The sequence below is a fragment of the Balaenoptera ricei genome, chromosome X, assembly GCF_028023285.1.
Source record: "Balaenoptera ricei isolate mBalRic1 chromosome X, mBalRic1.hap2, whole genome shotgun sequence".
Taxonomy (NCBI): Eukaryota; Metazoa; Chordata; class Mammalia; order Artiodactyla; family Balaenopteridae; genus Balaenoptera; species Balaenoptera ricei.
In genome coordinates this window covers 37,419,014-37,490,946 of record NC_082660.1, presented here as the reverse complement: position 1 = coordinate 37,490,946, position 71,933 = coordinate 37,419,014, and the positions used below count along the sequence as shown (strand labels likewise).

General features: G+C 48.2%; 2 long non-coding RNA genes across 2 annotated transcripts; one reads left to right on the top strand and one right to left on the bottom strand.

Annotated features, from left to right (window-relative positions):
- Positions 1–23,911: 23,911 nt before the first annotated feature.
- On the bottom strand, positions 23,912–39,109 carry LOC132356804 (uncharacterized). Its single transcript, XR_009500077.1, has 4 exons — positions 38,487–39,109; positions 37,759–37,839; positions 24,278–24,360; positions 23,912–24,027 (listed from the first exon to the last, which is right to left on the bottom strand). It is a non-coding gene; the product is annotated as an uncharacterized LOC132356804 (long non-coding RNA).
- Positions 39,110–40,667: 1,558 nt separating this feature from the next.
- On the top strand, positions 40,668–47,203 carry LOC132356808 (uncharacterized). The gene is made up of 3 exons (XR_009500080.1): positions 40,668–40,794; positions 46,034–46,137; positions 47,060–47,203. It is a non-coding gene; the product is annotated as an uncharacterized LOC132356808 (long non-coding RNA).
- Positions 47,204–71,933: the final 24,730 nt, after the last annotated feature.

Below are 71,933 nucleotides of genomic sequence, written 5' to 3'. Positions count from 1 at the left end.
AGTCTGAAATGAGCGTTACGGGGCTATAATCAAGGTGGTGACAGAGCTGGTCCCTTCTGGAGGCTCGGAGGGAGAATCTATTCTTTGCTCCTTCTGGCTTCTAGTGGCTGCGTCACTCCAACTTCTGCTTTCATGGTCACATGACTTTCTCCTCCTACTATTCTGGCCTCCTGCCTCCCTCTTAGAAGGACTCTTATGATTATATGGGGCCTATTTGGGTAAGTCTGGATGATCTTCACATCTCAAGATTCTTAACTTCATCACATCTGTAAAGTCCCTTTTGCCATATAAGGTACCACTTGCAAGTTCTGGGAATTAGGATGTGGATTTCTTTGGGGACTCATTATTTGGTCTATTACAGCCACTGTCTGCACTGTCTCCTTTATAAATGGTGATGGGATGCATTAAGGAAGGAACAAGTCGTATGGGACTGTGTGCCCTGAGTTTGGGTTCTCCCCAAAGCAGACAAGGACTTGGGTGCAGGAAACGATCCCAGGAAACCCCAATAGGGCAATGGGGAAGTGAGACAGGGAAGGATTAAAAAGCTGATAAGGGTGTATCATGAGCTGGTTGCCCCTGTGGGCAACTGAAGTGCTATCCCATTGGGGACCTTCTTAGGGACTGTTTTGAACACATCTCAGAACCATCCCACTGAGGGCATCTGTATTGGTGTCCTAGGGCTGCTGTAACAAAGTACCACAAACTGGGTGGCTTACAAAAGAAATTTATTGCCTCACACATATGAAGCCTGGAAGTCTGAAAGAAAGGTGTCGGCAGGGTCGCTTCCTCCTGGAGACTTTGAGGGAGAATCCATCCCAGGCCTCTTTTCAAGCTTCTGGTGACTATTGACACTCCTTGGTTTTCCTTGGCTTGTGGACGCATCACTTCAATCTCTGCCTCTGTTTTCACGTCACCTTCTCCTCTGTGTGTCTTCTCCCTGTCACTTCTCTTCTAAGGACATTTGTCATTGAATTTAGGGTCCACTTGGATAATCCAGGATAATCTCATCTCGGGATCCTTAACTTGATTATGTCTACAAGACCCTTTTCCCAAAGAAGCTCACGTTCAGAGGTTCCGGGTGGACATATCTTTTGGGAGCCACCATTCAGCCCGCTACAGCTGTGAAGCTGGAGTACTTATCCACAGACTCTCCTTCCCCACTGGCTGGGGTTGCCTCTGGTGGTGTCAAACCCCAGCACTGAGCCTTGCCCTCTACCAAGAAAGCTCCCAAGCCTCCACAGGAAGCCCCAGTCAGGGAGGCAGAGAGGGAGAGGTAGGTACTTGAGGTGGGAAGCGGTCGGCAGGCTCATGCACTGTCCACCACGGTGGCGGACGAACCCAGACGTGGCCCAGGGGACACGGCAGGAGGCCTCATACAGGGATGTGTAGAATCCGCCTCAGAGAGATGGATCTGCTCTCAGTATCCCCCCCCCTCCATCCCCCTCCATCCCTCCCCTCACTCCTTAGGCGTCCTGGCCTTGCTCAGTTTTCTGGAATAGATGAATCAGCAGGAAAAACTCTTGTCTGCCCAGAAAGCCGGAGAAAGATTGAGGCTAGGGTTTTTCACTGTCCCTCCCACACAAGCAGGCCCGGGAGTTTGGCTTCGAAGCAGCCCAGCCGATGAGGCTGTACATCTTTCTGAGCAGGCCAAGCGGAAACAGGGGCGGGGTGGGGGTGGGGCGGGGGGAGAGGTAATTAGTTTGATGAATCTTCTTTTTAAGTCGTTCCCTACATGGAGCTCTCACGGCATTATAGGCTCAGTGATGCATTCTCTAAGTTTTATGAATCCTTAAACATGGGCCATTTTTCAAAAGAGAGAGGTGAAAGTAATCATCTGTCGGCACAAGCCCTAGCTGTCCCCGGTCTGGAACAAGGACACCCAATGAGGACCCCAGGCCATAGAGGGCTTTGGAGAGATGGGATGAGGCTGAAGTCTTCTCGCTGGCCCCCTGGCCGCCAGAAGCGATGTGCATTCAATATCCGACCACGCACTCGACAAGCCTCTTCTACACTCCGGCCCGGTGCTCCGATCTGGGGCTGGGGATATAAGTCCGACACAGCTCCGTCCGGCATAAACGCACAGCACGCTCAGAGTCGTGGCCCGGGGAAGACTGTGCCAGTAGACCCTCCCAGCTAGGCTGGGTGGCGCCCCCTGCCTGTGATGGGCAGATTGCAAAATTGGCCCCAAATTCTTCCCTGCCCTTTGGCAGCGCCCTCCCACACCGACCTTGAACTTGGATATTGACTTGGTTTGGCAAGTCACAAACAGTACGGTAAGCCAAGGCTTAAAAAGCACTTGCACGGTGGTGCTTGTCCACTTGCTGCTCTTGGAATCTTCGGCTGCCACGTGATCGAGCCCAAGCCAGCCTGCTGGAGGACCAGAGCCATGGTGCAGGTAACCCTTTGCTCCAGCCAACAGCCAGTCCCCAGAAGCAGAGCTTCCTGGATGACCACGGGCCATGGGCCAGGGATGGGGCACAGCCAATAAAGGAAACGCCATTGGGCAGGTCCCTGCTGGGGCAGCTGGGGTGCAATTCTACCAGGGACCACTGGGGGACCGTGGGGACCTCACGTCTCAGCTGGCCACTTGTGGTTTACTGTCAGGCTGATTCCCAGCCTAGAAAAATGCCTCTCCAGCAAAACTAAGTTTTTTTTCCATTCCCTTTGGGGGGCTTTTTGATGATGGGAGTTACAAGCAGAACTGAGAAAGCTTTGAGCTTGTTTCTAACTAGAGGTTAGTCCCCAGATTTTAAGTTCATTTTAATGGATGGGGAGGCTTCTCTGGGGTCGAGTTTAAGGCAAGCAAATAGAACAGACCCCTTGCCCTGGGAGGTAGCTGGTTATCGGGCCAGCGCCCAGGCTGGGTGGCTTCCCCTCCTGCCGGGCTGATGAACATGACCCCCGACGTGGACCAATCTGGCATGTTCTAGACTCCTTCTCTGCTTCACCCGCTGCCAGCCTGAAAAACACAGGTAGCTCCCACTGCAGCCATTCAAGGAGAGGAAACCTAAAATAGTCGGATCTAGAAAAAGCTGGCCCCCTCCCTGCTCCCTTCGGATGAGACACCAGTGTCCGTGGTTCGAAAAGCAACAGCTCCTTTGCCCCGCGCCCTTTCTCTCAATGACCACAGTCTCTCTCCCTTTGACCTTCGGCCGTCCACAGAACCGCCAGCCCCCAGAAATGCCCTTTTCTTGGCTAAAGCCAAACTGGCCATGAGGGCCAGAGGGCCTTTCTGTGCCAGGCTGACCTACCCATTGGATAAGGTGGGAGTGTGCCTGGCATGGTTTGCCTGTGCTGAAGCCACAGCCCCTGTCCAGCAGCAGGGCCAGGCAGTGGCCCTGGTCTGGTGGACAGACACGTTGGCCTCCGAGTGTGCTCTGAAGACACGCAGGGCTGGTGGGTGAGCACTGGCCTGGAGCCCAGAACACCAGTCCTGCCCGGCAACGGCCTGGTCCTGAGCCTTGCTCTCACTTTTCCCTCAAATGGGGGAGCCCCTGACCTGGGAGAGGGGGCCCAACACAGCGGCTGGGCCTCCAGGTCATGCTCCAGGGAAGAGGCCCTCACTTTGGACACCTCCGGATCTGCGAATTTGTGGGAGAAATGGCTGAAGCCAGCGCCGGGCCTATCTCCCGACTAGTTCTTGGGGGCTGGGAGGGCAGGAGGTGAGGGTAGAAGGGAGGGTACAGACGGTCACAACGACCGAGGCCGATTCCTGTTGAAGAGGTCACGTCCCCAGGGCTGCCCTTTAAGACCTTTCCTGCCCGATGGGATCACAGAAACCAGCAGAAAAAGTATGTGCGGGTGAACGAATATGCGTGCGTGCGTGCGTGCGTGCGTGTGTGTGTGCGTGTTGCCTTTGTATATATGTGTGAGAACGTGTGTATTTGCGAATGTGGATAATTTGTGCATGTGTTGAGTGTGCACGCATGTGTGTGCGCGTATATGTTTGTGCGTGTATGTATTCATGTATACTTGTGTGTGCACGTGTGTACCCATCTTCGCTGTGGCGTCTCCGGCACTAAGGGAAGAGCAGTCTGGGGTCACAGAACTCCAGGCCTAGGAACTAGAGGGAAGATCTGGAGCATGGAGCCCTCGAGAATCATTTAGTAATCGTATTTCCCCCTCGAGTCACAGGCAGGGGCTGCGGCTCCCCGCCGATGACCCCACCTTTGTCCTTTCCACCCTCATCTTTGCCCTGTCACTGTTGGTCAGGGGCAGGGGAGTCCAGATGCCCCCATCTCCATGGCCATTAACATCCCCTGTCCCCGCCCCACCTCCCCAAGCAGCCAGACTGCCACATCCCAGGGTCACCCATTCCTGCCTGCAGCATGAGGAATGTGCAGAATGATCATTTCCTGAGAACGTAGCACATGCCAGGCTCTGTGACTCTTGGCCCGTGGCCACATGCCCTCTCCATGTTCCCTGGCGGCCCCTTCCAAATACCCCCCATGCACTCACATTCTCATCTCAGGGGCTACCTGCAGGGGACCCCAACAAAGCGAGTGACTTACTTGATGAGTTGGAGCAAAGAATCCAGGCCCCGGGGGTCTCAGCACCTTGTGGGTCCCCTTTGGACCACAGCCCACCCAGAAAAGCACATCATCTCTGTTCCCCGTGGGCCTCAGCCCTTCCCGTGGTTGAGCGGGTCAGATCAATGCTGGGGCCAGTGTCAGCAAGACAACTGTGACAGATCTCAAGCCCCATCTGCCAATACAGTCTTCTCTGTAATAAAGAACATTTTGAACTCCGCCTTTTGGACTTCTATGTCTATTTCTCAATTGGCCGGGAGGAGAAGAAAGGAGTGTTATTAATTGACCCTCCTGAAACCCCAACATTTATCAATGTATTCCCAGAACCCAAAAGTGCCAGGAACATAACAGGGGCTCATTAATATTTGTTGAATGGAAAAAAGTGACAGAGCAAGATTCACATCCAGGTCTGCCTTCCTCCAAGGCCATGCCGCTTTTTCTAGACCCTGTCCAAGAGGAGAGGGTTGGAGAAAGACTGAGGGGCCGGGCCCCAGTGAAATGGTCTTGACGCCTGGCTCTCCTGTCCTTCTGCGAAGACGACATTCTCTGTGGGCCACAGCCCAGGGGCGAGGTCGCCAGCTGCCAGGTGGGGGAAGCCGGGGCTGGGCCGGGGAGGTGCAAATCTCTGCACATTATCCTGCCAGCCACGTCTAATCACAACCCTGTGTGTTTTGACTGAGAAGCTCTACCTGCCTCTCGGGATTGATGTGAAGATTAATGCCTGTTTAGCAAATTACAGCTTCCCCAGCACCTCCTGCTCCTGGGAGAGAAGGAGCCTTGGAAACGGAAAATAAAAACAAACCTCAGCGCTCAGCTCCGTGTCAAGGCTTGGCCACAGCAATGACAGCTGGGCCCGACTCGACAGAGCGTGGAGGCTTAGCAAAGCGAGGTGAGGCCCGGGGCGCGCCAGCACGAAGGCACAGGCCATGCCAGGCCCACCCTCGGGCGCTGGGGCGCCCAGGGGCTGAGGGAGAGCACGGGTACGGCCAGGGCCAGAACAGAATGGGGAGTTGGGGGGGAAGGGGAGTCCTGCCCCCAACACTGGAGGGTGGGTCAGTCTGCACCTCTCCGAAGCTGTTTCTGTAGCCTCCAAGGCAGGGAGGCTGATTCCTTTCTTCTCAGGAACTCAGAGGGAGAATCTGGGGATTATGGCGACTTTTGCTCCATTGGAGGTTCTTGAGAGATGGATGTTGCGATTGCGCCAAGTAAATCCTCAGCTGATCACGTGTGAATAAAGAGCCCACAGGGAAGGCCGAGGACAGGTCTGGTGGGACAGAGCCTGCAGCAGGCACAGCAGCGGCCCCGATGGCCCTGGCACTCCCAGTTTCTGTGCGCACCATCAGGGTCCTCTGTGCGCACGGGGACCTCCGCCGGAGGGCTTGCTCCCGGCCTCGCGCAGGCCAGGCTCTCAGCAGGCGCCCGCAGGAGTTAGAAGATAATTACTCAGCTCCTGGCCCTGAGATGGGGGACTCCGAGGCAAGCGTGTTGAACCTCGTGGCCCGTGGCGGTTAGTCCCTCGATAACGCAACCTTCCCTTCCCCGGCTGGCCTCCCCTATGCCGCTGCGTTTCCTCCCAAACAAACCAGTTATGCTCAAGTCTAGCTCTCAGAGTCTGCTTCTCAGGGAGCCCGAACTAGGTCAGAATGGAAAGGAGGGATCTGAGGAAGCGAGAGTCTGGAAAACACCGCAGGAAGAGCATAAACAAACCTAGTGGTTGCCACTTAGACAGCATAAAAAAGATGTTATGTCCACGCCCATCAAAGTCGCCTTTTTTTTTTTTTCAATTCCCCAATCCACCCTCTCTCCCTTATGAACAGTCTCTGTTTTTCCAGAACAGCAACAAGGTGCTAACGGAACTGGCCCATCTGTGAGTGGAAAGATTTCCTGGTGACAGGAGCCCGGCCCTGCCCAGCCTGGAAAATGACTCTGGCTGCCACGTGCTGCTGACCGCCCTGGGCTGGTCCGGCGTGGGGTGGGCACCCAGCGGGCTGGGGACACAGAGCCTTCTCTATGGCTCAGGCCCCTTGCTCCCTCCATCCCTTCACCCTCTTCTAGATGAAGTCAGGGATCTGGAATCCCTGGACGCCTTATACAAGAGGCCCGCCCCGGATGCATGGTCCTTGGCCACCTGGAGGACAGATTCTAAGGGGCCGCCATCAGGATTGGCTGTGGTTGGTTTGGAGGACTTCTGATGGCTTTACTTTAGTTCCTGTCCTAGCCCTAGCCCACAGCTCGGTTCCAGAGGTTGCCCAGGTCAGAAATGGAAAACCTTGGGGCTGGAAACCCAACCTGCTGATTTTGCAAATAAGAGGCCTGACTCCTGTGTGTGCCAAGAGGTGAAGAAGCCAGGTCTGGAACCCAGGCCTTTCTGGCTTCTGAGCCCACGCCTATGCTTTTCCCACCAAACCTCACACTGTCCCTCTAGGGGTCTAAAGAGCCAGACACCAGGTCCTGTCATGGACCCCGGGGGAGCTGCAGGTTGCCTCTTATCTTGGAAGGTCAATGTCCTTGTCTGTAAAGGAGGGCGAGCAGGACTCCTCAAAGTCTTCTGTTGCCCTGGATCTGCAGAGGGTTCTGTGCTCTAGCAGATAAGGGCCTGTCATGGGCTAGAAGGTTCAGGCCCCAAGTGTGGGCTCGGCATTATTTCCAGGGACTTGAGGTCGTTGATTTCTGATGGATCAGGCTGTTCTATGGGTGAGTCCAGCCCCATCCCTACCGGCGCCAATTCCCAGAAGCATCTACATCAGCCGTCTGTGAGACTGACTCTGTCAGGCCAGTTCCTGGATGGCTGTGCTGTGAGCTCCTTCTGCAGAAGAAACTACCGCAGTCCTGAGCGGGCTAAAAACAACTGATTCCTTATATTGTACAATTTCATAGGTCAGGAATTTGGGTGGGGTTTGACTGCACAACTCTTCTGCTTCTGGAGGCCCTGAGGGAGGTCTCTCAGTGCTGTTCAGCTGACAAGATGGATTGTTCTAGAGGCTTCCCTCACATATCTAGAACCTTGGCAAGGCTGGTTGGCAGGTTGGTCTCAGAGTGAGCTTTCCAGCATAAAGTCTCAGAGTAGTCGGACTTCTCACCTGAGGATCCCGGGCTCCAAAAGCGAATGTTCCAGAGAACCAGGAGGAAGCTGCGTGGCCTTTTAAGACCAAAAGCCTCAGAGGTGACATCGGGTGCTTCAGCAGTCACAAATCCACCCAGGTTCAAGGGGAGAGGCCATAAACCCCACCTCTCATTGGAAGGAGTGTCAAAGACTTTAAGGTCATGTTTTTAAAGTGTTATAATGGCCCAGCTGTCCAAGTTTGCCCTCAGTGCTCCATGACCCACCCCTTCTTCCATACTCCTTCTCCCCTGCCCCCAGCCGCTCTCCCACCAGCAAGATAGCCAATGTTCACCTCCTCTCTCAGGAACTATCTGAAACACTCTTTCATCCGTAAGTGTCAGGATCTTCACGTGTTACTCCCCTGAGGGGCATTTTTACGTGAAAATTGTGGCCCGAAAATGGTGTGGCATACCCAAAGGAATGCATTGCTAATGGTGGAATTTCAGGCATTTACCGCAGGACAGTAGGGGATGTATTTTTCGGCCAAGGGACTTTCCTGCTGCAGACAGCCGGCTGCTCAATCTGCCCTGAGCCCATAAACACCAAACTGTGGCCACTGGGGCTCTCAGAGCAGCCTGGACAGCAGCTTCTGCACAGCGGTTCCCCAGCCATCCCTGAGAATCAATACCCAGCCTGCAGAAGGGGAAGAGGTGACGTTTCTGGGCCACGCTGGTGGCCAGCTCAGAGCTACCCAGATGTAGTGCCGCACAGTCTAAGGGGCGAGAATGAAGGCAGTGTGTGCACAGAATTCAAGTTTGTTCGAAAGTTAAAACATTTATGTAGCATTGGCTCCCCCAGAGCATTCCATCTCCTTTTCCTCATTATTTGGTTTCTCAGCACTAACCTGTGCATTAGAAACAAAGACCATGTCAAACAAAACAAAACAAACGACTATGGAACAATGACCTGATGTAGAATAATGCTAATTTCAAGGGGGGCAGGGCAGGGGAGGACCCTGCACTCTACCTGCTTCTGCTCTCTCCCTCCCTCCCTCCCTCCCTCTCTCTCTCTCTCTCTCTCTCTCTCTCTCTCTCTCTCTCTCTCTCCATATCACAGCAGGACTTGTTTATCTTATTAGTTTTCTTGGTTTGGTTTAGCCCAATGTCAAGATGAAATAAGTATGGCCAGTACATTTCAATTTTTCAGATAAATCTCAGAAATTTCCACACAGGTTCCTTTTAACGTACCCCCCCCCCACCCCTTTAAACCAAAGCTCGGAGTGCTTAGTTTCAGGGGGAGAGACATCTGGGAGGTTCTGAGAGGAGGCACCAAAGACATTATGGGTCACTTTAAATGAGCACTTACTATGTGCAGGCACCGTTCTAAGCGTTTAAATTCTAAGTGTTTTCCACGACTCCATTTAAGTGTCAGGACAACCCGGGAGACAGGTGCCAGAACGTAAACAACAAAGGAGGATTCTGAGGCATGGCTGAGGCTAAGCAAACAGCCCAAAGGCACAGAGCTGGGAGGTGGCAGAGGGGAGATCTGAACTCAGGTTGCCTGTTGCCAGTGTCTGCTAATCCACTAGACCACATACTGGTTCTGGTCCTCTGCCTTTGGCCTGTACTTCTGGGATCAATTCCAAGCAAATTTAGGCCAAGGCTGATCTCAAATAGATGAGGGGGCCTTGTGCTGGCTGGTGAGGAGGAAGTAACTAAGAAGGCCGGCCTGGTGGGTACAGCCAAGGGTGGCTCTGTTTTGGAAGCATGAAGGGCTCTGGGCTGCTTGGAAAACAAAACTAAAGGCCCCTGTTGTAAAATTGAGGAGAAGTGTTTGTCTGGACAGTGGAAACAGTGAGCTCTGCTCGACCCTGCAGCCATAAGGAGAGCTCCCTGGACCTCCTCTTCTAGACCGAATTCCTCTAGGAACATTCCTCCCAAGCCACACCAAGGCTGCCTGTGTCATTAACCCTGGAAGGGCCAGACCCCTGGCACATGCTCTGTGGTTCAGCAAAGCAGACAGCTTCTGCCTGGACTTCACTTTGCAAACAGCACCAATGTTTGGTTGAGAGTTATTTCTGGGTCTTGGTACAAAGGACATCACTAGGAGCCAGGAAATCCAGGGTCTGGTCCCAGCTTTGCTATAACTTGCTGCGGGATCTCGGGCATCTCACTTCTCCCTCAGTCTGAGTTTCTCTTTCTTCATCTACAGACTTGCATTATTTGACCTCCAAGTTCCCACCAGACCTGAAATCTTATGATTCTTACACGAATCACAAAGGTGAGTCAACAAAACTTCTCAAACCCCAGGATCAATTTAAGCTGGGAGAGAGTAAGAGAGCATGGAGGGAAGAAGTCGACGTAAGCTAGACAGTTTGGAAACAGGACAGATGGACGAAGTTGTAGGATTCTCAGTCTGCAGAAGCATCACACCGCGCCCCCTCACCCATGCCTCTCTCTCTGCCTTATGAGATTATGAGTCAAAATCCCTTTAATGGGGACAAATCTCTCATTGCAGAATGATTTCCATCCAGAAAGATTCAAATGCAAATCCTCCTGGGAGAGAATTACTTCACTGTTAACTTCATACTAAGGTGTAAATGACTGACACAAAATGCATTCCTAAGAGCAGCTTTCGAAAGTTGGGAGCCTGGGTCTAGGAGCTTGAAGACAGAGAGGAGAAATAGCAACCCAAAGAGCAGAGGCTATAAAAGAGTCCAAGAGGGCTTCCCTGGTGGCGCAGTGGTTGAGAATCCGCCTGCCGATGCAGGGGACACGGGTTCGAGCCCTGGTCCGGGAAGATCCCACATGCCACGGAGCAACTAGGCCCGTGAGCCACAATTACTGAGCCTGCGCGTCTGGAGCCCGTGCTCCGCAACAAGAGAGGCCGCGATATGTGAGAGGCCCGCGCACCGCGATGAAGAGTGGCCCCCGCTCGCCACAACTAGAGAAAGCCCTCGCACAGAAACGAAGACCCAACACACCCAAAAATCACTCAATTAATAAATAAATTTAAAAAAAAAAAAAAAGAGTCCAAGAGCTCGATTAGTCTACAGCCCAACACTGCTTTATACACCACTGTCCCCCTACTTCCCAGCTCTGATGCAGGAGCCATGTTGGGGAGATTTCTGGTTTCAAGAACCAGAGAGGAGAAGCCAATCAAGCTGAGATACTGGGGAGGCACCTGGAGGAGCTGGGTAACCAACCAGAAAGTTGACCTTGTTTCCCTCAAGGGCTGAGGAGGGAGACGCGGTGCCCAGCTGGCTTGGAGCCCAAGGTAGAGGGGCGTGGGGAGGGAAGCCAGGATGTGCTGAGCTGGCAGGCTGGGCACTGCCCGTGCACAGCCCTGCGTACATCGTGTGCCTTCAGTGTCCTCACCTTGTAGGAAAGTAGTAGCTTGTGTGCTAACCAGCTGTCCCCATGTGTGATGTTTCACATGATTTACTAAAGGGGAAAAACATTTGTTTCTCAACGCAGACATCCAAGAGAGCCCTGTGTGATGAATGACAGAGGAATCAGCCCAGAGGCTGCTGGAGCCCTGGCCCTGATGGCAACCATCATGCTCTGAGCCTCAAGGAGGGAGGGAAACAGGGGCCGGAGCCCAGGCGTCCCTGAGCGGAGACAGAGCCTGGGGGGAGGAGGGACGGAACCACTTGTGTCTGTCCCCAAGCTCCAGACTCATCCAGACTTGGGCAGGGGACCTTGGCCAGCAACAGGTCTGAGAAATCCGTAGCAGAGCATCAGTCGTGGTGGCCTTAACAGGCAGGAATAATTCATGTTGTTGTGAGGCTTGGTGCGAAGATGTACATCCAGCACTTAGTACACAGTGAGCGCTCAAAAACTAATAGCACTGCCGCTAATTATCCTCTCCTGCAAGAGTGAGGTTCTTGAGGAGTGGGTGCCATGGGTGCCCCAGCTGGCCCCCTCCCACCTTCCTCAGCCCCCGGCCCTCCCCTTGGCTTCCATTCCTTGCCTTTTGTTCCTCTGAACCCACTTGGAAAGGCTGGCTTTGCTGCATCGCCTGGCTGAGCCCCAGGGTCACGGCGCTCACTTAGCCCTGGGCGACGCTGGGCATGCTGGCGATGGTTTCCGGGTAACACTGCCCTCTCGGAAGCACCCCGGCCAGTGCGCAGGGATGTGAAGGGGTCTGAAGGCTGAAGTTTGATATGGGCCTTTTACCAAAGCAGCTGTCAGAACCAGGGCTGGGGACCATCCAGATGGGATGGTGAGCGTGGCCAGGCCCCAAGCTCTAGACGCTTCAGCCTCGGCAGCAGCAGCAGTGACAAATACTGGGATCGCCAGCTGGGCAGGGGCCCGGTGTGGCCTGGCCGACGGACTGTGCCACCGGGGATGTAGAAGGGTGGGTGGCAGCCGGGCCCCAGACCCCATGAGGGGCGTTCAGAGTCAGGATTCTGAAGTCATGCGGAAATCACAGGGCCCCTCCGATAGCAGCCAGAGGATGAAGCAGGCAGCATGGAAGCCTGGGCTCAGGGTAGGAGGGACAGAGCTGCTTGAGCCACCAGCATCTTCCCTGTCCCCTGCCTTGCCCAGGGTTGATGGCACCACATCAGGTCAAGAGCTTCCTAAAGGCCCGGATGGGGCTGGACTTCTCTCAGTCCGGCCAGCGGCTAGAACAGCTCCAGGTGCAAAATGTGAGCTTAATAACCAGCAACACAGGCGCCACAGAGAATGTACCGAGAAGCATTGTGGTGATGTCACTTTTACCAGCAGAGAATTCCATGGTTTTTATTTTGATCCCCAACACAATGGCCACGAGGGGCTGCAGTGCTCTGGCTTAGGAGCTCCGTGGATGAAGCAGATCCCATGAGTTCCCATGGAGCAGAATTCGCCCATCCTGGTTTTCGTGGTTACGCTTGCAGAACGAAAGGATTTTTCCATAGCAATGTCATTTTAACAGCACGGTGGTAAGAAGCAGCAAGAGACCACCTCCAGCCTCCCAAGTGTACGGTGCTAACAGTTACCACGGGCACTACTTCTCCCGACTCCCCCTCTCCACACACATATAAATACACACCCACATACAATACACACACATACATATATGTGCACACACAAATACATGCACACATCCAAACACCAAACACAAAAAAACTCACAGAAATGCATACACGTGTACACAAAGAAACACAGACACACAGAGTCACCCACATCTTCATCTTGCTGAAATGTAGAGTTCCGGTATGGAGAAAGAAAGCAGACCAAGACCGCCTGTTCTTTAGGATGGAGCCTCTTATTGACATTCGGGTAGAGACTCTCCATCCTGTTGTGGTGGCTTCCAGCTCCTTTTGGACCCCGTGGGATAAAGGAAAGAGAGGCGGGCATCACTGGGCCCCGTCTGGCTCTGTATTCCCAGACTGCGAAGGTTCTGGGCTCTTGGCAGAGGTGAGCTGGGGTGCTGGCTGCAGAATAATTTAAAGTAAAAATAAACTCTTGCTGCCACAGTGGCAATAAGAAGAAGACCATCAGGACCAACGCTTCTGCCAAAAAAATATACCTGCCTGTGAGGCTGCCGGCAGAACCACGGATGGTACAATGCTATAAGCCTCAAATCTAAGTATGTCCCTTGGTCCTATTCACCATATGCGTTCTGGCTTGCTTGGTCTTCCATTGACAGGATGGGAAAGGAGTTGTACCACTCAGGGTTCAGTGCAAGGAACAGAAACTGCTCCAGGTATTTTATGCAGAAAGGGATTTAATACAGGGAAGCCGGTGCTTACAGAATCATTGGAAGGTATATTCGTTCCCTGAAGCCATCATAACAAATGGCCACAACCTGGGTGGCTTAAAACAACAAAAGTGGATCCTCTCACTGTTCTGGAAGCCAGAAGTCTGAAATCAAGGTCAGGTCATGCTCCCTCTGGAGGCTCTAGGGAAGAATCCTTTGCCTCTTTCAGCTTCTGGTGGCTGTCGGCATTCTTTGTAGCTGTATCACTCCCGCCTCTGTCTTCGCATGGCCCTCTTCTCCTCTGTGTTTTCTCCTCCTCTATCTGTTATAAGGACGTGTATCATTGGATTTAGGGACCACCTAGGTAATCCAGGATGATATCATCTCAAGATCTTTAACTTAATTACACCTATAAAGCCTCTTTTGCCAAATCAGTTCCCATGTACAGGTTCTAGGCATTAGGACGTGGACATAGCTTTTGGAAGGCCACCATCCAACCCATTACAGAAGGGCTGTTGTGAAAACTCTAGGCTAGGTCTCCAGAAATGACTCCCAGAATCCTGCAATCCTGACCTGCCAGGAGAGCCACCATCTTTGCCACATGTGGGAAGGCCAGGAGCCATCAATGGAGCAGCTGTATTTAAAAATCCATTGCTGGAGCTGTGAGCTTGCAATCAGGAAGCTGCCCCAGCTGCTGCAGCAACTGCCTCTGGACACTGACAAAACTGGTGAGCAGACACTGGAATGCTGCTATGGAAAATTCCATGTTTTCTTCAGTCCACCAAGGGCCGGGCAGAGCTGACTACACAGAGTAGATGGTTGTGGTGGACTCCTGTTTGTTGCCCATCTAGTATTCACTCACTCAATTTCCAGGAAAACCTTCTGATTTTCACTTGGGGGGCCACTCTGTATCAGCTGTCAATGGCTGTGTAACAAACTCTTCCCAAACTTCATGACTTCAAACAATAACCATTAGTTCTCATGGTTCTGTGAGTGGACTAGGCTCAGCTGGGTGGTTCTTCTGTGCCTTGTGGTGTCTGGAGGCCCAGCTGGTCTGGACCGTCCAAGATGGCTCCACCCACACAGCTGGCAGGTAGTGCTGGGTGCTGGCAGGGAGATCAGCTGGGGATACTGGCCAGGGCTCCAAGATTCTCCCCCACGTGGGCCTCTCCACATGGCTGCTTGGGCTTCCTCACAGCATTCTGTGAGGGTGTGTTCCAAGCAAGCAAAAGCAGAATCCACAGATCTCTTAAGGCCCAGCCTTGAAATTTACACAGTGTCACGTCTACCATATTTTTGGGGTCAAAACAAGGCATAAGGCTGGTCTAGATTCAAGGGGAGGGGAAATGGACTCTACCTCTCAATGAGAGGAGTGGCAAAGAAGTTGTGGGCAGCTTTTCATCCACCACTCACCCCTAACTACTCTCAAGCCATGGGGTTCTGGTGGAGCTGACACCCCTGCCTGGAGTGGCATGTGACTCATGCCCAGCCTATCAGAACATCTTTTCTCCAGCATCAGTGACTGCATCAGGCAGGGATGGTTACCGGATGCAAGTCAGGTCAAAATGGTAATCAGACTCACTTTGGGGACTTTCATGAGAGCTCTCAGGAAAATATCCTCTTTACTTTCCATGCCAAACTTGAACCAGAGTAAATATGAGGAGATGCTGCCACCATCCTGCCATCAGTAGGGAATCTAAGAATGAAGCCAGGGCCAGGACGAGAGAGAGGGAGAAACTGAGTCCCAATGACACGGTTTAATTCCTGAATACAGCAAAGTCTCATCCAACTTGGACAGCTCCGAGCTGATCCTCCTGCCAGGAAATGTGCCAGGGAAATCGGTTGGGGCTCTACCTGTCCTTCCTCACCACCCACTGCCAGGTGGCATGTTAGAATGAAAGCAAACCTCAGGTGGAATTTGACCAGCTGGATGATCATTATTAGGAAGCAGGTACAAGGACAGTGCTATAACCTGTTCCTGCAGGCTTGGTAACACCCACTCCGTCTGCAGGAACTCCAATATGCACTCTGCACACAGGGTCCTTCTGACGGAGATGCAGTGATACTTTCTTGGTGGGGTCAGCCAAACTTCTGGGGGGATCAGGCACCACAGTCCTCTGGACATGGGAAGACGGTAGGGGGCCAAATGGAACTCCAGATTAGAGCGCTGTGCTGAGGGTGTCAGGAGCCCATAATCTTTTTTTAATTAATTAATTAATTTATTTATTTATTTATTTATTTATTTTTGGCTGTGTTGGGTCTTTGTTGCTGCACGCGGGCTTTCTCTAGTTGCGGCGAGCGAGGGCTACTCTTCGTTGCAGTGCATGGGCTTCTCATTGCGGTGGCTTCTCTTGTTGCAGAGCATGGGCTCTAGGCGCACGGGCTTCAGTAGTTGTGGCGCGCGGGCTCAGTAGTTGTGGCTCACGGGCTCTAGAGTGCAGGCTCAGTAGTTGTGGTGCATGGGCTTAGTTGCTCCGCGGCATGTGGGATCTTCCCGGAGCAGGGCTTGAACCCATGTCCCCTGCATTGGCAGGCAGAGTCTTAAGCACTGCGCCACCAGGGAAGTCCCCCCATAATCTTTTTCTATTATTGAAGTATAGTTGATTTACAATGTTGTGTTAGTTTCAGGTGTCCAGCTAGGTGACTCAGTTATACATATACATAGATCCATTCTTTTTCAGATTCTTTTCCATTATAGTTGATTATAAGATACTGAATATAGTTTCCTGTGTTATACAGTAGGACCTTGTTCTTAAACCATGTTTCTTAATGTTTCTAAGATACCTGTGCTAATTAAAGGTCTTTCTGGTGTCGATTTATTTCTTTTTCTTTTTTTTCTTTTTTTTTGGTGTAGATTTAGGTCTGGATATGTGAAGTACTTCAATATCCACTTCTGGAGTCTGGGTTCCTGATTAGTTTCTTCCAAATGCTAATTAACTGCCCCTAGAGTAGCTATACTTACATACATACACACACACACACACACACACACACATTACTCTGTACACATAGAGATGTCTTACAGTGACTTGTCACACAGATAATATAACACCGTGCTGGTAGGATGAGATGCCACATGCAACCTTTTTATAAGAAGCTCTCCCTTTCCCTGATTTCACCGAGAGGGAAGGCAGATGATTAACAATGAAATCTTTGAACCCATCAGGGGAGGCGCTGTGATGTGAGGGACATAGGGAATCTCATTCTGGGGTCCTTCAAAGACCATGGAGAGGCCCCAGGGTATCAAGGAATCCTCTGAATCATGAGGAAAATGATTTGTGTCAATGCATGTGTGCATTCGGGGTGTGGAGGTGGGGAGAGGGTGGCAACTTCTACCAGATTCTAAGAGGGTCTTGACACCCCCAAAGTGTTAAGATTCTCCAAACTCGGCACAGTTGGGCAGAGCAGGTGTAAAGAAACACCTTGCCTGGAGATGGCCTGAGCAAGCTTTAGCAATTTCCCAGTAGAGTCAGATCTATCGGTCCAGGACTTGTGTTCTGCAAAGGAGATTTCAAAAGAATCACGCAGGGTCAGAGAGTGGGTTAAACGTCGAGCATCTGAGAAGCAACCATGTTTAAAATTTTCTTTTTCTTTTTAATTTTTCAGAGTTTTCAATTGTAGTAAAAACCACATCATATAAAATTGACCAAGCATTTTTTAAGGGGACAGTGCAGATCACATTGTTGTGCAACAGATCTCCGGAACTTTTGCATCTTGCAAAACTGAAACTGTTCTCACTGAACAATAACTCCTCTTCTCCTCCTCCCCAGTGCCTGGCAACCACCCTTCTATTTTCTGTCTCTACGGATTTGACCATTCAAGCTACCTCATACAAGTGGAATCACACAGTCTGTCTTTTTGTGACTGGCTTATTTTACTTAGCATACCGTCCTCAGGGTTTATCTACGTAGTGGCACATGTCAGAATTTCCTTCCTTTCTAAGGCTGAATAATATTCCATTGTGTGGACAGACCACATTTTGTTTATCCACTCATCCTTTGTTGGACACTTGGGTTGCATCCACCTCTTGGCTACCGTGAATAATGCTGCTGTGAACATGGGTGTGAAAAATCCCTCTTCTCTGCTTTCAACTCTTTTGCATAAATACCCAGAAGTGGAATTGCTGGATCATCCGGTAGTTCTATTTTTAATTTTTGAGAAACCGCCATACTGTTTTCCACAGTGGCAGAAGCAATAGTGTTTTTAGCGGAACCTAGGGTCACTCACAGAGTAAGACACAGAAATTCTGGTCTCCTTTAAAATCATTTTCTTGGGGGATGGGAAGGCAATACGGGGTCCTTATATGGTTAGGAGCAGGTAGACAGAGCTGGGTTTGAACCTTAGCTCCATGACCAAGTGGTTTTGTGACAATCTCCTTAGGTCATTATCTACTCAGCTATAAAATGGGTAACAGCAGAACTCAGCATCATAGGGATTAACTAAGATCACGTATAGGTCACTAAGGATGGAGACCCAGGGTGGATGGTGCTTCCGCTCAGGAAAACACATCAACGTTTTCATGAAGAAGGACCAGAGCAGGCCAGCATCCAGAATGGAGAAGTTGGAACACAGGGGGATAACTTGCTCTGGGACCAGAGAAATGAGAAATTTGAGTTTTCCACAGGCAGGCGGAGACTCCTCCAGGCTTGGGCAAGAGAGTTGGAGGGAGAAAGGTCTCAAGAGGGAGAGGAAGGAAACTGCAAAACTGCAGCCCTCGGAGGCTTAGGTGAGAGAGGCCAGAGATGGATGCCTCATCAGGTCAGTCAGCCAGGAAATTGTGGGACATTCACTTTGAAGTTCCTTCTGCACATGGGCCCTTTGAGAGCTCTTCCTCGGTTTGCTATGGACCTTTGGGTCTCGTGGATGCGCGCCCCATAGGCGTTCAAAGCCAGCTGTTTTGCAGACTCATACCTCCGGTGCAGGTCTTAAAAGTTGGGGTTCCCGATGTGGGGTTTAAACCCTTCACTCGTCAGGGAGAAGCTCCGGGCTTGTGAGTTCCCTCCGGATGGTGGGTCGCCATGCCAGGGTGGGGTTTATGGTGACAGTGTGTCTCAGCCTTTCCTTCCCTCCTTTTTTTTTGGCCGTGCAGCACGGCTTGCAGGATCCTAGTTCCCGAACCAGGGATTAAACCCAGGCCTCCGGCACTGGAAGCACAGAGTCCTAACCACTGGACTGCCGGGGAAGTCCCGTCCTTCCCTCCTTGATGTGGCTCTTTTCTGGTTTGCTGATGTGAAGGAGCTGCTCAGCTAGTTTTCTGAGGAAATGGTCCCACGTGTAGCTGTAGATTTGGTGTGTCCGTCCTGAGGTGGCTTCTCGGCCTTCCCTGTCCTGTGACTGCCCACCATCACCTCCAAACCTTCGGTAGAAGGCTGCTACATCTCACAGGCCAGGGGGACATGCCACCATTTTAATTTAACAAACACTTCTTATATTCAGTGCTGACCATGCGTCAGGCACTGTAACAATCAGTTCTCAAACACTGACCCTCACAGCAACCAGAGGAGGAAACAGGCACAGGCAGTTAAGTGACTCGTCCAAGGTCTCAGAGCTGGTCAGTGGTAGTGCTGGGATTCTAGCCTAGACCGTGCGGCTCCAGAGTCCCCGTTCCCAGCTACTCTACTGTACTGCTTCTCAAGGGGGGAGTCAGGAGCGCGAAAGATGGGCAGCAGGAGCTGGGGGAGGGACGTGATTTGCAGGCACCTGGAGACTATGCACGTCTGAGATTCCTCAGACACGCTTCAGCCACAGTGGCTTCCCTTGGATATGAAGGAAGAGAACTTGGGGCTGTCTGATGACACGGGCCTGGCATGGGGTCAGTGCTCAATAAACAAGGTCGCTGCTCAGCACCACCACCCCTCCCAATTGCTTCTGACTACATCCCTCCTTTGAATTGCACACCTTTGGCAACAAGGTCAGAATTCAACTTCCCACTTCTGCTGGGGTGCCAGGGAGGACCAGCTCCCTTTGCCACATCTCTCTCCAGACCCCATGACTCACGGCTCCAGGAGTGGGATGGTCCCCATGCAGCTGAGAGAACATCCCCTAAGGCCACATGAGTCCTGGGTGTGTGGTGTGTGTCATCTCTGCCCCTGCTCCCCACCTCCAATGACTAAAGGAAAACAAAGAGGATGAAAAGGAAAAACCAGAGAAAGAAGAAAAAGGAAAAGGCAGGGAAAGAGTAGTCCTTTCCCTCCTCTCTGTCCTTAACCTTGACCTTCGGAGCAGTGGTCGCCATTGCTGCTTCCAGCCTTGGTCGTCTCATCTCTCGGATAGTTCAAGTCCCCAGAGCAAGGTCTGGGGCACCTTTCTCTGCATCTTAAGGTGAGATCAAGTAGGCAGCCAGCAGCCAGAAAATAACTCGAGAGGAGAACAAAGAAGTATTTTGATACTTTAAAAATTTGTTTTCTGCACAGGCAAACACTGTAAGTGTTCACGAGTGGAAAGAGCAACCGCATTATAGAAAACACTCCCTGCGTGTGCTATGGACTCGTTCCTGGCCTCCTCCCCGATTCCTCCTACCTTCAAAACTAATTTCATCAGCCGGAAGGAAGAGCCTGAAGATCTCAGAAGTGCGTTCTCTCAAAACAAGTGGTTCTTCATCTGAATAATGGAGACTTTGGCTCGAAAAACAACTATATGGCATGAACGTGGCAGCGGGGTGTGGGCAGGTGAAACGGATGGTGGGATTCTTCTTGGAAACACTGACTCCAGGGGAAGCAGAAGAGAAGCCCCTTCTGCTGCAGTGGGCCCACCACCCAGCACAAAGAGCACACAGAAGCCCCCTGCAAATGCACAGAGACCCTTGGGTAGAATCTCCAGGTGGGCAGGCCCTCTTCAGGCATGCTGGCTCCTTAGTGCAGTGTCCCCAGGCTTGAGCCACTCTACTGCTGTCACCTCCAATCTTGAACTCCAGCTCCACCCTTGGGTCCTGAGCTAAACTGTTCCCTTAGCTTTTGACCTAGCAATTGGACTTCTAGAAAGTAATCCTTCAGATCGATTTGCCCATTTGCAGAAAGATACGTGCACGGAGCTGCTCATTGCTGCATTGTTCATAACAGCCCAAACCTGGAAGCAACCTAAATGTCCATCGGAAGAGGACTGGCTAAATTAAATATGGCGCACCCAGACTGTCGAATGATAAACAGACCTTCAGTACGTGCTGATGGGAAAAGGTCTGGGAGCCATACTGCTGGCTGAAGAAAGTTCCGTGCAGACCAGTGTGCAACAGTATTGTCCTAGTCTTCGTTGGATTTCCCCCAAAGCAGACCTTGAGACAGAATCTGGGTGCATGTCATTATTTGGGAGGTGATCAGGAGGCACAGTGAGGAAGAGGGAAGCGAGACAGGGCAGGGGGGATGCCGACAAAGGCTGTGCCAGTGAGTGGGTTCCTGCTGTAGGCCTCTGGGGCTCAGTCCCATGGGGACCTGCTAAGGGTCTGTGTGGAACGCGCCTCAGAATCATGCCACCAAGGGGCTAGGAAGCTGGGGTATTTATCCACCAACTCCAGCCCTTCATTGGTCGAGGGGCATTCATTCCTGGACACTTACTTCCAGCCAACCCTGAGTCCCAGCAGATATCTCCTTGGCCAGCGATCATCCTGACGCAGAGAGATACAGGGAGAGGTAAACTTTGATAGAAATGTCTGCAGGTGCCTCTGGGAGTGGGTGGGGGTGATCTGGGGAGGTGAGTGGGTACGACAGATAGCATCTGCTGTGGTCCCATTTGTGTAGCAAAAAACAAATTCTAGGGATGTGGGCCTGAAGGCCTAGGGCATATACTGCGGAGAGGCCCTTTTCACCTTGAACCCTTCTACGGGGTTTGCATTTTAAAAAACAGACCCCCATATGCCTTAAATCACTGAAAACATGGTTAATCATTTTAAAACTGCTCTCTCCACAGCTACTAAAGCCCCGACTGAATGTTTCTGCCCTCCTTGAGTCTCTTCCAGGACCAAACAATAATTCCTCGCTTGTCTTATGTGCTGTCCGGCATGAAGCACAGCATAATCCACCTTACAGGTACGATCGAAGCTGAGCCCTAGGACTACCCTGGGAGGTGGGAAGTCGAGTCCCAACTTTAGAGATGGGGACACGGAGGCTTAAGGAACCTAACTTTAACTTGTTCAAGGTCATACAATAAGAGTGGGGGTCCATGCATGGAACCAGAATTTGAACCAAACCTGCCTGGCTCCTGAGCCTGTGCCTGCAGCCATGATGATGTTTCCATAGTTTTTCCTCCTTCTCTCTGGGGGACACTTTAATTCTTCTTCAGGCAAACCATTTTCCCCTCCCCACATGCTTAACAAGTTACTGACAAAAGACCCCAAATAGCCAAAGCAATACTGAGAAAGAAAAATGAAGCTGGAGGAATCAGGCTCCCTGACTTCAGACTATACTACAAAGCTACAGTCATCAAAACAGTGGTACTGGCACAAAAACAGAAATATAGATCAATGGAACAGGATAGAAAGCCCAGAAATAAATCCACACACCTATGGTCAATTAATCAACGACAAAGGAGGCAAGACAATACAATGGAGAAAAGACAGTCTCTTCAATAAGTGGTGCTGGGAAAACTGGACAGCTACATTAAAAGAATGAAACTAGAACATTCTCTAATGCCATACACAAAAATAAACTCAAAATGGATTAAAGACCTAAATGTAAGACCGGATACTGTAAAACTCTCAGAGGAAAACATAGGCAGAACAATCTTTGACATAAACCACAGCAATATCTTTTTGGATCCACCTCCCAGAGTAATAAAAATAAAAACAAAAATAAACAAATGGGACCTAATTAAACTTAAAACGTCTTGCACAGCAAAGGAAGCTGTTAAAAAAACAAAAAGACGACCCACAGAATGGGAGAAAATATTTGCAGATGAAGCAACCAACGAGGGATTAAACTCCAAAATATACAAACAGCTCATGCAGCTCAATATCAAAAAAACAAACAACCCAATAAAAAATGGGCAGAAAACCTAAATAGACATTTCTCCAAAGGAGACATACAGATGGCCAAAAAGCACATGAAAAGCTGCACAACATCACTAATTATTAGAGAAATGCAAATCAAAACTACAATGAGGTATCATTTCACATTGGTCAGAATGGCCATCATCAAAAAGTCTACAAACAATAAATGCAGAGAGGACGTGGAGAAAAGGGAACCTTCCTACACTGTTTGTGGGAATGTAAATTGGTACAATTATTATGGAGAACAGTATGGAGGTTCCTTAAAAAAACTAAAAATAGAACTACGATATGATCCAGCAATCCCACTCTTGGGCATATATCCAGGGAAAACCATAATTCGAAAAGATACATGTATCCAATGTTCACTGCAGCACTATTTACAACAGCCAAGACATGGAAGCAACCTAAATGTCCATTGACAGAGGAATGGATAAAGAAGATGTGGTACATAAATACAATGGAATATTACTCAGCCATAAAAAGGAATGAAATAATGCCATTTGTAGCAACATGGATGGACCTAGGGATTACCATACTAAGTGAAGCAAGTCAGATAGAGAAAGACAAATATCACATGATATCACTTATATGTGGAATCTGAAAAAACGATACAAACGAACTTATTTACAAAACAGAAACAGACTCACAGACTTCGAAAACGAACTTATGGTTACCAAAGGGGAAAGGTGGGGGGAGGGGCAAATTAGGAATTGGGATTAACGTATACACACTACTATATATAAAATAGATAACCAACAAGGACCTACTGTATAGCACAGGGAACTCTACTCAATAATCTGTAATAACCTATATGGGAAAAGAATCTGAAAAAGAATGGATATATGTATATGAATAACTGAATCACTTTGCTGTACACCTGAAACTAACACAACACTGTAAATCAACTATACTCCAATATAAGATGAAAATTAAATTAAAAAAGAAAAAGAAGCTACCGGTCCCTCATCAGCCAGACACGGTGTAGGGACAGGGAGGGACAGTGTTGAATGGAGTCATTCCCCTCTGGTATGGGCTAAATTGTATCGCCCACCAAAGTATACAGGCAGACTTCGGAGATACTGTGGGCTTCGCTCTAGACCACCGCAATAAAGTGAATATTACAATAAAGCAAGTCATACCCATTTTTGGTTTGCCATTGCATATGAAAGTTATGTTTACACTATACTATAGTCAATTAACAACTTATTGACCGGAGACGTATTAATACGTCTTTTGCTACCCAAACGTTATTGACCGGAGACATATCAATACGTTTTTAGAGAGTGATACAATTAACATCACCATGCGAAGCTGTTAGAGCTTAAAATTGATCGAGGGTCCATTATACAACTTATGATTCTTGCTATCATTCACATTTTGCTCCGTTAGGTTTTTGTTCCAACCTCGTGTATATTATAAATGCAAGTTTACTACCGTAAAATTTTCAAAAATGACGCATCACGAAGTTCTGAGTGAAGAAGAATTTTCTGGTGAATTTTATGCAGATACCAATACTTTCTCTGATTGTCCGAGCAACATATATACTAGCATCTCAGAAGATGACAGTTCTTCAGAATATAGTTCTGATTCAGACAATGTGAATATTAGACCAAACAAAAGACAAAAAACCTTAGTGATTGATTCTGATACGGAAAGTGAAAATGAAACTCACGGTGCTGGAGAATGGTCCTTTGCTTCTACAGAAGAGTGGATTGAAAATTAGAAGACTTCACATTTCACGAAAATTAGAAGACTTTACAGGTGTGTCAGGTGTAACTATTGAATGTAATAACCTGCAAAGTGTTAGTGAAACAACAGAATTAATTTTTGGAACACCTTTTTCAAGTTGGTCACTTCTCAAACAAACTTGTATCACCAACAGAATGAAAAATCATATAAAAAGTATGATAAGGCTTTAAAATGGACTGATGTAACCAATAGTGACACGGAGAAGTTTCTTGGATTAGTAATTTTGATGGGACAAATAAGAAAGTCACACTGGAAAGAATATTGGTCGACTGATCCCTTACTTGAAACACCTACCTTTCCAAAGATTATGACGAGAAGAAGCTTCAAACAAATAATGACATTTCCTCACTTTAACGATAACTCAGAAGCTCCACTTCCTGCGGACAGAATTTCAAAAGTTAAACCTCTTTTGTATTATTTTCTACCAAAATTTCAATCGATCTATATACCCAAACGAGAGCTATCACTTGAGGAGGCAATGAAAAAGTGGAGAGGACGACTCAGATTCAAAACCTATAGTCTCGGAAAACTTACAAAATATGGAATTTTGGTCAGGGTGCTTAGCGAAAGTGAAACTGGATATATATGCAACCTTGAGATTTACACGAGTGAAGGAAAGAAAGTGCAAGAAACAATATTATTGGTCCTACAACCTTATCTTGGTTCATGGCACCATATTTACCAAGACAATTATTACAACAATGTGTCCACATCTGAAATATTGTTGAAAAATAAAACCAGAGTTTGTGGGACTATAAGAAAGAGTCGTGGTCTACCAAACCAATTAAAGGAGAAAGCTAAAAATCTACAGAGGGGAGAAATGACATTCTTCCAGAAGGGATAAGTGATTCTTCTTATATGGAAAGACAAGAGGTTAGTCCGCGTGGCGACACTATTCATGACACCTCCACAGCATCTACAGGAAAGGAAGACAGGAGGACTGGCCATCAGATAACTCAGCCCACTTGTATATTAGAGTATAACAAATACATGAAAGGAGTTGATCGATCTGATCAATATCTGGCAAACTTCAATATCTTCCAGGAAACTCGAAAATGGTATAAGAAAGTGGGTTTCTATTTGATTAATTGCGGTGTATTCAATGCGTTTAAAATTTATCGTAGCCTTAGTGCACAGAATAAAATGTCTTACAAGCAATTTTTGTTAGCAGTAGCTACAGAATGGGTAACTGACCGACCATTCTGGTGAATGTAGTGGTAGTACCGCACCTGGTCCTTCTTGTGGAATTTCTGAAAGAGCCCCCTGCAAAGACACACCTTGTCGACCATCAGGTAAAATAAACGAACATCTTCTAGAGGAAATAATACCCACAGGAGTAAAAAAAAAAAAAAAAAGCCACCAAATAATACCCACAGGACTAAAAAAAAAAGCCACCAAATAATACCCACAGGACTAAAAAAAAAAAAAGCCGCCAGAAAGTTTAGAGTCTGCTCTTCCAGGGGAAAGCACAGTGAAACACGGTATATTTGTAGTAGATGTTCTGTTGCCCTGCACAGAGGTGCCTGCTATACCGCCTATCACGCTCTAACGAAATATTAGAATGCTTTAGTAAGACGTGAACAAAGTTTCAGGTAAATACATTAAGTGCAAAAAACGTTGTTGATATTTACTCAAACGCGGGTGTTTCAGTATTCACCTACAGAACAAATCGCCAGCCACAGGCGTTAGTTTCTGCAAAAATCCCCCGGTCAATAATGTGTTAAGTGGTGCAATAGCACTATGTCTTTAAAAATGTACATATCTTAATATAAAAATACTTCATTGCTCAAAAAACGCAAACCATCATCTGAGTCTCCTGTGAGTCGTAACCATTTTGCTGGTGGAGGGTCTTGCCTCGATGTTGATGGCTGCTGACTGAGCAGGGTGGCGGTAGCCGAAGGTTGGGGTGTCCGTGGCAATTTCTTAAAATGAGACAATGAAGTCTGCCACGTCGATCGACTCTTCCTTTCACAAACGATTTCTCTGTAGCATATAATGCTGTTTGATAGCATTTTACCCACAGTAGAACTTCTTTCAAAAACTGGAGTCAATCCTCTCAAACCCTGCCGCTGTTTTATCAACTAAGTTTAGTTTCTGTCATATTCGAAATCCTGTGTCGTCATTTCAACAATCTTCACAGCGTCGTCACCAGGAATAGATTCCATTTCAAGAAACCACTTTCTTTGCTCATCCATAAGAAGCAACTCCTCATCCGTTACAGTTTTATCATGAGATTGCAGCAATTCAGACACATCTTCAGGCTCCACTTGTAATGCTGGTTCTCTTGCTATTTCCACCACATCTGCAGTTCCTTCCTCCACTGAAGTCTTGAACGCCCCAGAGTCATCCAAGAGGGTTGGAATCAACTTCTCCCAAATCTCTGTTAATGTGATATTTTGACCTCTTCCCACGAATCACGAAAGTTCTTAATGGCATCAAGAATGGTGAATCCATTCCAGAAGGTCTTCAATTGGCTTTGCCCAGATCCATCAGAGGAATCACTATCTGTGGCAGCTATAGCCTTATGAAATGTATTTCCCAAATAATAAGACTTGAAAGTCGAAATGACTCCTTGATCCATGGGCCGCAGAATGGATGTTACGTTAGCAGGCATGAAAACAACATGGATCTCACTGCACATCTCCATCAGCGCATTTGGGTACACTGTCAATGAGCAGTAATATTTTGAAACAAATCTTTTTTTCTGAGCAGTAGGTCTCAACAGTGGGCTCCATATATTCAGTAAACCGTGTTGTAAACAGATGTGCTATTATCCAGGCTTTGTTGTTCTATTTATAGAGCAGAGGCTGAGTAGATTTAGCATAATTCTTAAGGCTCCTAGGATTTTCGGAATGGTAAATGAGCATTGGCTTCAACTTAAAGGTGCCAGCTGCATCATTAGCTCCTAATAAGAGAGTCACCCTGTCCTCTGAAGCCAGGCACTGACTTCTCCTCTCTAGCTATGAGAGTCCTACATGGCAGCTTCTTCCAATAGAAGGCTGTTTCGCCTACACTGAAGATCTGTTGTTTAGTGTAACCACTTTCATTAATGATCTTAGCTGGATCTTCTGGGTAACCTGCTGTAGCTTCTATATCAGCCCTTGCTGCTGCACCTTGCACTTTAATGTTCTGGAGACGGCTTCTTTCCTTTAACCTCATGAACCAACCTCTGCTAGCTTCACACTTTTCTTCTGCAGCTTTCTCACCCCTCTCAGCCTTCATAGAATTGAAGAGAGTTAAGGCCTTGCTCTGGATTAGGCTTTGGCTTAAGGGAATGTTGTGGTTGGTTTGATCTTCTATCCAGACCACTAGAACTTTCTCCATATCAGCAATAAGGTTGTTTGCTTTCTTATCATTTGTGTGTTCCCTGGAGTAGCACTTTTGATTTCCTTCAAGAACTTTTCCTTTGTATTCACAACTTGGCTAACTGTTTCATGCAAGAGGCCTAGCTTCCGGCCTATCTTGGCTTTCGCCGTGCCTTCCTCACTAAGTTCATCATTTCTAGCTTTTGATTTAAAGTCAGAGACATACGACCCTTTCTTTCACTTGAACATTTGGAAGCCACTGTAGGGTTATTCATTGGCCTAATTTTGATATCGTTGTGTCTCGGGAATAGGGAGGCCCAAGGAGAAGGGGAGAGCTGGGGGAATGGCCAGGCAGTGGAGCAGTCAGAACGCACACACAACATTTATCGATTAAGTTTGCCATCTTACATGGGTGCGGTTCATGGCACCCCAAAACAATGACAATAGTAACACCAAAGGTCACTGATCACCATAACAAATATAATAACAGTAAAAAAGTTTGAAATATTGCAAGAATTACCAAAATGCGACTCAGAGGAACGAAGTGAGCAAACGCTATTGGAAAAATGGCACCAATAGACTGTTCAACCGAGGGTTGCTACAAATCTTCAATTTGTAAAAAACACAGTATCTGTGAGGTGCAATAAAGCGAAGTGCAATAAACGAGGTATGCTTGTATGTTGAAGTCCTAACCCCCCAGTACTTCAGAATGTGACCTTATTAGGATATAAGGTTTGCAGAGGTAATCACGTTAAAATGAAGTCATTAGAGTGGGCCCTAGTCCAGTATGACTGGTGTCCTTATAAAAAGGGGAAATTTGGAGACAGACACACACCAAGGAACGCCAAAGATTGCCAGTAAACCACTAGAATCTAGGCGAGAGGCCTGCGACAGATTCTCCCTCACACCCTCAGAAGGAACCAACCTTGCCCACACCTTGATCTTGGACTTCTAGCCCCCAGAACGATGGGAGAAGACATTTCTGTTGTTGACACCACCCAGTTTGCAGTACTTTGTTATGGTGGCCCTGGGAAACTAGTACACCCTCTTTCAAAGCTGTCACTACCTTGTCATCTTCCACTCTGGCAGGAATTAGCCTCCCAGTTCAGAAATCTAGGGAAAATGGGATAGAAGGCAATTTTCACAGTCCCCATCTCACCTCTGACTTTTTCCCCAGATGGGTTGAAATGTCTTGTTGCTGATGAGAGGACATCTAGAAATGAATAGTTCTAGCCAAAGGCTTCCAGAATCACATAACTTATCCTGTCTTTGATGGTTGAATGAATGAATCAATGCATGAAGTCATAAATCGCTAATGCCCTTAGCCTTGCTCTAAATAGAAGCTTCTCTGCTTATGAAATTTTGGCCCACAAACGTTGATGGAAAGCTAAGTGCCAGAAAATAAAAAAGTATACTAACTCTGCTGCCACGAACAGGTGGAGTGAGTGGTGGTCCCTTTGGATTAAGGAACAAATGGATTCAAGGACAGTTAGTGGAATCCAACCTGCTCACCAATAGAGGCACGTCTGTGTTTCCCTTACTCTTCCTCCTCCCTGCCTTATTGTAAACCTTTTTTGAAGTATCACATCATCAATGTACAGCTCAATTTTTACAAAGTAAACTCATGTGTTCTTCAGCACCAAGGTCAAGATACAGACCATTACCAGCACCCCAGATGGCCCCTTCATGCCTCCCAGTCAGTAGGTAACCACTCTTCTCATTTCTGTCCCCACAGATTACTTGAGCCTGGTTTTAAACTTTATGTAGATAAAACTATGTAGAATTGTCTTTATTGTCTGTCTTCTTTCACTCCACATTCTGTACATGAGAGTGTCTATATATTATACAAAGAAGTAGCTTGTCCTTTTTCATTGCTGCATAATATCCCACAACATAAATGCACCACACTTTATTTATCCTTTGTACTTCTGATGAACATTTGGGTAGTCCCTAGTTTTGGGCTAATGGAATAGTGAGATGAACGTTATTTTGCAGGTCTTTTAGTGAACGTATGTACTCATCTGTGGGTATTTCCCCAGGAGGGGAACTGCTGGGTCATAGGGTGAGAATCTGTTCAGTTTAGTGGTTACCGTTCAGTTTTCCATAATGGCTGTGTCAAGTTCTAGCCAATCAGCAGCCTATGAAGTTCCAGTCGCTCCCCATCCTTACCGGTACTTAGTATTAGTTTTGACGTATTAGTCATTCTGATGGGTATACTGTGATCTCAGAGTGGTTTGAATTTACATTTCCCGATGACCAAGGTTGTTGAGCACCTTTTCCTGTACGTACTGACTCCTTCCTTTTGATCATTCCTCCCTCCCTTACCTCTCTCTCTTAAAGTCCCGCCTTTTCTTATTTAAGAGTCAGTCACCCAAGCACAGGGAGAGGGGCCTCCTTGGAGCTTAGCAAAGGCAACTGCATCCCCCTTTGCCTATGTCTTTGCTCCCTTATGGTCTCTAAGTGCCACAAATGTCAAATGTCGCTGCCCCAACACAGATGGGCCCCAGCAAGGCTGCTGCGTGTGTGTATAAGGAACGTGGTTTACGTATTGTGGCCTTGCCCGGTCTGCCTACCTTGCAGAATTATTTTTCGTTACATAAGACTCTGCAAAAGGCCTTGAGTTGCTGAGAGAAAAGGCACTGAATAAAATGCAAACTAACAAAAGCACTGATATCAAAGAATGGGGGGAATCCATCACGCCCTTGTCACTGGAAGGCTGCTGGCAGACTCATCCCCACCTTACCTAAAAAGCAAGCTCTGCAGGCTCTAAACAGCCTCCTGCCCCCCCCCCCCCCGCCTGGCCAAACATTCATTAATTTGCCTATCAATTAAGCCCAAGGAGAAGGGGAGACGGGGTGTGAGCAAGGGAGAGGTAGAAAGGCAGGCAGCTCAGCAGAAATTGCTGGTTGGTCACAAGCCCTCTTCGATTAACCTTATCCTAGGCTCTCCCAAATTGACTCATTTAGAAGTGTTCAGTCTGTCCATCCATGAAATGGGCCTAACTGAACCGAATAGTATTTATACTTTGCAGACATCATAAAGATAACTTTCATAAAAGCTTAAAGCACTTTCAGTTGCAGAAAGAAGCAAAGGGGGCAAAACCAAGATGCTCAGTTGAATCTAACCATAAGAAAACATCAAACAAACCCAAACTGAGTGACATTTTGCAAAAAGGGGCTGTACTTTTCCAAACTGTCAGTATCAGGAACAACAAAGGTCAGGCTGAGGAGCTGGTCCAGGCTGAAGGGGAGTGAAGTGACCAGGTGGCCAGAAATAATATGTGATCCTGGATAAAACCCTGGAGCAGAGCAATCACTAAAGGGCACAATTTCAGGACAACTGGTGAAATGTGAATATGTGCTCTGTGTTAGATAATAGTATTGCATTAATGTTCAATTTCCTGAATGTGATCATTGTACTGTGATTATGTAAGCAAATGTCTTTGTTCTTTGGAGAATCACACTCAAGATTTAGGAGTGAAGATAGGGAGTTTGGGATTGACAGGTACACACTGCTATATATATATATATATATATATATATATATATATATATATATATATATATATATATTAGATTGATTGATTGATTTATGGCTGCGTTGGGTCTTCGTTGCTGCGGCGGGCTTTCCCTAGTTGTGGCGAGCAGGGGCTACTCTTGGTTGCCGTGGCGGGCTTTCCATTGCGGTGGCTTCTCTTGTTGCGGAGCACGGGCTCTAGGCGTGCGGGCTTCAGTAGTTGTGGCTCACAGGCTCTAGAGCACAGGCTCAGTAGTTGTGGCGCACAGGCTTAGTTGCTCCACGGCATGTGGGATCTCCCTGGACCAGGGCTTGAACCCCTGTCCCCTGCATTGGCAGGCGGATTCTTAACCACTGCGCCACCAGGGAAGCCCCACATTGCTATATTTAAAATGGATAACCAACAAGGACCTACTGTATAGCATAGGGAACTCTGCTCAACGTTATGTAACAACCTAAATGGGAAAAGAATTTGAAAAAGTATAGATACATGGGGGACTTCCCTGGTGGTGCAGTGGTTAAGAATCCATCTTCCAATGCAGGGGACGCGGGTTCGATCCCTGGTCAGGGAACTAAGATCCCACATGCCGCAGGGAAACTAAGCCTGCGTGCCACAACTACTGAGCCCGCGCACTCTGGAGCCTGTGCGCTGCAACTAGAGAAGCCTGTGTGCCACAACTAGAGAGAAGCCCGCACGCCGCAACAAAGACCCAGCACAGCCAAAAAAAAAAAAAAAGGATACGTGTATATGTATAACTGAATCACTTTGCTGTACACTTGAAACTGTCACAACATTGTTAATCAACTATACTCCAATATAAAATATAAAGTTTTTTTTAAAAAAAGCAAAAAAAAAAAAAGATGTCTGCCACTGACTAAATTATTCCACCAAAGTAACAACAACTGAGTGTGTGTGTGTGTGTGTGGAGAGACAGAGTAAATATGGTAAAATGTCAATAATGGGTGAATCTGGGTGAAGTGTATATGGGAGTTTGTGGCCCTGTTCTTGCAATTTCAAATCTGTAGGTTTGCAGTGTTTTCAAAATAAAAAGTTTTTAAAAACACACACACAAGATATTCAGGTCGGATTTAACAGTGGATCTGAGGCCGGCATTAGGAGTCTGATTTCGGAGGGGTGATGGTGGGGAGGTGTGAGCCTGGGAAGCAGGTGAGATTGACGGGTTCCCCCAGCCTCCAACCTGCTAAAGGAACCCGAACCTAATTCACATGTCCACCCTCAAGAAAGGGGATTCCATCCCCAATTCATGGCAAAATCTTTACTATTCTAACCCCTAGAAACTGGTGGGGTCACGTGATCCACTGCCGGCCAATGAGCTATGAGCTAATTCTGGTGGGGGCCCTCCTTCCTCTTACAGAAGCAACCCTGGAAACACTCCTGACATTCAGCAGGCCCATGCCAGTATGGCTAGAGTTTCTTCTCACTGGTCCATACCCTGCTGTACTGGTTGCTGAATATTTTGAATATCATCTCTGGCTGGAAGGGCCTCTTCTTTGCTATTAGAGATTGTGTACCTGCATGTGATGCCTGGAACTTCAGCAGCCTTTTTGGGACCAGTTGGAGGCTGAAACTGAACACACATACCCAGAAAGGCAGAGCTGAGAGGATTAGAAAGGAGAGGAGCCTTGAAGTATCATCTTGCAGCTCTTCCTGTCTTGGGGGTTTCTGTCACCTGTAGCCAAGAGCATCCTAAGGAGGCAGTCTAGAGATAATTTTAGAACCAGGACCGTTGAAAAGGCCCCCTAACCAAGGGCAGTTGGAACAAAAAGGCCTGCCTGTCTCAACACACCCATCAGGGTCCACGCAGAATGCGGTATGGGCATGAACTGGTGAATGGGGCCTTTGTGGTGTGGCCCGAGGCATCTTAGGGCATATGGATGAACTAGGGGTCTGGGGTGCCCTCTTCCCCTGTCAAGAAGAGACCACTAGAAAGGCAGAATCTCTCAACATAGGTTTCACGGAGTAACCAAGGACACAGAGATCCTGCTAGGAGTCTGGGAGGCAGGGTGATGGAGCGTGGGGTCAGGGCTCCTACAGGAGGAGCATAAACCGAGGGGGAGGCTGTTTCCACAGAGCGCTCTGTGTTGCCATAACAGTTACAATCGCATGAAAGCTTTCAGTTTGTACAGTACTTTTAACTTCCCAGTGTTCACTGAGACGCATCGTCTCACTCCTTCCCCGTAGAATCACAGATCACAGCCTGCTAGGGTAGCAAGAGGCCTCAGAGATGACTCTAGATGGGGAGACAGAAACTCAGAGGGGTCAAGTCACTTTCTCCACAAAGGGTGAACGAACTTGCTAACTTGCTCTGCCCTCAGTGGACTAAGTACTCCATGTGTTTCTTAAGCACTGGAAAACACGAAAAGGGGTCCCAGAGGTTGGCCTGGTGTTTATGAAGCTGCTTCTTTCCCCTTCTTCCTGGACTCTGTGCTGCACGGAGACCAGTACGGGGTAACCGCATGCACCCCTTGTCCCCATCAGCGTCTTTGTTTTGGTCCAGAGCCGACCTTGACTTAGGACTTGGCATTCGTTACGTACCTCAGAGAGAATCTGTTGGCTCCCAAAGCATTCGTGGGCCTTGCGGGTTGTAATGATGAATTCGTGGGAAGGTGGAGGAGGGGGGGGTTACGGGGCACATCCAGGGGGGCACCTTTCACATGGAAGACAGTGTGACGGGCGCCCCCTGGAGGCGTGTGAGGCAGAGGCCCTGTCCGTGTCCCACGCAAAGGGACTAGAAATTCTCATCATAAACCGTCTCAGCAGACCTTCACAGCCACCCTGGAGGACACCAACAGGCAGCTCCTGGACACAGTGACTAGCCTGGCATGGTCACCAGTGCAGAGTGGGGCAAAAGTACTGGAAGCTTAAGACCCTAGGATCAACCCTTGACCAACGACGGAAGGAATGTGGTGTATAAACAGCGCAGCTTTGCTGCTCTTAAGTTGACAACTCTGGAGTGGCTCCTGCAGAGTCTCCCGGGGGCTCCAGCACGACTGAGCCCCAGAAGCCCAAGCCCACCTGCTCCTCCGCTCACCCTTCACTGGTTTCCTTCCCCTCCCCCTCACCGTGCTTCCTGGGGGTCACTTCCCAAAGGAACTCCCTGCACCCAAGTCTTCATTTTCAGGCTCTGCTTTTTAGAAGGAACTCAGATTCAGACAACGTCAAGGTCGTCCCTTCCCGCCGATCGCCACAGGGCCTTCCTCCTTGCCACCCTACCCCCGCACGCCCTTCCTTGCCAAGGTCATCGCAGCTGCAGTATCTTCCCTCCTGGCTCTCACCCCCAGCCCACGTGACCTCCTAAGAGTAGCCCTGAGCTGCCCAGATTCTGTCTCTCATCTCCCCACTCCACTCACCCCCACTACAATGTCAAGCAGAATTTCTCTAGTAACTTGGGGAAATGGGAAAGTCTACCCCCAGATCTGGACTTAACCCAGAGGAAGGAAAAAGAGAACGAAATAGCAGTACTCGTGTTATTCGCTCTTTTACTTAACAGCATCTCTCACGATTCCTAGCAGATAGGAGAGGTGACAGATTCAAGCTGGCCACCCATGCTTTCACACTCCTCCCATAGAGAGGACAGAGTAGGCTCTCGTCCCACCCCCTTTCAACCTGGGTGGCCTTTGTGACTTCTTTGACGAACAGAGTACGGCAGAAGGGAGGCTGTGCCCATTTTGGTGCCCAGGCCTCAAGAGATTGGCAGCTTCCAATTCCTGTCTCTTGGAACGCTCACTCTTACAGTCACCATGTACAAAGTCGCACTCACCTACTGGAGGGGCCCGGAGTGGCATAAAGAAGGAGCGCAGCCCAGTGACCCAAACGTTCTAGCCTTTCCTGCCCAGGCACTCGTCATGGTCCACTTTGACCTTCCTGACCAGCCAGGCAGCCAGCGAATACCACTGAGTGATCACAGCGATGCCAGGAGGAGCAAAAGAATTGCCCGGGGACTTCCCTGGTGGCGCAGTGGTTAAGAATCCGCCTGCCAATGCAGGGGACACGGGTCCGAGCCCTGGTCCAGAAAGATCCCACATGCCGCGGAGCAACTAAGCCCGTGCGCCACAACTACTGAGACTGCGCTCTAGAGCCCACGAGCCACAACTACTGAGCCCGCGTGCCTAGAGTCCGTGCTCCGAAGCCACCGCAACGAGAAGCCCGCGCACCTCAAGGAAGAGTAGCCCCTGCTCGCTGCAACTAGAGAAAGCCCGCACGCAGCAACAAAGACCCAATGCAGCCAATAAATAAATAAATAAATTTATTTATTTAAAAAAAAAAAGAATTGCCCAGCCGAGCCCTGCCTGAATTCTGAGTTGTGAGATATAATAAAATGGTTTTCTTTGGAAGCCACTAGGTTTGGGGATTGTCTATTACACAGCAATAGATAACGGGAACAGTAGGCAATGAAGAAATGTTTCCTGAATGAAGGAACGAAGGAAGGGAAGGAGGGGGCGCATAGAGGAGTTGAGAGAGGGGAGGAAGGCAGTTCCCAGTTGTTCTCGGGAGGCTGCACTGGGGCTGATCAAATGTCAGGGACTTGCAATGCTTATAACCCCATGTTAAGGAGAGCCAGGTTCCTTTTGCATAAGCTGCCACCTGTGTTTTGTGTCATTTAACTCCGTTACCCTGTTACCATTGATTGGATCAGGAATCGGCACCCCAGAAAAACATGAAGCATCCTGCCTGAGAACTCTGTCCAGCCCGAGAGGGGCTGGTGGGCCCATGTGGTGTGGTGCAGAGCCCACCCGATCAGATCGAAGTGCCCAGATCCAATTCTGGGCACCCTGAGAGCAAGTGGTAGAAGTCAAGACAAGCTGGGTCTCGAGAATGGAGGTGGCCCTGGAGTCTGGAACAGCCAAGGACAAGACCAGATGACAAGTGTGGCCTCGCCTGCTGCAGTTTCCAGAACCAAGGCAGGAGCTCTTGCTCACGCTCGGCCTTCCGGGGGCTTCCGTAAACCCCAGCACCTGTGCTAGCCTCACTGCGTCTCATTCTGCCTTACAACTTCCAGAGCGCCTAAGAGGATGAAAAATCAAGTGAATAGTGCGTCTGCATGCACATGCTTCAGAAGTGCATTTGTGTGTGTGTCTGTGGCTTGTATGTGTAAGCATGTGAGTGAGCGGTTCGCTAGGATCTCTGGGCTTAAACCTGGGAACTAAGATATTCCCCCTTCCCCACATTTCCTCTTAGAAAAGACACTTTCTTTACAATTTCCACTCTGGTGGTATAAAGAGCTGGCCGCTGTTGTAAAGGGTAAGGGGGGGGACAGTGGTTTTGAAATAAGTTTAAGCCTCAAAGTTTTTTGTTTCAAACAGAATGTTAGTGAGAAGCCAATAAGATAAATCAGATAAAAGCCATGCTGCTCTGATTTGGGTGTAGGAAGGGAGACAGGGGCACAGAGCCTAATCATCGGCACCCTTGGCCTTGAGGAGGACCCCGGGGGTTCCCTAAGACTCTGTAGAGTTCAGAGGTAGAGAAGAGTACTCTGGATGAAATTGGAACCCTTGGATTCTAGGCCCCTCTCTGCCACTAATTAACTCTATGACCTAATCTCGCCTAACTTTTTTAACTATTAAATGGGGATTGTACCCATTAGGATGCTCTCAGCAGTGTAGCCAATAAAAAGCATTTTAAACAATAAGGGTATATTAATCTTGCATATGACAGGAAGCTCAGAGGTAGGTGGTCTTGGGTTTGATGGCCAAAGAGGTCATCAAGGAGCCAGGCTCTTTCTACCTTTCTGTTCCATCATCCCCTCACGGTCACAAAATGACTGCTGCTGCTCCAATATCTCATATCCTTACAACAGCATTCGAAAGCTGTAGAACGTGGATGGGTGATGGTGGCAGCAACCTCCATAAGCATTTCTCTTTTTTCGAGGAGAAAAATACTTCTGAGAAACCCCCCCACCGGGATCCCTGTTAAGTTCTATTAGCCAGGACAGGGACGTCCCTAAACTAAATCATCAAGAAGTAATGTTTGCAAAAAACCTAGAGTTACCATATATGATCCAGCAATCCCACTCCTGGGCATACATCCGGGAAAGACGAAAATGCTAATTCGATAAGATACATGCACCTCAATATGCACAGCAGCACTATTTACAATAGCCGAGACATGGAAGCAACTTAAGTGTCCATCGACAGATGAATGGATAAAGAAGATGTGGTGTATACACACAATGGAAAATTACTCAGCCATAAAAAAGAACGAAATAATGCCATTTGCAGCAACATAGATCAACCTAGAGATTATCACACTAAGTAAGCCAGAGAACGACAAATATCATTATATCACTTATATGTGGAATCTAAAAAAATGACACAAATGTACTTATTTACAAAACAGAAATAGACCCATAGACATAGAAAACAAATTTATGGTTGCCAAAGGGGAAGGGGGGAAGGGATAAATTAAGAGCTTAGGATTAATATATACACACTACTATATATACAATAGATAAACAACAAGGACCTACTGTATAGCACAGGGGACTATATTCAATAGCTTGTAATAACATATAATGGAAAAGAATCTGGAAAAGACTAGATATATATGTATAACTGAAGCACTTTGCTGGACACCTGAAACTAATACAACATTGTAAATCAACTAGAATTTTCTTAAAAAAGAAGAAAAAAGAAGTAATGTTTGTACCATGATTGGCTTAGGGTAATCATGAATCATCTGGGGTTAAGACTGCCTTCCATGAACACATTGCCATCCAGTATCAGGAAAAATCTGGACTTTCATCAGCAAGCAGCAAGGGAGGCAGCTATTGGTGAGCTCAACGAGATGCAGCTGTCTACCCTGCAACCCTCACATTTTCAGCAGCTGTAAAGGTCCAACCAGATACTGACAGTGAAAATGCTTTGTCCACTAAAGGGACGGAAAGACACTCAGAACCAAAGTTGTGCTCTAAGGTCTTGAGCATTGGGGCTTACCTGATACAGGTGGGCACAATACCGCTGGCTGAGAACCCTCTGTTTCCTGGTGACTTTGACTCTCCACCCCTCAGGACGAGGCTGTAGGGAGAGAAGATTTAACCCAAGTTGAGAACGTAAATCACAGCCCGGGTTCCCTTCCTCAGCAGGCAACCAGCATTCCGAGCCGTCAGATCTAATGATCTAATCTAATCTCCTCACCTGAGTTTTGCATTGATTATCTGACGGTGTGTAGGATCCATGAGTGGATGGACATTGTGCCTAGTCAAGCTTCATCTGAGCTAGAAACGTGGCGACACGGGCAGTGCAGTTCGTGGTCCCGGTGCACACCGGCCCTTAATAAACGCTTCTGCTGATAAGGAACACCAGGGGCCTCCCTGCTGCGGACACTTCTGAGGGCTGATTTTTTTTTTTTTAACCTCCCCCCAACCCCAAGACATCAGTCTCCAATTTGTGAATCCAACCTCTTTTGGCAGGGTTTAAGAACACAATATATATATAGTCCTTACAACTTCTTATGACAGAGGACGCAAGGATTAGACCCCTATTATACCCGTGAGAAAATATGGAGGTACACAGTGGTTATTGATATGGGAAGGTGGGAATTCACAGCTGATTAAGGTTTTATAGAGGATCTGGGGTGGAGTTTTAGGCTGGCGCTAATTGACCCAAGCCAGTTTGGTCTTGCAAAAAAAACCCATTAGGTTCTTTTTGGTAAATCTCTGTACCTTTTAGTAATTCGAGGTGGGCGAGGGAGTAGGGCCTCTCTCCATACCGTGCCACCAGGATATTGTGAAAGGAAGTCTTCAGGCCAAGTTCTGAACAAGCTACGCAAAGCAGCCATATAACTGGTCCTGTAAATTCCGTGACGTTCCAGCCCTCCATCCTTTAAAAGCTCCAGCAGCCGCCTCTCAGGAAAGTTTGCCTGAGGCAAATGCAAGGAAAGTCTTGCAGCGGGATTCTCCAACCTTCTAGTCCGACTCCAGGGGCGCACAATCCACCAAATCAGCCGCTGGATGCACGCAGGACCACTTAAGAATCAAGCCCATGGTGCCGTTCCTAAGAGAACCAACCACGGAGCACACCAGATTTTCCCGGTCTGCACCTGCAAGAGCTGAAGTACCGCTCCTATTCCTGACCAATCCACCCGCCTCGAACTGCTTCCGCCAGTGGGAACTCGTTTCTAAGGCCCTTTATACTAATAAACAAGAGCTCTGGTGCTGATTGAAGCTCAGGTCTTGGGGGGCTCTGGAGCGTGGACTCGTGATAAAATGGCTGACTATTCCTAAATGCGTGTCCCCAATTAGGCCGACTACCTTCTCCTAAAGTAGATGAAACCGGACAGATACATACATCCGGACGCGGAATTTACATTACATACCCATAACAACTGTACGCTTCCTGCTCCTGTTGACACAAATAAAAGAGCCCGGGACAATTTAGCACCCCCTGTGGTGAAGTTTGGAACCGCCCAATTAGAAAGGAAAAAAAAAATGCTCTGGGTTCAGCCAGCCAGCTCTTTACAGATTACAAAGTGTTTTATAGCAAGACAACGGTGGCCAGAGGGAGGGGCTCCCTGACCTTCGGCCTCAATTAGGGCAGTTCCGCTGCCTTGTAAACTTGCACTGGCCCACCGGATTGGACGGCCTTTAAAATTTTGAAAAACCTCTGGTAATAGCCCCTGCAGGGAAGAGGGAAGAAAAGAGGGCTGGGAGGAGGGGTAGCAGGAAGGATGGGAGGAGGGGTGGGAGGAGATGCAGCAGGAAAGGAGGCCGGGCTGGCCTCTGTGCGGAGGCAGGAATCCTGAGGAATGCCCCCGTTGCGATTTGGCGAAGCCTCAGCTCAGCCGTCCTCCGGGGGAAGCAGGGTGATGGTAGCGGCTGTGTTCCCCCTTCCGGAAGGAAGGACTTACACCCTCGGCTGCTGGAGGGCTGCCTGCAGCCTGACTTCAGCTGTCAGCCCTCCCCCAAGGCTGAAGAAACCGCCCTGCCCAGGGCCATGCCGGCTTCTGGAGCAGCCCACGCCCCGGGGCTGACCCACGCCAGCCTCCGAAGGCTCACCCCCTCCAGCCCAGTTCCGACCCACTCCGAAGGGTCACCCCAGCTCCGGAGCTCCCTGTGGGGTCAGCCGAGGCTTCCGTCGGGCTACCGTTGTAGTTCAGTTTCCTCCTTTGCTGGCTTCGGCTTCCAGCCCCTCCCTTCTCCAGGTGCTGATCCTAGAATGCTAACAAAAAGTTCCGCATGCTAATCTCCGTCTCAGCATCTGCTTCCCCAGGAAACCCGACCTGCAACATCACGGGTGGGTGGCTCTGCCCACCTGAGATCGCGGAGCCGGGACAGAGCGTGCTGGCACCGGAGCCCAGGACCCCTCGGGGGGAGAAAATAGGCAATAACCAGCTTTAACGACCAGCTAGTTTGCTGGTCTGCAACCAGGAGCTGCCAGCTCCAGCTGCCTCTCCCGGCCTCCGCGGGCCCTCTCTCAGGACGTTAACGCCAGGTTTCTGGCCGCGTGCAGGCTCAAATCTTCCTTTTCCCTAGGAGCGCAGTCTCCCACATCCTGTGGGTTTGCCGGCTTAAAACCAGAGAGGGCAAGAGAACGGAAGAGAAGAATGCGGACACCGAGAGGGGGAGGGGAAGATGAGGACGAGCGCGCCCCTGATATGTAAAGAATGGCCCCTCTTACATGCAAAAATGTGACAATTGACCCCCTCCCCCCGAACAGCTCCCTCCTGCCCTGAAAGTGTTAATTCACCTCGTAGCGGGGAGGCCGGCCTCCCCACAGGCTATTTCCCCGGGCCTGCCTAGCTGCGGATCAGGCCCATTGTTAATAAGTAATGACAGCCCAGCTCCTCCGCGGATTCCCCTGGGCTTTTGTGTCAGAAACGTCTTCCCTCGCTGCCGCTCGAGCTGACAGGCTCCGGCTCCGGGCAGGCAGCTGCGAACATGGGCCAGCCTCCGCCAGGATGCCCCGCGTTACCGGGCCCAGAGCCCCAGGGCAACGGAGAGGGCGGTAATCCCACCCCTCCTCCCTTCTCAGGTGAGGATGACCTCAGCTGTCTGCAGGGACCTGCGGGGGAGGGGGGAACCTCGTGGCCTCCTTTAGCGAGGGGTGGAGCCGTGCCCTGGTGAGTGGTAAATTCCTGAGGCCTTCAGCAGGAAGTTCTTTTTTGTGTCTGCCCTAAGTAACCCAGCACATTTAGCACTTCCATTCGCCCAGAAAGAGTTCACAAATGAAAGCATTCCGGAACCTTTGGGAGAAAAAGAAAATGTTAGTTCCACCTTGCCAATGAGAGGTCCTCCTGTTTTGGAGGCCACATAGGTTTTATTGTTATTCAGGTCTGGTGATGCCAACAGAGCAGGAGATGATGGCCATAGAGAAGATAATAGGTTATACTTACAAATCCCAAGAGGAGGGGGCAGGTTAGGCCACGGGGGGAGGGGCACACAGGGGAGCACTGGGGTTGGTCAGGAAGCAGAGCGAGAAGGGGAACCGGCGGGCAAGAGCCTTTACTGTGGTTTCTGTGAAAAGGAACAGGCAAGGCAGGGTAAGCAGGTTTCGGATCGGCTAGTTTGAATAATCTCAGTGGGCTCCAGGGCACTGGGGCTGTCCCTAGCTGTCTGATCAGGGCAGGGGGATAGTGGCCTAGAGTGTGAGAGTCAGATAGAGGCCACGGTGAGGGCTACGGGTGCTGGATTGGTTGGTTTGCATTTGAAAGGTGCACTCAGACAAGTTGTTTGTTTACTATCTCTAGGAACTGGTAAATCCTGGGAGGGGCAGTCCCTCCAGGGTCAGCAAAAGCCCCAGATGTCAAAGCATCAGAACACAAAAAAGGCTTGGTTAATACAGGTTTATAAACTGTCTGGAATAATGTTCAGTTTATTGCTATTATTATTTGAAATCCGCTCCTAGCACACTCCTAGCAGCATTATTAATAAGAGAAGGTAGAAAACCCAAATATCCATCAGTATAAGAATGGTTAAGTGACAATGGGCTCGCCATACTGTGGAATAGTATACAGCAAATAAAAAGACATACCTATGTGCACTGATGTCTACTGTTCATGGAGATGTGCTAAATTTTTTTTGATTGTAGAATAGTTCACATACACAGTACGATCCCATTTATGTAAAAACAAAATGAATTATAACAAATCTTTAGGTGGTATACGTACATACAAGTACATAAATGAATAGAAAAAAAAAAATGGCTGGAAGAATACACCCCTAAGAGTTAGCAGTTTTTACCTCTGGGGAGGGTTCTTTGGGAAACAGGTGTAAGATGGACTCAGGAGTGTCAAGGGTTTATTGGGGAAACACCCCTGAAAGGAGCAGGGTGGAAGCAGGATTGGGCAGGGGAGCCGGCAGGCGGCAATGCAGATCTGAACAGCCCCCAGCAAAGGGAGCCCATTAGAGTAGCCCCATTTGGCATTAATGGCCAGCCGCAAGTGCCACCAGCTTGCTCAGCCGTTGGCTGGAGCCACCACCAACGCTGTAGCGCTAGCTGGACGGTGAGGCTGTCACCTGACCAGACTCCGAGTGGCTGGAGGATCACAGCAGCTCAGCTCCACATCTGCTAAGAGGACACAGAGTATGGGAAGGAGGAGGTGACCGGTAAACTTTTACTTTCCTAGCCCTCGACTTTGTACTTGGAGACTGTATCCGTCTGTGTAAGTTACCAACAGAGGGACAGACAAATATTCTGACTGGCTCGTAACTGACTCCTCCTCCTTCATATCGCAAGTCCTTGCCGGCTCTCAGCAGCTGCAGTGGCCCAGGAATCCACCCAGCTGCAGCATTTACCCAGGTTTTTTTTCCTTCTCCTACTGGCTCTAGCTAAGAAGAGCATATGCTCGTATGCGCGCTCTCTCCTCTTCCGACTACGCACTAACATTCCTTTCTAGGAACGGGTTTGCAGCACTCTGCCGACTCAGTGTGCCAGGTGCAACACTAATGCTGGGGGCGGAAGAAAGAGCTTAGGTCCTCTCAAGGGAGATGGAGAGTCACATTTGCAGCTCCACGCTTTTCAGGGCAGTGTGTGCTCCTTGCGGAAGGAGAATTTCAAGTGGGGGGCATTAGCATCGTAGAGGAGGGGGGCATGGTTCTGGCCATCCTGAGCATGGTTCAGCTCGAGGAAAGCTTCTTAGACGGGTGGCATTAGGACTTGGACTTGAAGGATGGAGAAGGAAGGAAAGAACATTCCAGTCAAAGGGAGCAGCATGAATAAAGGCAGGGAGGTGGGAATATGCAGTATATTTATAGGTTCCAATATAAGTCAGAAGTCCAGAAGTCAATGACCTTCAGACTAGTCCCAATCCACTGTCTCCCACAATATCTTCCAGGATTGGGTCTCTCTTCATCTTGCCATGTGGCCTCCCATGGTATTGGATTTATGGCCAAATTCCAAACAATGACTCCCCCTGCAGCTCCAGACTGCTTACAAAATGGCTGCCACTGTTCCCAACCTCACATCCTTACACCACACTGACCGGGGAAAGGAGAACCACTCTTTCCAACAACTACGAAGGAAGACACTGTTAGCCTCACTTTCCCATAAATTCCAGCAAACGTCTCCTGACATCTCAAAGGCTATAGTGGGGTTATGTGCCTATCCCTGGACCAATCACTGAGGCCACAGTGGATTTCTGGGCCCTAGAGGAACATCATGGTTAGAGGTAGCTTCAGCTTAAAGATAATGCCAATTCCTGAGGGGCAAACAAGTTTCAGAACTTACCATTTACTCCTAAATCTAGAATAGGAGTTGAGATACGAACGTAGCAAAAGCCTTCCAAAGCATCGTTAGAGGAAAAGACAGGACAACACAGAGATCTATAATTTTTTTCCCTGCTACACTTTAATTGCCCTTCGCTGGCATGCACTGCATAAATTAAGAGCTAGTTAATGCCATAATGCGTAAAACAATTTCATGCGTCTTAAATATTGCACTTGTACTTTAATTCCACATTAAGTGGTCCCCTGAAATTTTTAAATTTACAAAGTCACTGCTGTGCTACATGAAAAAGGTGCTAATTAAGTGTTAATCAGTAGCCAAATAACCTTCCCTGAACCCTGCCCAAGGTCTCCAAAATGACCCATTGCCAGAGGATGTGATGTGATGGCCACAGAACAGAGAATGCAGACACAGACGCGAAGTGTTTTCTTAGCCACATCCCAGCCAATTAAGGCAGATTTGCCTATTATGCAGTTCTAATTAAATGACATCCACTATAGTGGACACAAAGCTAATAATAATAATAGTATTTAATACTGGCAGAACTTTCCATATTCAAAACACAGGGAAAACACTAGCTAATTAATAGGTAGGCATCCCTTTCTGGGAAAGGAGAGGACTTCTTTTGGGTGGTCTGCTACAAATCCAAAGAATGGATAAAATATAAACAAATGGTTCCTCCCTTTAAGGGACTCACCATCTTATAAACCAGTGCTACTCAAAGTGTGGTCCGTGGACCAGTGCTGGTCCACAGTAAGAAAAGCACAGAAATTGAGAGTAACCATTCTGGAAGCCTGAAGGCAACTTGACCTTGCTGTGACATCCAAGCAGGTGATCAGTGGACTCTTGTTGAACAGGAAATAGATGGGTTCAAACTTCCACGGTGAGTGGCATGTGGCATAAGCTCCATAATCGTCATACATAGTAGGGCCGCAAATATCAGTTTGTGAGGGACTGGAAATTTAACACACACACACACACACACATATGTTTTTCACCAGAGATGGTTTGAGAAGCACTTTCCTAGACCGATCGGTGTAGAATTAGGGGATGCAGTTTTATATATATATATAACTGAATCACTGTGCTGTACACCTGAAACTAACACAATGTTGTAAATCAACTATACTTCAATTTAAAAAGTTTTTTTTAATAATAAAGAGTAAAACAAAAAGGGGGGAGGGCGACGCGAGTTTAGTTACATCCCAACAAAGGAGAGGAGGTTTAATAGCATGCTATTTCACACCTCTATATTTTCGCTCGTGCTATTTCTCTGTTTGGAATGTTCTGTGTGTCCCCAGCTCCTCCACTTCCTGCCCAACCTTGAATCCGTCTCAGTCTCTGGCAAGCCCGGAGGAGACTCCTTCCTTGGAGAAGGCTTCACTCCGCCCCCGAGCAATGGAGCCGGCCCTCCCCGCTCTGGGCTCCCCCCACCCCCGTCCCTCCCACACTGTACTACTGCACTTTCCACACTGCACTGAGTTCATTTACGTCACTTTGCCTGGCAGGGCCAACCTTGAAGGTAAGGCTGATGCTTTCTGGCTTTGAATTCCTAGTGCAGAGCACATAGTAGAGACTCATTAAATGTTTATCAAATTCAATTTTTTAAAATTGTGTAAAGTGTGCATAACCAAAAATCTACCATTTTAACCAATTTTGAATGTTCAGTGGCATTTAGTCCACTTGTTGCTGTACAACCATCACCACCATCCCTCTTCAGAACTTTTTCATCTTGCAAAACTGAAACTCCATCCCCATTAAACACTAACTCCCCATTCTTCCCTCCCCATCCAGCCCCTGGCGACTACCATTCTGCTTTCTGTCTATGAATTTGACTACTCAAACGATGGAATCCTAGCATATTTGTCCTTCTGTGACTGGCTTATTTTACTTAGCGTGTCTTCAAGCTTCATCCATGTTGTAGCATATGTCAGAATTTCCTTCTTTTTTAAGTGAATTCTGTTTAAAAATCTTCAACATTATCATGCAGTTTTGCAATGAGTAGGGAGGGCATTCCCCCCACCCCCCACCCCCACCGGCCCCCATTCTGCTTGGATTTGAAGCAGAGAAGGATAGAAGAAAAGGGTCCTGATAACCCAGGAGGTGGCAGCAGAAAACAAGGGGGCCCCATGTTCCATAGAGTTCCTCGGTGCCATTTCTGGCTCCTGTTTGCTCTGGTTCCCGCTCAGCTGTTTAGCCTCTTGAAAGTCAAAATTCCCAATTCTGGACAGCATGCCCAGCTAGGAACAGGCCTGAGAGGCCTTCTGACCATGGGTGGCAGGGTGCAAATGACAGTAGAAATGGACTTGAAGTCCTAGCTGTGATTCCACCAATACCCTCTGGGTGACCTTGGGCAAGTCACCTAACCTCTCTGAGCCTGATCTGTAAAACTGGAAAGATAATACAGTGTACCTTACAGGATTGTTGAGGGGATCTGATGAGAAAGTGAAAAATAGCTCCAGCAGCACCATTCAGCCTTCATCTTTGGGGCATTTCTGATTTCTTTCTTTTTTTCTTCTTCCACCTTGTAAACTTTTGCCTTGGGAAGAGTTCCTGGTCCCATTCAGCCGAATGCCATTCATTGCCAGTTCACTGCCAACATGAGAAACAAAGAGGCACCACGGAATTCATTCGGGGCATCAGCGAACTCAGGTTGGAATCATGAGCTGGGCAGTGGGTTGGGTGCTGGTGACAAAAACGAAGGAGCAGAGTGGCTTGCCCTGGAGGAGCCCACAGTGTAGCGCGTGAGCCGTGCGGAAACAACATCTTCCATTTGCCCCTTCAGGTCCACGATCCGCCTTCTTCCTCCTCCCTGCCCTGTGTCCCAGGAAGCTGACCCCTTTGCACCCATCCTAAAGGGCCCCCCACCCAGTGGCTTTCCGTTGACCAGTTCCAGCCAACAGTGAGGCCCTGTCAAGAACACAGAGGGCAGGAGGAGAATGAGGTGAAGGTTTATTCCCCAACTTCCTCCCTGTGAAATCTGCGTGGGCTGAGTGACCCTTCCACTGAAGGTCCCTGCTCATTTTAAGGTGGCCTTCTCTACTCACCTCTGGGCCCAGGGTGGTTAAAAAAAAAAAAACAAAAAAAAACCTCCACTGCTAACAGCTTCTGCTTCCTGTGCTATCCCTGTGGTTCCCCAGCACACACATCTTTGTGGACGGTCCCTTTGTATGTAAATACTTGTCAAAACTATCCCAACTGCTTCCCGTTGAGACTCTGCCTGACCCAGTACTGTGGAGTCAGGGCCATTTCAAGCAGGGCAAGTACTGCGCCCCCCTCTCCTGCAGCCCCCTCCAAGTTAGCTCTTCTCATCTCAGGCTGTAGTGGAAGGAAACCAAGAAGATGAGAGCTGAGCCTGGGGAAATCTGGATGTCGCGAGAGGCCCTGATGAGCTCTTTGGGTCGTATCCCTGGGCTTGGGTGTGTGCGGGGGGTGGAGGAGAAAAGGGAAGCACAGGAAAGTCGCATTTGCTACTTGTCTGTGGGTGCACATGCCTCATCCCTCATGGCCTCCGTGGTGTTTATTGACCATCATTAAAGTGGAGCCTGACCTCAGGAGTCTCTCTCTGTTCCAGGTGGCTCAGGGGCTTGCAGCCTGTCTGGAACATCAGAGTATGACAGCCATCGTATTCTCCTCTTCAAGAATCTGCCTGAGCCGCCTTCCCAAAGATGCTGCTGCCCAGCCCCCACTGAGGGGCCCAAGGGCACAAGACCCTCCCTTGGCCACAGCTGATTGGATAAGGGATGGACACCTGACCCAACTGGACCAATCAGATGCTCTCCCAGGGCCTTGGGACACCTTGACGGTTCTAGGCAGTTTTTGTTGGCTGCTTGAACGCCTTGTGCCAGGCACAGTGTGAGCCCAGAGGAGAAGGAAGTGAACAGACCAGGAGGGCCACCTGAGGCAGCCATTTTCCACTGTGTGCACAGAGCAACAGAAAAAGCTGAGAGAGAAGAAAGAAGCCGTCCAGGAGGAAAGCAGAGGTCAGAGACCTCAGAGCAGCAGAGATAGAGAAAGGAGAGCACGGAGCTGCCCAGGTTCCTGCTGGCTCCCCAGTTGCCGGTTCCTGCCCCCAGAGACCGGCTGCACTTCCTGTCCCTGGATCTTGGAGATAGCCTCATATTCTTCCCATAAATTCTCCCTTTTTACTTAAGCTTGCGCAAGCGGGCTTGTATTTTGTGCCGCTAGACCATCCCTGCCCCAGGCACACCACGTGACACAATTAGCTCCCCGTCCCGATGGGGCAATTTATCCTTTTTGCAGACTCTGCCATAAATTTTAAATCTCCACCTGGCTTCCCCTTGCCAACCAGTGAGTGTCCTTCTGGGTTAACTTTTGCTCTCACGGGCCGCCAATGAGCTTGTGTCACCAGATGCAATGGCCTTTCCAGGCCCCTTGCCCTCCTGTCCTCTCGCTGCCCCACCTGGCTGTCCACTCCTTCCTCCCTCACACTCTCCCAACGTGGCCCCTCTGACACCCCTTTCTCCCACGTCTCTTCCTCCTTCTCCTCCTGCCCTTCATTTGGCTCTCTCGACAGTCACCCCTTCGTCACCGTGATTTCCATCATCACCTGTCTCCAGACACAAGTTTGCTCCTTGATCCGGCCCTCTCAGGTCCCCATTCCCATGCAGCTGCTAGAAGCATCTATGTGGGCACCCCACTGACCCCTCAAACTTTGCTCCAAAGTGGTCTCAACACTTCCCCTCCCAAGCCTGATCCCCCTCTTGTATTCCCTAGTTTGGTTAACGAGGCAGAAAGTCTCTGTGCCCTTCATCCGTGACTCTCAGAGCTGGGAAATTTTGGCAGAGAATTTTGGCCAGGCTCCTCAGTCCTGTGCCAAGAAATACCCGCCGTAGACCTCACTTAAATCGTGATTCCAATTCCTTTGACTTTCTCCTTGCTGCTCACATTAGAATGAGTCACATGAGCTCTTGGGCGCTAAGGGGCTCCCTGTCCCTCACACTGAGACCCACTGGTCCAGCCTGCGGACCCTGGAAGAGGGAAGCCTCACGTGGCCCGTGTATTACCCACGTGGAGGGTGAGGGCTGTCAGCTCCTCAGAGAGGTTGTTCTGTAGGCCTCTGCTCTCCCAGAAGGGTTCCATTCCCTTATGGGCATCAGTTAGAGACCCTCCATTCAGAGACCTAGGAGAGCAAGGGGAGCATGAGTCTGTCAGCCCGTGGCTACACAGACCAGGAAGGCCCCACCCACACTCAGTCAGTTCTGAGCCGAGCATCACTGTGGTCTGAGATCTCAGATGGCAACTGACAAGACCACAACACCCTCACTGCACTGCCAAAGGGACCCCAATCCCTACCATCCACAACATAAGGACCCGTTCAGGAGGAAGTCTGTTTTCTGGGGGTGTAATAGTCAGGGAAATGCTGGCTGCTGCAACAGATAAATCCCCAAGGTGCAATGGCTTACCGCAACGGAAGATTATCACTGAAATAAAGTCCAAAGTGGGTGTTCCCGAAGGACAGGAGGCTTTCCTCTCCAGGAGTGATTCAGGGACCCAGGCTCCTTCCATCTTGTAGCTCTGCTGGACTCACCTGTACCAAGGTGTGGAAGGGGAAAGAGCACACGGGTGATTTCTCTGGGCCAGATCTGGATGTGGCGTCCGTCTTTTCCGCTCACCTGCCATTGGCCAGAGCAAAGTCACGTGGCCACATCTGGGCCATGTAGTCCGGCTAAAGCCGTTTCGGAAATCACCTAGCTCATTTCTGTCCCAGGAGCTAACACATCGACCACCTCTGAGGAAGTCCCCCAAATCAAAGAGGTGGCCCTAGACTTGAGGTTACGATATCCTGCTTCAGCCCAATCACCTGATTTGTCTCTCAACCCCCGCTACACACAGGCCCTTGCATGGAGAGCCTCGGAGGGTCTACCTGGGCCTGCTGTTCTGAGGAGGCAACCGCTTGACTTTCAGAGGGGGCCCGTCACCCTAGTCCTGTGCTGCTGTGTCCTATAGCTGGGGGGTGACTTGAGGAGGCAGCCATTGGAATACGGCTCTTACACTCACAAAAAGAGACTCATCTGTAAAAAGAAGTAATGGATCGGAAGATGGGACAACTGTACTGTCCAACTCAGTAGCCATTAGTCACGTGGGGCTATTTAAATTTAAACTGATGAAAATTAAATAAAATAAAAAATTTAGCTCCTCAGTCACACCGGCCACATTTCAAGTGCTTAATAGCAACATGTGTCTGGTGGCTGCCGTCTTGGACAGCACAGATATGGAACACTTCCATCATCGTAGAAAGTTCTATTGGATAGCACTAATCTAAAAGGTGCCTCACAGGGCTGACAGTCCATGACTTCATGAAAAACAATGCACAGTAAAAATGTAATGTCTGGTTAGCCAGAGCACTAGAGGGGGAGGGAGGGCAATAAAAAGGTAAGAAGAGTGAAATAGAGGAAGATATGTTGAGGAAAACATCTGGGAGGAAGAAATGCCCAGATGTAAGACACAGGCCATCACAGACAATGGGGGTTGTTTACAAGATCGGAGGAGACTCAAGCATCTCAAAAAAAGGGGGGTGCTTGTGAGGCAACACGAGGTCAAAAATTGGACAGCCTGAGGGCACTGAGGGAGCCCTAGGCATCATCTCTACGGCTCTCCTGGGGTTGTGACTCGGTCCTGCTTCTCTCTGTTCTCCCTCCATTAGTCATTCTCTGCTTCTCACAACTTAACCAGCCCTGAACAGACTGATGCTGCCTTCTGTCCATGGCTGAGTGGCTTGGATTCTCTGTGCAGCTAAGTGAAACATTTCCCAGGAGGAAGAACTGGACTGACCAAGTTGTCTCCTCACCAGACCACGCCACACTCTGGCTCCCAGAGCAGCCTCTGATTGGCTGGTCCGGGGTCAGGGGTCCTTTCTAGCCCAATCAGCTGCAGTCACGGAGTGGGATGGACTAGATGAAAAAGAATATGGAGACCCAGATGCGAGGGCATGAGGGCAGACACCTTCCCTAAGAGGAGAGCATGGAGTACTGACGTAATGAGACTTGGCTGGCTTGGGAGAGAGGACAACCACACACTCATCAAAGATAAGTAGACAAAGAGGCCCCTTCACCCCCTTCTTCCTACCTCTAACAGATATCGTGTACCTACTGTGGTGTGACTCCATACTCAGCAATATAGGGAATGCCAAAAGGAATCCGAAATAGAAGTAGTGTTGCCTTTCTAATCCAGGCTCTTCAAGTTAACTGTGTGACCTTAGATAAATTACTTAACTTCTCTGTGCCTCAGTTCTGCCATCTGAAATGGTGGGTAATAACAGTACCTCTTCACAGGGCTGCTGTGAGCTGCTTAGAATATTGGGTGGGGGGGCACACAGTAAGCATTCTATAAATGTTGGCTATGATTGTTATCAGCCTGCAGGAATTTATGGTCCTGTGTGGACCACAGATGAGTAATCATATTGTAATGACACGTGCTGAGTGTGATAATTGAGGTGGGTGAGAAATGTGCATGTTTTCAATAGTCAGGCAGTCCTTTCAGGCTTATAAAGAAAAAGCAGCAGCCCTCATTGGCTCGACCTCAATTTCTGCCACCCACAAGGAACCACTTTCCACTCTCTAATCTGTCCTCATATTTACCTTCCTATTTCTAAATATCATGCTTATACCGTTATTTCTTGATACGTTAATCTTAGACATTACCATCTCTTATGGGTTGAATTGTGTCCCCTCCAAAAGATGCTGAAGTACTAACCCCCAGTACCTGTGAATGTGACCTTATTTGGAAATAGGGTCTTTGCAGATGATCAAGTTAAGATGAGGTCATTAGGGTGGACCCTAATCCAATATGACTGGCGTCCTTCTAAAGAGGGGAAGTTTGGACACAGACATGCACATAAGGAGAACACTGTGTGAAGATTGGAGTTATGCTGCCACAAGCCAAGGAACTATCGGAAGCTGAGAGAGACCTGAAACAGAGCCTTCCCTAGAGCCTTCAGAGGGAGCATGGCCCTGCCGGCACCTCGATCTCGGACTTCCAGCCTCCAGAACCGTGAGACGATACATTTCCGTTGTTTAAGCCACTCAATTTGTGGTACTTTATTGGCAGCCCTAGAAAACAAATCCACCATTGGTGTTTCGCTTGAAAATCAAATTTAACTCCCCTCTCCTCATCCCTAGACTGTCTCTTGCCCCTATTATCCTAATAACATTATATCACTTTTTTTTGTTAAATCAATATTCAGTGTTTATAAGTATGGAAATGTACTCCCTGCCATGTCATGCAGTATGCTTGGAATACATGTCCTTCACTGTACAAACTTTTGTTTTCTTTAGAGTTAATATTTATCTCTTATCCCCTTTTTGTTTGTTTAGCTTCTGGATACATTCAAATAAACTCCTCAGCTTCCTGGTGTTTTTTCTTTGAGACCCTGTCCCAGGATCCTGCATGCTCCTACGATGGTTGGCTTGGCTTCCGCTCTACCTCTGCTGCTCAGCGACACCCCTGGTATCTCCCCTCAGCATCCGAGTGAGAATTCACTTCGCCCCTCTCCAATATGTAGGATCTCCAGTTTTCTAAATCCCAGATTCATTGTTTACTTTGCAGATTCATCGTTTATTTTCTTTATTAGTTATCTACTACTGCGTAACAAATCACCCCAAAACCTAGTGGCTTAAGATGACAATAATCATTTATTAACTCTGTCTCCAGTACAGCACCTCCTGCTTTCAGTATAGCACCCTTGCAGTCAACTGAGCATGGTGTCCTGAGTCTAGAGTCCTTCCTGTTCAGTCTCTCCAAAGAGGGAACCCCAGGCTCTCATGGAGTGGGGGATGGGCATGAGATGACCTAGCAGTGAGACATCACTGCTTCTTCAACAGACGTGCGAAGCCTATCTGTACCTTTTCAGCCTATCTGTACCTTCTGCAGTACCTGGCACCTCCATTTCCTCAGACTTTCTCGGGTTCTGCTGCCCGAATCAGCTTGCTTCCTGAAGCTTCTACCCACCACAGGCCGTTGGCTTCCAGCATTCTCTGGTCTGCTGAGTCAGTTACCTTTCGTCCATTTGCCTTCTGGCTTCCCAAATGTGATGACATCTTTCAAGGGCCGTAACTTTCTTCTCATTTTTTTGTCCTTATGGATTTAGATCCTTCTTTAAAAATCCCATCACTGTCATTTTAGCAGGGGCTTTGGGAGAGACAGTGGAGGTACGTGAGTGTGCTCAATCATTCCATGGCTCATTGGAAGTCATCTATCCATTTTTCTCATTCAATAAATGTTGAGGTGCTCCAGCAATAGGAACTGTGTCTTGTATTTCTTAGGTATCTCCTCATGATAAATACTTCTAGATTTGCACGGAATCCCACCCTGGTGAGTTTACAGGGTGAGATGGTCAATTTTGAGGAGACATTTGAGGAGGACCACCTATCTCCATCGTCCCTCTCAAGGATGCTCGAGCGCTGGTATCCGTGGCCCTTGCAAATGTCAGGCGGGTTAGACAAAGTTCCCTGCTTCCTAGTCCTGCCCTAGCTTGCAGGGCCAGTGGGAAGGTCATTTGCCGAGTGAGTCATTCACCCATGCCTTCAGTTTTCAGTACTTCACTTCCTGTTGGCTTCAAGATGCAAAGCAGCACTCAGGACCTCCCCCAAACTACTCAGGAACAGGTCAGCCTGGAGTCCCTTCTGGAGAGGCATTTGTTTGTGGACTTGTGTCTGCGGTGGGCAGATTATACGGAGGGGAAGGTAATTCAAGATGGGACGGACAGGCCGGAAAAACTCGATATTCAATCAAAACAGCAAAGTATTGGTACTGGTATTCAGGAAGCCAAACTAGCAAAGTGAGGAGCTCCTAGGGGAAGGCTGTGGTCATGTAGCCACAGCCAGCTTTTTGCTGCGGGGAGGAAGTGATGGAGAAAACACCAGCAAAGGTGGTGCCATGAAGACAGCCTAGGCCGCTGGCCCCTGCCTATGTGAGTTGAGGTACCGAGACGAGGCTTAGTAATTGGTCCGAGGGCTTTCTGGCTGCTGTGCTCAAGGGCAGTTTCCCCACGCCACCCGCTGCAGCCCAAGTGCTGTGGACAGGAACAGAACTGAATTGAGGGACCAGGTGCCAGCCAAAGGCTCCTTTGGAGAATGAGGCTTGAAATCCTCAGTACAGCTGGAACCTGGCTCCCTGAATAGTCCCTACAATAGCCCCTGGGCTAATTAACACTCAGCACTTTCCTCTCACTTGAGCAGCAGGGTGTGTGAGGGGGGGGCGGGTGGGTAGCAGAGCTCCCATTGGGCAGGTCATTTCTAACTTTCATTTTGTTTTTTCTTGAAGTGTAACATGTATATGGTAGAGTGCACAGATCCTAAATGATCGGCTCAATGAATTTATATGTGTGTAGAGACATACATAACCATCACCTAGATCAAGATTTAGAACGATTCCAGCACCTGCCCCAGAAGGTTCCCTCATGCCCCGCCCCATCAATGCCCCCATAAGGAACCACTATTCTGACTTCTAGCTATTCTGATTATAGATCGGTTTTGCCTGCCTGTGAACTTATTATAAATGGAATCCCACAGCATTTCACTCTGGCTTCTTTCACGCAGAATGATGTCTGTAAGATTCACTCGTGTTATTGAAGTCTTTATATATTCTTTTGTATATAAAGAATATATAAAAAGATATGAGGATTATATAATCATATATTTATAATTATATATAATATATAAATATTAAACTTTCTATATTTAATATAAAATATAGAAATATATTTACATTGTATATTATATATTTATACTGTATAGAATATAAATATAGAAATAAATATATAAATATTAAATATTTATATTTTAATTTATAAAGAATAAAGCATATTATTTATATATTTTATAATATATAACATATATATGATATAATATATACTAGTTTTATATATTTTATATACATTCTTTTATATTGCTTTATGTCTTCTTTTATATTGCTGAGTAGTATTCCATTGTGCGACCAGACCACGGGTTATCTATCCTTCCCCCGTTGATGGGGATGTGCAGTTTTAGTGCATTCACTCACCATTCCTGGAGAGTCCAGGTGTGAAGCCGCCTCAGTTCCCCAGCAGTGTCTTCCCATGGCAAGCTCCTTCCCCCAAAACCCCACCACACTTGCTGAGCAAGAATCGTCCACAACATGAGGCAGTTGCGGGTTCCCTGCCTAAGATATTGGGGATGCAAGATACAAATGTATGAGTCCCATGGAGCCCATGGAGCTGGGAGTCTGAAAGCCCAGAGACTGTGCAGTCAGGGACTTCAGATCCCTCCCCTGTGTCCCACCCCCAGTGCAGCTCACCAGTCCATTGCAGCCTTGGCCAAGGCCAGCCTTGCCGTCCCCCTACCCGAGTTCTGTAGTAACTGTAGTTAACTGTTAACGGCAGAGAGGCCCCCATCAAACATCAGGCCTATGACCAGAAACGACAAAAGCAGGAAAAACCCTGGGGACAAGATTCTGAGCAGCTGACACCAGGCTTTAACCTCCTCACCCTGCCATTGTGAGGACAGCCCGGACTGCCCCATCCTTAGCTCTGGCCTGCTGCTCGAGGCCCTTTATGAGATCTCCCCGGGGAGCAGGGGCCCCAGACAAAGGCCAGGGTTCTGCTGAGCTTACTGAAAGGAGAAAGAGTCCATTGATATTCACAAGCATCCCTCTGCCACTCCCACCCCGGAGTGGAGGTCAGCCGGGCACAGGGCAGGCTTTGGGCAGGGCTGGACCAACTCTGATGCAGCTTGCCCTGACCCCTCCCAGGGTCCACTTTCCTGGAGTACTGGATCTGCCCTGTACTCCCCTCTCCTCACCCCCCCGCACACCTCACAACCCGCCCACCCACAGGTTGGCTGTGAGGGGACACATGGAACAGTCCTGGTACTTTATTCTCTACCAATGAAGTCTTCTATCCCTGCCTCAGGCAGTGGGACCTACCACTACCGGACCCCTTGCCCTCTGCCACCTCCCAGCTGCTGACATCCTTCAAAGAGCCCCCATTCAAGTTTGGCCTTGGTTTGAGCCTTGAACTTGCTGTTCCTTCACTTGGGAATGTCTTTCCCCTCTTCTTTGCTCATCTGCCTCTCCCCATCATTCACATCGCAACCCACATGGCACCGCCTCCGAGAAGCCTTCTCTGACCACTCTAGCTTGAGCAGTACCTCCAGAACACATGGCCCTGTTTTCTCAGTGGCGTTGATAGGTTATTTACCTGTTTGTTTATGTGATTATGGACTGTCTCCCTCATTTGGCATGTAAACTTGCTGTGGACTGAATGTTTGTGTCCCCCCAAAATTCACATGTTGAAGCCCTAACATCCAATGTGATTGTATTTGGAGGTGGGGCCTTTGGGAGGTGATTAGGTCATGAAAGTGGGACCTCATGATGGGATTAGTACCCTTATAATAAGGGACACCAGAGGGATCTCTCTCTTTCTCTTTGCCATGTGAAGACACAGCAAGAAAACAGCCATCTGCAAGCCAGGAAGAGAGCCCTCACCAGGAACTGAATTGGCTGTAACCTTGATCTTGGACTTCTCAGGCTCCAGAACTGTGAGAACTAAATACCTGTTGTTTAAGCTTCCAGTCGGTGGTATTTTGTTATAGCAGCCCGAGCTGCCTAACACAAAGTTCCATTGGAGAAGATCTATCTTACTCACCAGTGTATCCCTTGGGCCTCCAACAGGGCCTGGTCCAGTTATCTATGGCTGTGTAACAGATCACCTTTAAACTTAGCGACTTAAAACAACGGCAATCTTTTTTTTTTTTTTTTTTTAACCCTTCAAGGTTTCTTTGTGTCATAAATTCAGACAATGCATAGCAGGGGCAGCTTGTCTCCACTCTAGAATGGCTGGGATCTCTCTTGGGAAGACTCAGAGGCTGGTGCTGAAATTGTCTGAAGGCTTGTACACTCACCTATATGGTGGTTGATGCTGGCTGCTGGCTGGAACCCCCAGCTGGACTGTCAGCCAGAACACCTTACCTACACATGGCCTCGGCAGCGGCTCTCTCCACGTGGGGTAGTTTGGGCTGCCTCACAGCATGGCTGCCAAATTCCAAGTGTGAACATCTCAAGAGGGGTAGGCAAAAGTGGTGTCACCTTTTAAGACAAAGGCTCAGAAATCAAATAGGGTCACTTCTGTGTAGTTACACACCCACCCAGATTCAATGGAAGAGAACATAGAGCCCACCTCTTCATGGGAGAAGTTTCAACATCACATTATAAGAAGAGCATGGGGGTTGGGATATGTTGTGGTGGCCATCTTTGGAAAACATGATCTGTCACATTACTCAGTAAATATTTGTTGATTGAATGACTGCTTTATGCTCTCAACTTCTTTCTCCACCTCCTTGCTTTGCCCCTTACCAACTATATGACTTGGGAAAACTTATTGTATCAGTAGGTTGCCCAGAGAAATAGAAACAATAGGAGATATAGATAGATAGATAAATGGATAGATAGATATAGATATTTAAATGTAAATTTATGTTTAAATCTATAAAGAGGTTTATTTTAAGGAATTGAAGCACATGATTGTGGGGACTGGCAAGTCTGAAATTTGTAGGGCAGGCCAGCAGGTTAGAAACTCAGGCAAGAATTGATGTTGCAGTCTTGAGTCTAAAATTCACAGGGAGGCCAACAGATTGGAAACTCAGACAGGAGTTGACATTGTAGTCTTTTGTTTTGTTTTGTTGAAGTATAGTTGATTTACAATGTTTCAGGTGTACAGCAAAGAATACATAATATATTCTTTTTCAGATTCTTTTCCATTATAGGTTATTACAAGATATTGAATATAGTTTCCTGTGCTATACAGTAGGTCCTTGTAGTTTATCTATTTTATATACAGTACTAGTGTGTATCTGTTAATCCCAAATTCCCAATTTATCCCCCCCTTTTCCTTTTGGTAAGCATAAGTTTGTTTTCTATGTTTGTGAGTCTGTTTCTGTTTTGTAAATAAGTTCATTTGTATCATTTATTTTTTTTTAGATTCCACACATAAGTGATATCATATGATATTTGTCTTTCTCTGTCTTACTTCACTTAGTATGATCATCTCTAGGTCCATCCATGTTGCTGCAAATAGCATTATTTCATTCTCTTTTATGGCTAAGTAATATTCCATTGTATATATATATACCACATTGACATTGTAGTCTTGACTCTGAAATCTACAGGGCAGGCCAGCAGGCTGGAGACTCTGGCAGGATTTCTATGCTACAGTCTTGAGGCAGAATTCCTTCTTCTCTGGGAAAACTGTTTTTGCTCTTAATGTCTTCAACTGATTGGATGAGGCTCACCCACATTATCAAGGGTAACTTCCTTTACTTATAGTCAACTGATTGGAAATGTTAATAATGTCTACAAAATACCTTCACAGCAACATCTACACTGGGGTCTGACCAAACAACTGAGCACCATAGCCTAGCCAAGTTGACACATAAAATTTAATCATCACACTTACCCTCTCTGAACCAGCTTTTTCCCCTTTGAAATGAAGACAAAAGTCCCTTATAAGGCTGCTGGGAGAATGAGAACTGATGTATGGTAGCAGCCTCTACAATGGCTCCCATGACCTCCATCTCCTGGTATTCATGCCCTTGTGTAACCCCTTCCCCTTGAGTGTCGGTTAGACCTGTTGACTCAGTTTTAACAAATAGAAATAGAATATGGCAGAAATGATGAGATGTCACTTCTGGGATTAGGCTATAGAAAGACTTGGTTTCCATCTTGCCCACCCTCTCTTGCTCAGTCACTCTGAGGGAAGCCAGCTGCCATGTTGTGAGCTGCCTTTGGTGGTGTAGAACTGATATCTCCAGCCAATAGCCAGTGAAGACCTGAGGCTGGCACCAGCCACGTGGGTGAGCTGGGAAGTAGACACCCCCCCCAAAACCACCACCCAGGAGAGCCTCTGGTTCTGGCTGATACCTTGACTGCAACCTCACAAGAAACCCTGGGCCAGAGGCACCCGGTTAGGCCACACCTGGGTTCCTGACCCACAGAATCTGTGAGATAATGAATGTGTGCTGTTTTAAGCCTCTAAGTTTGGGGGTAATTTGTTACACAGCAAGAGATAACTAACATGCATTATGGGTGGTAAGTGCCTGGCATAGTCTCTGGCATACAGGAGGTCAGTAGGTCCTACGGCTTTAAGTGAAATTTCTCTCAGAGACATGTGTAATTTCACAGAAGACTCCATCCCAAAGGCATGATTTTGTCATGGAACTTTTCAGCAGAGTAATGGGAGGGAGGGTACTTCTGAGAATACCTGAGGTCACACTGCACAGATGGCCATCAATTTTGATTCCAGGTAAGGCAAAGAGGTAGTCCTTTCCCTCATGAGAGAGGGGCTACTAGCTGAGGATGAGCTGAGGCAGGGGCTCTGGCAACTTCCCCAGGAAAATAATCTGTATTGACAACAACAAATACCTATAGAGAGGGCCCTAGAGATACAGTGGGGAGCAAAGGCCTAATGTCACTGATCTCAGAGCACTTGCAGGTCACGGAAGAGGCTAGTAAATAATTACACCAATGCAAATATAATGATAAACTGACACCAGTCCTCTGCAGGGAAGGAATTTGTACACTAGGAAAGTGACCTAGACTAGAGGCGTCAGGAGAATTTCTTGGAGGAAGGGGCATGCAAGCTGAGATATGAGGACAAGTGGGCATTAACTAGGTGAAGAAGGAAGGGAAAAGCATTGCAGACAGAAAGCACAGCATGTGCAAATGTCCCGTGATGGGAGGTAACATGGTGTATTTGAGAACTGATAGGGGATCGGTGTGTGGCCAGAAGACAGTGAGGGGGACAGTGTGAGAGAGAGGCTGGGATGGTCAGCAGGGGCCAGACCATGCTGACCTTGTAGTAAGTTGTAGGTCATGGATCTTTATTTGGAAAACAAAGGGAAGCCATTGGAGAGTTTAAGTGAGGATGTGATGTAATCAGATGTGTGTTGTTAAACGGTTTTCTGGAAACCATGTATAGATTGGATTAGTGGGAGGGGGAGGGGAGGCCGAGTTGGGTATGGCAGTAGCCCGGTGAAGGGTCCTAGCAGCTTGGACCCTAGTGGAAGCTGTGGAGGTGATAAGATCGGAAGCATCAAGCTGATACAGAACATCACCCAGCTCCCTGTGGAGACGAAAGCCCCAAAACATGATGCCAGAGAACATTCAATGGATCTGAGTTCAAATTCTGACTGTGCTTCTTACCAGCTGTGTGGCCTCCGGCAAGTTTCTAAACCTCTCTGTATTTCAAAGTCCCCATATGGAAAGTAAGCGTAAGAAGGCCAACCTTGCTGGCTGGTTGTGTAGATACGCCTTGAAAGTGCCTGGGCAGTGGGCTGAGGCACCCCGTAGACGTCATAGAAGAAAATTCTGACCAAGACAGACAATTTAGCTTTAGCTACAACTGACATAATGTGTTTTTGCTGTACTGTTTGAGAATATTCAAGTCTGCCATGGAAGACAAGTAAACAAGCGGGCTGGATAAAATGCCACTGATAAGTAAGTTCGTAACCAGGGATAGATGTTAGGCAGATGACGTAGAGCAGATAGGTGAACAGAGATAAAAAGAGGTGGAAGGAACAAGAGATTCCTAATATTCATGAAGCACTAAATATACAAGAGACACAAAATATTCATGAGGCGCTAAATATATTTAAGGCACCTGAGGCACTAAATATTCATAATAACCTAAATATACATGAGGCATATGAGGCACTCAATATTCAGCCACCCATTGGTAACACTCATTCTGGCCCCATGTGTCCAAGAAATGCAAATAACCGTAGCTGCTCCCCAGGCTAATTGGAGACGGGCAGCCATGGCCGGGCATGCTGTCTCTGCATCTCTCCAATTGAGCATGAGTGCGACACTGGCCCCAGGCACATTCCAGACTTCTATGCACCTCAAACCTCAACTGTGGTTTCATACCCACACCATCAGCGGGGAAGGCGGAGGCAGCAGAGAAAGACAAAGCATTGCCCACCCAGGATGCAGGATGCAGGATGCTGGTACCCAGTCCTAAGTGTTTGAATCTGCCGCATCTCTCTTTGTGTCTCACTGTGTACTTTCAGTGGCTTCATGATCCTGTGTAATTTGAGCTCTCTATGTTGGTTCGGGAGCCTTTCTTTCCTGTGATCTCTGGGATCGCTTGCTTGGAAGTGTACTGGGTAGCCGCTGTTGCCTGGGGGAAGAGGTGTGTTCCCACGTTACAGGTGAGTAACAATGGAGAATGAAACTCTCCTGGCGCCATGTCAGACGGAACACGGTTCTAAGCAGGTCAGGCATTGCGGTTGGAAGCATGGGAAGGAGGTGTGGCGTGTGGCAAGCCAGCTCTAAGGAAATGGTGATTATCTGCAATGGGTGAGCACTGACTAATGCCAAGGGTGCAGAGCTGAAGAGTCATAGCTGTGGGTGCCTGTAAAGACACTGAAAAACTGAAGTAGGGAGTTACTCGTGTCCACGGTAGACCTGTTTAGTGTCCTGTGAGATTCCTAATCCCTTCGAGTATGTTAATAAGAATTCCCAAATTGGAAAATGGACCCCAAACACCAAGAGATTAAGGACCACTATGGTAAGTGCTAGGCTCCGGCACAGTAGTAAATGGTCCCCTAAATTCTCAGTGACTTAACACAGCAAAGATTCATTTTTCATATACATACATACACACACACACACACACACACAAACACACACACACACACACACACACACACACACACAATATGCCCATTTGGGGTTGGCTGAGGGTTTTGCTTTATCTTGCCCTCACTCCAGGACACTGGTTGATGGGCTGCTATTTAGAATATTCCCATCCATTGTGGCAAAGGAAAGCAGGGTCACTTCCTGCTCGTAACTCATTGGCCACGACTGGTCACATGGCTCCACTCAACCACAGCAGGCCAGGAAGTGCCATTCTTCCATGTGCCTGGACAGCCAGAAACATTTCGTGGATGTCTCTGATTTGACTTCACTTGGATGTATAAAAACTCACGGACACAGTAGAGTTTGGGGATGAGGGTGTCCAGATTGGACTGCAAGACCCAGACCCCCAAGACTACCTTCAGAAGACCCCCTGAGGTTTTCCAACACCACCACCATCCTCAGTAGACTGACCTCAAGGTCCTCTGCTTCCACAAAAGCACTTATTCCAAGCACAGTGGAGAAGGCAGCTGATGACAGCCATCGAGAGAGGCAGGGTCTCCGTCTTCAGGAGACACATCAGAGTGACACATGCAGTGGCCAGAGGGCAAGGAAGGGTCTGGAAAGAAAGGTGATAGATGGAAGGACATCAGGGCAGCCGCGTAAACTTGGCATGACTTTTCCAATTTAACTCGGTAATAGTTAAACACTTGGCTTTTTAAATAGCATTTGCTTTAAGTAGCCCTGTTAATTAGTATTAATTAGCAGCTGGTAGTTTCTGTTGCCTCCTAATTGGTGGTTTGCAAGCCAGGAAGTTGAGGTGGAGAGTGGGGTGAAGGTAAAGGTGAGAGGAGAGAGGGGCTTCTAGCTTTCTAGAATGAGCAATTAGAAATCATTCACGTGAAAGCAGGGGTGCTTCCAAGATTGATAAATTCCCCAGAGCAGTTACCCCTGGCTGGATTCGCTTCCTATTATGCTTGATACAAACATACACCCAGCTTCCTTTCACAGGGGGCTGCGGTGGCTTTGGGTCAATAGTCCTTTCTCTCGAACACTCTCTGAGCCCTGGACCAACGAAACTTTACAAACCCCTTTCAGAGGCATTGCCCTCTTGCCCGAGCCTGTTCTGGCATGTTCTCTTTCATCTGTGGCCTTGCTAAAGAACCCCGTCCAGGCAGAAGTTGCTAGATCTTTGGGAGTGTCCTAGGTTTCTGCCCCCTGGGGAGAGGAAGCGTGCCAGCTTGGAGAGCTGGCTCCAGTCAGATGGAAGGGAAGAGAGTTGGTTTCTAGAAGGTCACTGAAATGTTAACCCCTGAGCTTTGGAATCACCGAGATTGGGTCCAAGTTCCAGCTCCTCTGCTTGCTATCTGTGTGACCTTGGGCTCATTACCTGTAACCCCTCTGAGACTGTTTTCTCATGCTGCTGATAAGAGAAACTTTTTTGTATAGACTTGCTGTGAGAGTAAATGAAATCACGTATGCTAAGTGCTCACCACTTTGCCTAGCATATAGGGAGCGCTCATTAAATGGCATCTATTATTATAAACAAATATTAGACTCATTAGATGAAAGTTAAGCCCTAGTGAGGTCTTCAGCACAAACCTAAATTTGAAGCTAGACCTTTAGCACCTGCCACCAGGAGACCTCAGTCTCTTCTGGGCACCTAGAAGCCAGTTGGCTTTGATAGATGATATCTAGCTCCTCAGGGGAGCCTGGAACCAGCAGCTAGCCTGTCACCAATGTTTTAAACAACCCCGTGGGTTGTGGAAAGAGCTTGAAGCCCAGCCAGCTTTTCCTGGTATGTTTCGAGGCCTAGGAGGGTTATCTGACTTCAGTTTGTTCTATACCCATGTTCTAGGGGACCCTGGCAGTCCTCATTCAGCCCTTGGTCTTAGGTACCAAATCATTTAGAGATTTCCTCTCATGGCATTTGTTATTTGCACCAATTAAGGTGACTTTCAATTGTAAGTAACAATAACCAGTCACAGTGGCCTAAACAAGATAGTTTCTTTCTTTCATGCACAGAAGTCCAAAAGAATGAAGCCCAGGACTGGTAAGGTGGCCCTATTCCACCTAGTCCTTAGAGATCTGGGCTCCTACTATCTTGTCACTCAAGTGTGCATGGTCTCCATTCCCAAGGTCACCTCTTGGTCCAAGATGGCTGCTCCAGTTCCAGCTTCCATGTCCACGTTCCAGCCAGCAGAATGGAGGACAGGTAGGAAAGGGGCAAAGGACACATATCAGCTGTGGTTTTTTTTTAACGTCTTTATTGGAGTATAATTGCTTTACAATGTTGTGTTAGTTTCTGCTGTATAACAAAGTGAATCAGCTATATGTATACATATATCCCCATATTCCGTCCCTCTTGCATCTCCCTCCCACCCTCCCTAACCCACCCCTCTAGGTGGTCACAAAGCACCGAGCTGATCTCCCTGTGCTATGCAGCTGCTTCCCACTAGCTATCTATTTTACATTTGGTAGTGTATATATGTCCATGCCACTCTCTCACTTCATGCCAGCTTACCCTTCCCCCTCCCCATGTCCTCAAGTCCATGCTCTACATCTATCAGCTGTCTTTGAAGGAAAGCTCCCAGAAATTTGCCACATGACCTTTCTCATTACATCTCAGTTTGGTCATGTGACCACACATGGCTGCAAGGAGGCATGGAGGAGAGATGGTTAATCTGCAAGAGGGAAACATAAAGGGGACACACAGAGAAGTAGGAAGTGAGAGGTTTATCTCCTTCCATTAGGAAAGTCTCATTTGGAGCTGAAGTTAGCTAGAGTTGGTTTGTAACTTGCAGTCCAAACAACAACCAAGACAATCGTTATCAAGGTCGTTTCCCTAACCCGGCACTAACGGTGTTGTCTACACCAATATGCCTAAGAATAATCATGTGGAGGTGTTTGTTTTAAACATCCATTTTCTGATCCCATTCACCAGAAATTCCAGTTCCTTGGGTCTGGGGGGCCAAGACCTGCATTTTTAGCAATCTCCCTGCCACCCAGCCACAATTCTGTTGTAGGCAGTCCAAGGACTACAGTTTGAGAAATACTGCTTTACAGCCAGTTCAGAGATATATCAGTTACTACTGCTGTGTAACAAACAGCCCTAAACTTACTGGCTTAAAACAACATCATATTATTTTGCTCACAAATTCTGTGGGTCAGGAAATTGGAAAGGGAGACAGCATAAAATGCTTGTCTCTGCTTCATGATGGCTGGGGCCTCATTGGGAAGACCTGAAGGCTGAGCCTGTCTCAAAGGTTGGGGCCTGGAATCATCTGGAGGCTCCCCAAGTCATACATCCAGGGGCTTTTGGCCTGGACCTCAGCAGGGGCTATCAGCTGGAACACCTACACGTGGGCCTGTCCGTGTGTCTTGGGTGTCCTCACAGCATGGTCCCTGGGTTCTAAGAGCCAGAGTCCCAAGAGAGAACCAGGAGGAAACTCGATGGCCTTTAATGACCTAGCCTCGGAAGTCAGACAGTGTCACTTCAGCTGTAGTCACAGGCCACCAGATTCAAGGAGGAGGGGACATAGATCCCCCTCTACCTTACGTTGTAAAAAGAGCATTTGGGATGAATGAGAGCTCTTGTTGGAAAATATCGTCTTCCACAAGGAGGAAACCTGGGCATCTGCAGAGGCAGAGGGACCTAAGGAAATGCTGGGAGCAAATCTCCCCTCCTCCTATCCGTTTTGTGTGATGACCTTTTTCATCAGCCAAGATTCTGCCTTCCCCCAGGTCCTGACCTGGAACTCAGAGCCTGAGGCTAGGAGAATGGGGCCAGCCTTTTTGCATATGGCTCCATCTACTCCTCAGGCCTCCAGAAGGTGCCAGTGGTGTATTGGTCTTGCGGTCCCCGTTGGCTTTGCAGGATCCTGTGTGGGAGCCTCAAGAGGGAGCTGATCCAGACATGGAGGAAACCTCTGGCCAGATTCCACGTGGGGTGTGTCAAGGAACTCCATTCAGGATTTTTAAAAATCATCTGTCACATGGCTCTTTTGCCAGCTTAGAATAATTGCCAAGTTTTTGCTCCCTAAACTGCATGAAAGGTACAGAGGAATTCTCATTTCTTCTTTTTAATGTCAATTTCAACAGTGCCCTGTAACGGGATTCTTCACAAAGGAAACACACCCTGAAACCATGGTGCTGGATTCCTGGGGCCTCTGTCTACTCTGGCTGGGGCCTCAAACATGCAGCATTTCGAGGGCACGGACCCAACTTCTGCTTGGCTGATTTCCTACCCGGGACCATGCTGGCAGGCTTGGCAAAGCCCCCTGAACTGAAGGATGGCCCCTGTACTAGCCACACTACCCTTGACCTACTGGATGCCGTTCCTTTTTGTTAAAATCAAGAGTAACCTTAGACTAGCCTCACAGAACTTCATCTGGTCTTCTCACCTTCCAGATGAGGGAACAGAGACCAGAAAGCCAAAGTGACCCATCTAAAGCCATGTGGCTGCCCAAGCCTGAAAGCCTGAACGCTTTCTGACCCCTCCTACGGCCCTTTTATGAAGGGGTCTTCGAAAGAGGCGCACCTCTCCCATCTTGCTAATTAGTAAAATGCCCCTCTTGTCCTTCCCTTTTTCTTTCTTTTTTTTTTTAACTAATTTTTATTGGAGTATAGCTGCTTTACTTCTTCCCTTTTTCTAAGCGGCTCCTCCCTTCCCTATGTACACGACCCTCTGCATTTGCTGTTCCCGTCAACAGATGGAACAGACATTTATTTGAGCTGATGTGTGCATTAAGCTCCCTCTGGAATGAACTTGCTGCTGATGGCTGTCATGCTTCAAGCTGTCATTCAAATAATGTGTGACTCTTCGATCCGGGCTTTGCCCCTAATAAACCCCTCAATGGCACTGTTAGGAGATCTTGGGTGTCTTTTTTTAATGTTGCCATCACAAAAAGCCTCCAGTGTCTGACAGAGGGCAGAACTAGCCCATAGGCATCATTCAGGGAGGTTTTAAACAAGTCCGCAAATTCTTTGACCCCTCTCCCATCCAGAGGTGGCATCAACATCCTTTCCCCTTGAATCTGACATGGCCCAGTGACTCACTTGGAACCAACAGAACGCAGCGGAAGTGAATGACCTCCCAGGCGAGGTCAGCTGAGGCCATGAAGCTTCCACCTGGGTCTCCCCCTCAAGACGCTCTCTCTCTACGTGTCACCTCCAGAGACACTTCCTCTCAGACCCCAGCCGCAATGCTGTGAGACCCCAAGCCACATGAGAGGCATCCTGGATGTTGCACACAGTTTGACAGCCCCCTCTGAGCCCAGCCTTCAAGTCATCTCAGGTGCTAGCTTGTGACTAAAGGAGCTTCCAGACGATTCCAGCCCCCAGCCGTTTGTGTCACCCCAGCCCTCTAATCTCCCAGCTGAGGTCCCAGTCATCGTAAAGCAGAGACACGCTGTCCCTGTCCAAATTCCTGACCCATGAATCCGTGAGCAGCATAAAATGCTTGTTTTAAGTCACCAGGCTTCGGAGCGGTTTGTTACTCGGCAATAGTGACACTATCCAACGGGGTAGGGGAGGTTTTTACAAAATATCCGAGACCTCCAGGCTCAGAAACCCACGGGGCACGTGGGCTCATCACCAATGATCTTAGGTAGAAAATGAAAGCGGAGCTGGTACCAAGTTCCCAGGCTAGCTCCCTGAAGGCGCTTCTGGGAGAAAATGGAAGAACCCTAGAGCGGGTGGTTTCACACCTTCTGTTCCCTCCACCTGGAATACCCTTCCCTGTTCTTTTGCCCGGCCAGCTGCTACTTATCACCCAAGACTTGGTTCAGGACAAGTCCCTTTTCTGGAATCCATGACGGCCTATATCTCCCCCCTTTAGGGCACTCAACCACAGTACATTTCAACTGTCTTCCCAGTTAGACTGGGAGTTTCTGGAGTTTGGCAACTCTCTCTTGCCAGTTCAGAACGTGGCCTGCCCGCAAAGCTGGTCTCCTCCCCCTCCCCCCCGCACCTCCCCCTCCCCCTCCCCCCCGCACCTCCCCCTCCCCCTCCTCCCACTCCTTCCCTTTCTCTCTGACACTCTGGGCTCTACTCTACCCCCTCTTTCTTGTTGCCCAGCAGGGGCTGAGCCCCACTCCCTCTCTTTCTGGGGCTCAGCTGAATTTCCCTCCACTACCGCGGATTCAGCCCCATGCCTGCTTCTCCTGTTTTGGCTGGCGCCGACTTTTGCGGTTAACAAGGGATGCTAAAGCCCTTTCTAGACTCTTCTCCAGGGACCTGAGACTCGAGAGCGGACCTCAGGAGGACGTGCACTCCAGGCGGGCCCCAGCAGTCTCCCCAGTCGCCATCTGGGCCACCGCATGAGGGCGCGGCCGCAGGAGATGGGCAGAGTGAAAGGAGGACAGGTGGGGCCTGATCTGTCTCGAAAGTGTCACTGGCCTTTCCCACACTGAGTCGTGTCACAGAAATTGTTGCTGACAGGGGTCAGGTGGCCTAACACTGAATTTGGAGGGCGGGGACCAGTGTGAATGACGCCTCGCACAGAGAAGGGGCCCAGAAGGCCCACAGGGCTAATGAAGGCGGCCAGGCATTGTGAGAGGCCTGCAGGACACTCCGGGGGCATGGCGGGGAGGCTGGGAGAGGTCTTAGCCCCGAGGGGAAGAATGCCCATGTCAGGGAAGGCACATTAACTCCTCAAAGGCCGTTGAGCTGGGCCTGTGATTGACAGGTGGGCTCTGTCAATCAGGGGAAGCTGCCGATGAGAGAGTGGGCCACCAGACACAAAAGGGGACATGTTTGATGAGCTCTGGGGGCTGGGCCAGAATAGAGGGAGGCTGAGCCCGAGTCACAAGGAGCCTGCAACTTGATGGCAGAGACCAGAGTTTTAACTGGGGCCCTTTGCGGCCCAGGCGTGGGTCTATTAGAGGGTGTCTGTCTTGGGGAAATTGTCAAAAGGAAGCTGGCTTGTCAATGATGTTGGTGCCAGATCCTTGAGCTTGCCTTAGTTATTTGATAAGGCACTTGATCACAAATGCAGTGCACAGACGATGACATTGTGTGTGTTGCAGAGGCTTTCCAAGGAGGGGGTTGGGGACTTGGCAGTGACGGTTTAATTGTGCAAAGAATTCAGGACTTGATAGGTACCAAATAAATATCTGATCACTTACTCATATAGCACTAGTGCTCCAAATTGTATTTTTAATATAAAGTCTCAACATCCTATTTTCTACGTTTAAAGATTAATTTAAATTAGATGTAGGCAGTCGTTCTAGAAAATATGTGGAATCTATAAAGTACAGAATGGTGGGGGGAGGGGCATCTTCCCACCGAAAGTCAGTCATTGCCAGCATCAGGGTATGTTTAGCTCCAGTCTTTTTACTTATACGTCTTTTAAAACATAATTGTGATCAACTGTACACACAATTTGGTAATTTGCTCTTTTCTTGCTCAACGTAGTGATACAAGCATTTTTCATGTTATTCCAAACTCCTGGTAAACATCATTTTTAATGGCTACGTAATATGGATTGGATTTTCAATTTTCATTAAATTTCTGTTTTATCTTCAGCCTGATTGCTTTGAGGAGCCTAATTTCTGCCAGTCCTCATCTGCTTATCTGTTTATCAGGAGTCGCATTTCCACCATGGCTATCCCCTTTTCTGAGGGGGGCGGGCAAGAAAGAGGGTCCCAAAGGGGACAGATGTAGCTTCCACGCGGGGTCACTGGCCAGCCAGAGACACTGTCAGGGCAGGACCACCGTGGGCCCTGGGTGTCCTGTGGTCAGTCTCAATTTCAAACATTCTGTTCTGATGTGTCCATAAGTACACTGGTTCTTCCAGAGACCACATGGCCCACTTAGGATTAAAAGGTATGGTCCCCTTGGGACTTCCCTGGCGGTCCAGTGGTTAGGACTCTGCGCTTCCACTGCAGGGAGCACCGGTTCAATCCCTGGTCGGGGAACTAAGATCCCGCATGCCGCTCAGCCAAAAAAAATAAAGTAAAAATAAACCACTAAGTTAAAAAAAAAAAAAAAAAAAAAGAGGAAAGAAATCATGACTCCTTCAAGTAGATAAATGGTACAGGGTGTTCAATTCATTAAGGGACACCCCTCAATGTGTGTGTGTATGTGTGTGTGTGTACAGTTCTGTGAATTTTAACACATGTATAGATTCTCACTACCATGATCGGGATATAGAACATTTCCATCATGCCAAACAATTTTTTGTGCTACCCCCCTTTGTAGTCAAGCTCTCCCCCACCGTTAATGTCTTGCAACCACTGATCCATTCCCTGTCACTACAGTGTCATCTTTTCCAGAACCTCATACAAATGAAATCATGCAGCATCTAAACAGTTGAAGACCGGCGTCTTTCACTCAACAGAATGCCTTTAAGATTCATCTAAGTTGAGTATATCAATAGACCACTTCTTTTCGTGGCTGAATAGTTTTCCATCATGTGGGTATATCACCATTTGTTTAACCATTCACTTGCTGATGAATATTTGGGTTGTTACCAGTTTTGGGTAATTATGAATAGAACTGTTGTGGACATTCGTGGACAGATTTTTGTGTGAACATACATTTTCACTTCCCTTGGGTAAATAACTGAGGCATGAGATTGCTGGGTCATATGGAAATTGTATGTTTAACTTTACAGTAAAATGCCAAACCGTTTGCCAGAGTGGCTGTCCTATTTAACATTCCTACCAGCAACCTACGAGAGTTCCAGTTGCTCCACATCCTCATCAGCACTTGCTATGGTCAGTGTTTTTTTTTTTTTTTAATTTTATTTATTTATTTATTTATTTGTTTTTGGCTGTGTTGTGTCTTCGTTTCTGTGCGAGGGCTTTCTCTAGTTGCGGCAAGCGGGGTCCACTCTTCATCGCGGTGCACGGCCCTCTCACTATCGCGGCCTCTCTTGTTGCAGAGCACAGGCTCCAGACGCGCAGGCTCAGTAGTTATGGCACACGGGCTTAGTTGCTCCACGGCATGTGGGATCTTCCCAGACCAGGGCTCGAACCCGTGTCCCCTGCATTGGCAGGCAGACTCTCAACCACTGCGCCACAAGGGAAGTCCTCAGTGCTTTTTATTTTAGCCATTCTGATAGTTAGGTAGTGTGTATCTCTCATCATTTCCCTCATGGCTAATGATGTTGAACATCATTTTCTGTTTATGTGCCGTCTGTTATCCTCTGATGAAGTGTTCAGGTCTCTTGACCATTTTTAATTAAGCTGTTAGTCTTCTTACTGTTAAACCTTGAAAATTCTTTTACACATTTGGTATACAAGTCTTTTGTTGGATATGTGATTTGCAGATATTTTCTCCAGTCTGTAGATTGCTTTTTCATTCTCTTAACAGTGTCTTTCACAGAACAAAAGTGTTCACTTTTGATCAAGTCCAATTCATCAATTTTTCTTTTATAGATTACACTCTTGGTCTCACGTGTAAGAACTCTGCCTAACCCTAGATCATGAAGATTTCCTCCTATATTTTCATCCAAAAGTTTTATAAGTTTTACACTTTACATTTAGACCTGTGATCCATTTTGAGTAAATTTTTGTATAAAGTGTAAGGTTTAGGTTGAGGTTCACTTTTTTTTGCTTATGGATGTCCAATTGCTCCTACACCATCTGTTGAAAAGACTATCCTCCTTCCACTGAATAGCTTTGTACCTTTGTCAAAAATCGACTGGCCATATTTTGGTGGGTCTATGTCTGGATTCTCTATTCTCTTCCATTGGTCTGTGTCTATCCCTCTGCCAATACTACACTGTCTTACTGTAGCTTTACAGTAAGTCTTAAAATCAGGTAGCGTGATTGTTCCAACTTTCTTCTTTTTTTTTTTCCAAAATTTTTTGGCTCTTTTATTTCCTTTGCCTTTCCATACCCATTTTAGAATCAGCTTGTCTATACCTGCAAGAAATCCTGCTGGGGTTTTGATTGGAATCGTATTAAATATATAGATTGATTTGAGAGGAAACTGGCATCCTCTGATCCATGAACCCAGTATGTCTTCCCCACCTTGTTTGGTTTGTTTGATTGATTTAAGAATTTTCTTCCCCAGCTGGGAGAAGGCGACATCTCAAAATGTTTGGCTTCGAGTTGAAGAGAGCACGGTCTGTCATGGATACTTCATTTGACCCAGGCACGTCTTACTTCCCTGAAGCCCAGTAGAGACACCTTGATTTTCACTGGCAATCTTATACTTTGGGGGCAGGGTGAGAAGAGAAACTTATCAGACTCACTTGTGCATCTGCTAGAGAACCGTGTTGGGGTGTTGGTGCATACATGGGTGCCCTCACATACACACATGTGTACATAGTGTCCACATGTGCTCACGCATACGCACGTGTGGATGTCCACGCGTGCACAAATATACATGTGGGTGCCTAGATATACACACATGTATACCTGCACACACATGCACACAAGCATACATATGTGGGTTTCTGCATCTACACACACATGGCCTTGCAGAGGCGGCCCCCACCCTCCTCTCTGCTTTAAGCAGCCACGTGACACCAGGCTGAGAAGAAGGAAGGCTGTTTGCTTCACATGCGGAAAGCTGGTGGAAACGTGACCTTGAAAGAAACAGCATAAATGCACATGTAGAGAGCTTCTTAGCAACTGCTTGTTGAGAAAAAGAAAGGAATCAGGGAAAAGAGCCAGGAAACAAGGAAGAGGGGGAGCAAATCAAGAGAGGAAGCAAGCTTGACTCTTTAAGGGAGGAACCGGCTCCCATCGTGTTCTCAAGGCTTTCTCAGATTCCCGAAAGGGAACGGGAGAGAAATGGGTGACGCCTGGAGGCCTCGGGCTGGGAAAATGAGCCATGTTGACGTAAATCGAGTCAGGAAAGGAAGG